Raw genomic sequence first — 72,089 nt, 5'->3', positions numbered from 1 at the left:
TGTCAGAAGTAATAAATCATCACACATTTAGTGTTATTGTGGAAAGTTACTATGGAAACTGAACTTGCTCCAAAATGGCAGGTGAAGCACAGTTTAAGCACAGTTTGAGACCAGTTTTAAGACTGAACTGGAGAATGAATAGGAAGCAGCAGGTCGGGGTCAAATGGCAAATCTCATGTTAGCAAACAGGTTTTTTTGTAGTTTTTTGGGGAAATGGAAATCTGACTAATTTGCCCCAGACCCTCCGTGCCCCCCACAGTGATTAGTGTTGCTGGAGGGGGAGGTTCAGTGGGAAAGACTTCTTGGCCCCTGATATGATCAAACACAGCAGAAACCTCTACGGCTGAAACTATCTACTCCTCTCGCTACATACAAACTCTATTAAAATGTTAACTCTTAAACTGTCATTCCCAGAGCTGTGCTTTATAATCTATTATTATCAGTTTATTGCATACATAACCCTACTAAAAAAAGAATAATTCACGCCTGTTTAGGAACTTTGTGTACATCAGGTCTTTACATAAAGTTAAATAGGGAGGTAACTCACCTGCTAAATATCCTGTTTAGATTTCCAAACCAAGAAAGTCCTTATTTAGAGCATTTTCCCGCAGACTTGACCGTCACAGTTACTGGAAAAGTTCACAATGTTTTTCTATAAAAATATGATCTCTCCTGTGACTTGTTTTTGGTTCTTAAATATGGCGTAACTGGTATTAATACATTTTTTTTTTTTATAGAATGTGGGTTTAAAAAAGTTAATGTTCATGTTTCCACCGCTTGGAATAAATTGGACTGATTTAGACCTTTTATAGTCTCGTGAATCCCTGGCTATTTTGACTGTTGTAGTGTGTACAGGTTTAATTCCAGCATCCAGCGTTTTAAATCCTGTGGGCTTCTCTGTGGGACTAAAGGGGCTAACCGTTCTCACAGTTTGACAGAGGGAATGGTGACTTGTTTATACTCTATTAAGCTTTAGCAGCCTATAATATGAGCTCAGAAGTTAAATCCCTGTTCTTCTTCAGGCGGCCAAGGGAAGTGTTCCACTAGACCTGCGATGGACACAAGACCTTCCCCTGAGGGACGAAGCAAATCCAGTTATCATTTTCACTAGACTGTGTTACCCTTAATTGAGCTTGACGACAAGGACAAGTGTAGGCCGTGACAGTGCCATTCTCCCGGTGTTCATTGTTTATCCAGTCAGTGTTAAATCAAACTGGGCTTGGGGAACCAGAGGGAAAGGACAGGGGATTAAATCGGGGCTTATGTTTTGTAAGGAGAGCTTGTGTCACCTAGTAATGGAGACAAAACAAGGAATACCATTTTACAGGCACAGCGGCAAACTTCGGGTCCTGGTTTCGACTGGTACGCCAAAAATAGACTTAGTGGTGGGTAACCCGAAGAATTGACCATCAAGGAAAACAGGTCGGTTTTTACAAGCTGTGGAAGGAGTTTCTTCTGAGAATGTTAACCAGCATCTTACTTGAACATCTTCCCTCATATTCATACCATTATGTTACTCAAGGGAGGAGGTGGGGGGTCGAAAGACAAAAACCTTCCTTGTATATGGATGTATTTTTTTTTCCATCTCTGCAGCTGCTACTGTATATTATAACAGAGTTTGCTGTAAATGAAAGCCCTTTGATTCAGTAGGTGTATGTGCAGTTTATCGGGCTGTATGGGAGAATGTCAGATATGCGTGTGTGATACGATAGCCTCATAAAATCAAAGCCTTCTTGCTACCGTTGGAAGATTGGCTACAGTGAAGCGAAAGGCATCGCAGATCTGTGGGAAATTTCTGTGGGAAAGGATTAGCATTCGCTCACATTAACAGCAGCCCGAATGGGGAACAAATGAGGAATTCAGAGGAAATCTGACACATTAATGTCCCGCGATTGATCAGGCACCGTGCACAAATTCCTTGTCTGAAAAGGAGATGTAAAAAAATGTTTAGCGTATACTATCCTGTTTTCCTAATGAAGTTCTGCTGGAGAAGACTTTTTAATTAATTTCAGTTTAAGATATCAGGTTTAAAACACAAAAACACAAATGTATACATAGTTTTCTGATTATACAAAACATTCAGCATATAATCATAATAAGTCATTTTGCTTGAAAAGACTTTAACATTAATCTCAATTTATAAAGTTAACAGTTTCATACACACCCACACATATATACTTAAACGCACGCACACAAAAATACATCTTCCTAAAAAGTGCACTGATTAATAGTTTAATTTTAAAAAATGTAATAATTTAGGAAGAGGCCAACAGCTTCTGGAAAATTGCTGTGCCCTATTTCACTTTTGGTTATCTGTACAATTTACTGGCACTGGCAGATGTTAGCAAGCAGGAAATGTTGAATTGCAATGTTTGTCATTCATCTGCTTCTCTTCTTTTCAAACTCCTTATCGATAGCAATTTGAAAACCACACAAAAAAAAGTACCTTTTCATACCAACAGCCACGCTGCGTCTCTGAATTACACGAAATGCGGTGTGTATGTTCTCAAAGAAAAAGTCCCACCGACATTGTGCTAATCAGTCCCGCTGTGACACGCAACCGAATCCCCAGCTGTTAATTAAACTCCTTTTGAAGTTTGTGCATAGTAAACCCTCACATTTAGGTCATAGAGACCTTCTTCGGCTTAGCAACCTGAGCTACGGTGACTGGGAGCTGAGAGTAACGTGAGCGAGAGGAATGTACCGGTAAACGCTGCTGTCATCAGGAAGAATGATATATGTCTTTTTCAGTGGTACAACGTTCACCTTCGGACTCTGACTGTCTTGCAGAACTCAGACACCGTGAGCGTGGGACACGAGATGGAGCGACGCATGCACGTGGTCAAGAAGCCCAAGCAAAGCCTGCCCTCGGGCTCCCGGGCCCTGATCCAGTGGGCTGAGCAACACAACTACCAGCCCATCACTTCTTTCACCAGCACCCCAGTGGCCAACCACTTCACCCTGAGCCTGAGGGAAGTAGGTATGTGCAAATCTGAAATCTTCCTCTGGATCAAAACTGTGCTGACTTCTTTAACTGCAAGTTATACATTATCCATAGAGCTCTTTAAAAATATCAACCAGCATATTGAGTTAAATAGTAGGACTTCCCTCCTGACACAGAATTCATACATGCTGAACTGACCTCTTTGCTTCACACATTGCTCCTGTCAGTGGCAAACATTTATAATTCTTCAGCCCCTCGTAGTCCCTACAGAGGCCTGTGCCAACAAGATAACAGAGCATTCATTCACTCCATCCACAGAGATTGCTGGCTTTCTTCCCCCTGTAGCTGTGTATCTTTGCCAGGTATAGTTCAGCCACATCATCTGCTGTGTTGGGAGCCATCGTGCTTAAAACTGTTGTTCTTGGCTGAAAGCAGAGTGATCTGTTTAACCCCTGGCTTTCACCTGCAGAAGTGATGGAAGAGCCCCACAGCATGTTCCCGCCTGAACTGGCCATCCTGCGCAACTCCAACCCCCTGCCTGGCCTTGACAGCACGGGGGGCCAGGGTCTGCCCTTCCCCTTCCACGATCTGCCTTGGCCTGACCTGACACAGCCTGAGGAGCAGCAGGGAGCCCTCAACGTGGGGCTGACCGTGCAGTGTGAGGAACACAGGATCGTTGTGGCCGTGGACAAAGAGAGCCTCCACGTAGGTGTTGACCCCATCTGATTGAGTAAAGCAAGGAGCCGCAGGGGAACTGTTGCTGGGCGACGTGTTGGCATGTTATTTACATCCTGAGGCCTGCTTGTTAGTGAAAAGTATTTACATTACTTAGAAAAAGTTGTCTATTCAGAAAACCCAACTACTTCAAATGCATTACCTTTTGTTCCATCTCTTAGTTCTTGTGAGTCTCATAAATGCTAACCATTGATTTGGTTTTGTCTCTGTTATGATTGATTAAATGTTGGGTTCCAATGATTTGATTTTAGTCAAAGATGCTAGTTTGGGATTATCTGATTAATGCAGTCCAACTAATAAAAATAGACAATCTGCTTTGCATGGGGTTACAAAAGGACATCCAAATGTTCTATTAAATTACAGCCAAAAAATTGCATGCCAGAAATGTCCAAACCTGTGTATGTAACTCAGGTTTCATTTTGGATGGCAGTGCGGTGTTTGCGCTCATCACTGCGTTGAAATGTTGTTTTTCAAAGCTGATTGCGGAACATATATTTTGTTGCTTGAGGAAAAGGACTCCAAAGAGTTGTTTTATGGTATAAGCACGCAATCATATGCTCTTTATATGTAAAAGCTCAGTTTCCGCCTTTGAAATGTGACTTACTTTTACTGTTCACCACTGCCACCCGAGACTCACTCTGATTGTGTGGTCAATCTTCACGAGGAGCAACAAAAAATGAGGAAGACCACATCAGATAGCAATAAACGTTCCACTGCAATAAAAATAGTTTTGGTGTTGAAGGGGGTGATCTAATTGACATCTGTGGGGAATTCACACAGGGACTAAACACACTGCTGAACAAGATCCTGAAAACACAAAGTGAACTGAAACTCCACGGAACTATTCATCATCTTCAGCACTGTTACTTCTGGGTAACTCTTTTTTGCAGTACTCTTCTACTGTTCTGTAACTAAGACCCTCCTCTGCCACTTTCTCCGCAGGCTAACGGCTACAGTGGCTCTGACCTCACCCTGCAGGACCCTTCGTGCACGGCGACGGCCAACGCCACGCACTACATCCTGGAGACATCGCTGAACGGCTGCAAGACCACTAAGTTTCCCCTGATTGCCAGCACCACCGCAATGTACTTCAACTCTGTGAGTATTGCTGCAGGCAGACAGAGCCGAGCTGGTCTGTACCGCTCGGTGGATCGGTGGTGTCGGTCAGAACCGGGCCTTGAAGAAGCAGAGCAACCTTTTGTGATAAGAGCACGATCTTGATGAGGCCAATATGTTAGGATCATAATGAAGGAATTGATTCTGATTTAGAAAATGGGAACAATTGCAATTGGGCAACATTCTCACAAATGGAGACCTCAGACGTATCCTTTGTGTGAATGTTTTTGTAATACCTAAAACCTAATCTCCCGCTTGTTCCCATGGACAATAGGTGGTCGAGGCTGCTGATAGTTGGTCCTTTTTAAAGTTGCCAGTTTTCTACATTGAGTTTGTTTGTTTATTTCTTCATCTGTCCATTTACTTATTCATTTGGCTGAGAAATTCACAGCCTCGCCACGGGAGTTGCAGTGTTGAAATCACAAGATATTCCCATGTATGAAGTCCAGCTCATCTGGTGCTGCTGATTTTGGCGCTTGTCTCTGCATTCGTGTGCAGTGCATGGCATTCAGCTACAGATCCATATTTTTGTCAGCACAAGTCCAAATTCCATATCTGAATAATTTAAGCACTGAATGTTGTGAAATCAACTCCGTTATTAGGCAAGAACCATGGGAAGAGTTTGATTTTGTGTTTTTTTCTTTTTGTTTTTGCTAGTTTCGTATTTCTTTCAGCATGTTTTTAAACAGTTCCTTTGTGATTGGCAGATCCTAATCAACCAATCAGAGCCCGGGGATGATAGTGGCTTTCCTACTGATTTTGAAGATATGGAGTCGGGAGATAACGGCTTTCCTGTGGACACAGAGGGCCCTGACAAGGCTGAGCTAATTGCAAACAGGCCTAAATCTATCTTGGTAGGTCCTTTCTCTGCACGTCAAATGCTTTTGATCCTAAGAGTGCTTCCACATTCCTCTTGGTCTGAGTGCAGTGCCTGTTAATATTCACAAGACCCACCCCCTGAACATTTACATGCTTTGTATGTATACTGTACTGTACTCACGCAAGTCCTGTTTAAATGCTTACACATTCACGTAGTCTGCTGCTGCTTCGTTTGCCAAATGACGTTGAAAGGTCACCCTGCAAGAAACATGCGCTTCTAATGGAAAGGGTGATCTGCCTTGAAGTCTTTTAATCACCTTACTTCATTACAAACTATAGAATCACTAGTTGTTAATATAGCCTTCCTCAAAATAAGTTATGGCCTTTTAAATCATTCTCAAGGATCTCCTAATCATCAGCAGGTGTTCAGATCGCTGGGATTTAGTCGCCTAATTCCCCTGAGTGCCAGTTACATTTCTCTGACTCTTCAGTGTGCGAGAGCCAGCTCCTTGAGTCGGGCTGGACCCTGTCTCTTGAACTCCGTATGACCTGATGTTTGGAAAGCTGCCATTGCATCTTTTTTTTTTTATTCACTTCAAGACAGTTTTATTTTTGCTAGCTTTTCTCTCTTGACACTCTCTGTTGTTTTAGCAACCCTGTCCCTCTTGTGCAGTATTTTGAGGTGCATTGGTGTGATCTAGCACTGCATGGGCTTAAGCTTTAGTGCAGTGTGAGAAAGACACAATTAAAGAGATTTGATGCAATGCCTTTCCTGCTAAACCTGGTGTGTCGTGTCTCTTTTTTTGTTTGGCTCTTCTCCACCCAGTTTAACTGCAGCTATGGACAGCCACTGGAAGACACTGTGCGCAGAGAGAGCCCCCACAGGGACCCAGTCAACAACGTGACCTTCAGTATGGAGTTGTTCAACACCGATCTCTTCCGCTATCCTCCCTACCAGGCTTTCCTCACCACCTCTGAAAGCAGCCAAATCTTTGTCGAGGTAATAACAAGCTGCGCTCGAACCGGCAAAAGAAAGCACGGCAGTTTTCCCATTGTTGTGGTTGGCAACATCAGGCTTCCCGGTCTAGTGTTGTGTGGAATTCATTATTGAGGGGCAATTTTATCTTCCTCCTCCCAAAGTCTGCAGGCTTTTGTGTGTGTGCATATATAAAAGCCAATTTAATGTAAATTTGATTTCAGCGATTTTAATTTTAATCTTTTAATGTGCGTGTATGCGTGTGTGTGTGTTCATGTACACCACCACACCTTCCAGCACTGATTGACGCGGCTGCCACAAACACTATACTTTGGTAGGACCTAACATCCATTTCTTGCTCTACTCAAGTAGAAGAGAATCTTTTGGTCATCTGATAGCGTGTGGAAAAAGCAGGGTACTGTCTTTATGGTAGGCCTTTGAACTGTTTGATTTATAGCTCATTTCCAGGAGTGGCAGGCCCACATTCAGCAAGGACAGTCAGGTGCTGGATCACAAAGAGAGATGTGTCCATCCCAGCCACCTTCCAACATTCATACCCCTGGCTTCTGACCCTCACAGAGTTTTGTGAGCTCTGCTCTATTTTTAAGTAGTCACCTTCCTACACTGTGTTTAGACAGCACCCAAATCTATAGTAAGCTTCCTTTCATGTGCTATACAATATTGGTACATGTTTGGAGTTTGAATTTCAAAGGGGACCGTTGTTGGGAAGTGAGAGAGTAGGGAACACCCGGCCTCGAACAGCCGGCCGCGTCAGGGGAAGCAGTGTGGACTTGTGACTTTAGCCAGGCTAGTGCATGTCTGTCTCAAAATCTTGGCAACAACTGAACTTGCCGTTAGCAAACACATGTGTAGCTTGTGGTTTTCGAAGAAGGCAAGAACGGTAGGGATAATAACTCGAGGAAATGCCTTGTGGTTTGCAGGCGGAAAGATCCTCTTAAAATGTGTTGAAGAGACCGAAATCTCGCTTCAGAGTTGTGATTCTTGGAACAGTGACCAGTTTGACAATATTCTTTTAGCTTGCTTCCTTTATATATTAAAAAAGCAAAGGTCTTCGACAGCCTGCATTCGTTGAGGTGATAGAGAGCTGCACACAACCTCCCGTAACCACATGCAACCTCCAGTCTCGGATCTATAAATTATGTATTCAATTGTCTACATACAGGGTTTTTATATTCCTGCAAATATATGAGACCACACAACAAACTTACTTGAAATAGGCCACTGAATTAAATCATTTTGATATGTTTATTACTCAGTGCACTGTATTTTTTTTTTAGCTAAGTGTTTATCTCCTTTTTTCCCTCTCTGTGTTTTTCCTATACCAGGTTTCAGTCACCAAAGCAGACCAAGAGCTTGGCTTCATGATCCAGACCTGCTTCATCTCCCCTGACTCCAACCCTGACGTGTCCTCTGATTACATCATTATTGAAAACATCTGCCCCAAAGACGATTCAGTGAAGTTCTACCCCCCTCACCGGCTGGCCCTCCACATCCCTCACGCGCAGACTGATAAGAAGCGCTTCGGCTTCACGTTCAACTCCAGATACAACATCTCCCTGCTGTTCCTGCACTGCGAGATGACCTTATGCACGAAGAAGAACGCGCACCGCCAAGGCCTGCCAGAGGTTAGTGCTCCGCGGTGCGCAGGTGTATCGACGACCCGTGTTCCTCGGCGTGTCACGGTCATGGCCACACGTCTGCACGCCCTGTTATCTGTCCGCTTCAAGGATGCTTTAATTTTTCTAATGAGGATGATAGTGTGAATTAGAGAGAGCTGAGAGCCTTCTAGTGTCTGGGCATGACTATGCATGTGCCTTTCATATACCTCTGTGATTTATTATCCTGTTCTTGACATGGTTTCCAGCATTTGAAAGGCGTGCATTGTGTCTAGTGTTTGTATTGCCATACATGCTGAATGTGCCAGGTTTGGTTCATTCTTGAAATTATCAGGAAGCATAAATCTTTGCAGTTACCTTAGAAACAAAACAATACTACACTTCTCTGCTTTTTATACCCCTTCTAACTCAGTGCACATTTTAAACCTTAAAGATAATTCAGTTATTACTGTTTAATAATAACTTTAAAAGTAGCATATAGCCCGACCATTTTGAGTTCTCAAGGAGACAGGACCGGAAATCCAGCACAGAAATAGCTCCAGCACAGCAAGTGAGAAAACATTAGTAAAGTACTTTGAGTTAATGGGTAATTATAACTTCTGGTTTGTGGTGAGATATTATCTTATTATAAGGTGAAAAAAAGTAGTGTATGAACTAATTTAATGGTATTAATAGCTTATTACAGTGTTGGGGCACACAAGAAACTGCAGCAAACTTCTTACAAGTTTGATACTTCAAAAGGTTTTGTTTTTCATAATGAATAGTAAATTATATAATCCTTGCCTTTAGGAGGTAACACCATTGAATGCATCATTTAAGAAAATACAGAATGAACATTTCCTGGTGCTTTTTACTTGAAACACGCTTTTCTAGAACTCTGCGTGCCAATACTGCGCAATCAGCCTATATCATCTGGTTCCAAGTTTGTGCCCCATTATTATTACTAAACAAAGATCTCACATTGTCAATGAATAATGGGAACCTTTGTAAAATTAATTTGGGGGGTTATATTTAAACATCAATTTAGAAATACTGCAAGCAATTCTTCTGTTGTTAAAATATTCATGGAAGGAAGCAACGTGACATATTTCTCTCCTTTCCTCCTTTTCATGTATTCACTCATTGAAACAGATGGAGTTGAATTTGTTAAATGGCAGCTGAAGTTTGAGTGAACTGTTGTTCTTTGTACTGTAAATCTAAAGACATCTGCTCTAGCCATTTATTTTTTCATCATAGAAGAATATGCAATTGCTCGCTTTTCTTAAAAAATAGAACTTACGATTGTTGCTGCTAGATTCTAATATTTTAATTACTAAGAAAACGAAATGTTCCTAGTGAGAGCACAGCGTGAACTTCAGTTGGGTTTGGTATTTGTAAAGGCACTGGAAGCTGGCCATTAGGGAAAAAACAACACAAAAATCAATGTGCGTTTGCAATTTTGGACTACAAGCCCTAGAGAAATGACAGGATTGTATTTATTCAAGCCCAACTTTCCTCCACTTACATCTTCACAGTGCAAGGAACAAGGCGCCCAAAGCTTTTGTCTACCAGTGGGAGGCCGTCACATATAAACACATCAATGACAGAATGTAAAAACAGGAAGTAGGGAGTTCTGGAGGTGCCAACTCTAGTGAACACTTCCTCATCCACTGATCTCTGTCCTAGATGGCAAGTCGCCCCTTGGGGTGACTTTCTGATCTCTGCCCACATCCCAAATCCTATTTGGGTCCTCTTTTCATTCACACAGCGATAAAGAATAGTGAACTCAATCTGATTCCAATTAACATCTGTTTGTGAATATGACAGGTTCCACATGCTCCGTCCGCCAGCTTTTCTCTCCACATTGGGTTCGTAAATCAGCAGCCGTTCATAAATTCTTAGCAGTCGTTCAAAGGAAGTTAGTAAAGGAAGTCTGATTTCTTTGGTATGTAAAAATAAAACGCTTTGGGATTTAAATTAGAGAATGTATTTTCGGTACTACAACGTGTGTGTTTGGGTGTAGTTGTAGGGCAGTTAAAACATAATTTAAAGTTTACACAAACTAAATGTAAAGCAGTGTAGTACAAAGAGCAGCCGCAGTAAATCCCCCCAAAATGTTGATTTGTGTCAATTCTGACCTTCCTTTAGTCCTCCTGTTGAAAGTGGGCCTATCGTATCACTTTGTGTATCACGATGTGCAAGACCAGATCTGCTTGTGTTAGTGCCTGCTCCTTTTTGTGCTTGTTTGTGTTGTTAGTGCACTATCTTTGTGTGAAAGCTGTGCACTGTACCACAACACAACCAAGCTCTGTAATGCTTTACATTACTGTCCTGCTCTGTTTGATTGAGGAAACACTGCAACAAAGAGCTACAGATGTTTGTACTGATAACTGCAGAAATAGTAATACATCTGTGTGAAGGTGAAAGTGAGTGCCCTATAGCTGACCCCTCTGTGTCTTTGCTTCCCCCTGCAGTGTATCCAGCCAGACGAGGCCTGCACCTCAGTCAACGTGGACACCATCCTTGCAATGATGATGCACAAGAAGACCTCCACCAAACCACTGGTAGTCGTCCGCAGCCCTGTAGAACCTGAAGGTAGGTTAGAGAGAGTTAGTGAGAGTTTCCCCCTCATATTTAAATCCAAAATGGAGGACTGCCAGTTGGTGATGGCTGGAGTCACTGGATTTTCTTGTGCCGTTATCATGACACAGTCTGCGTTGTCTGTGTGGTTGCAGAGAATGGAGAGTTTTGTCCCCCATCTGGAGCGCGTTACTCTGTGGGAGTGCAAAATGACAATCTGGTCAGACGAGAGGGTGGGGCCTAGGCCTCCCTCAGCCTCTGTCATGCAGCCCTAGCCTGGTAGCATTTAAGCTAAGTGAGCAAAGCAGCTAGAGGCCCTACCACCCCAGCAGTTTTCACTTAAATGTTCGAAGACCCTGCCTCTTCGCCCTGTCCCAAGAGAGCTCACTCATACAGGACTTTCTACAGAGCTCACGGGCTGGACCACAAGTTTGGCGTTGCCTATGTAACCCTGGTATACTGGAGTGAATCATCTTTTAGTCATTGTGATTTAATCATAGATCCTGTGATGTCATGTGAAAAAGCGTATCGCCCTCTAGTGATGGACTCCCAATTCTCTCCAACTTACATCTTTAAAATTGGTGTCAAAACTGCACGTTTCGAATTTCAATAACTTCAGATGAGTTATAGAAACACTAACTCTAACCAACTATCCAATTCAATGGCAGTTGTGGTTGTTTTCAAGGTTGCAAGGAATTCCATATGTGTGTCAGGGAGTTTGCAGTGATCTCTATGTGACTGTAAATGCATCCTATCTGTATTCCATCTTCAGGGTTACAATTAAGTCTACACAAATATGCTATGAAAGCAATACGGAGAAATGGCTTCACTGGCACAAAGACATCACCTATACTTCAAGAGGAAAAGGGAACAAGCCTGCTTTCTTGTCCTCAAAGTCTTGGGCTGGATTGGAGCCTAATGTTTTCAGCCTCATCTCCACAGAAAAGAGGCTCAGTTGTGAGCAGGTGTGGGGAATGAGACGTAACAGCCCAATGTAGATGTATATTTAGTTTTATTGTCCTGCAACGTTGATAAATTGACCCCTTTTGAGTATGAAATAGCTGCCCGAAAGGAAGTTCAAGCTGAGTCATTTATTTCTCTAACCGACTTAATTTGGCTGAACACAAACTTTGGCTACAAAAGGATTATGTAAAGTCTGCTTGAGTTGGAGTTTGTCTGAAAATGAAGAGATCAAAGCGTGACGGGGGGTGGGGGCAAATACTGATTCAGCTCTGTCACATGACCCTTGGTTTACGCACTATGTTGAATTGGCGTCAGTTCTAGGGACGCACGACATCGTCTCTACTGGACACGTCACATGCTTAAAAAAAAATTAAACTGTAAGGTTGAAGAGTGGAAAAAATATATAAACACCAAGAACAATGAAAGATAGATGCTAGAGTTGCTGGAATACTATGATTGAATGTGATAATATTTGGAAAATCCGAAGCCCCGGTAGTTTTAAGTCTACACCTTTGGTTGAACATCTATTTTGCTTTAGATTGGACTACCACTCCACCCTGAGGACAACCTTGACACCATAGATCCTACTATCCGCTCTGGGTGGCGCAGCAACTCTGCAAGCTCAGAGCTCTGCCAATTCCTGATGCTAATTCTTCCCTTCCCAGTGTGTTTTATTATCATAAGGGTACTGACAAAGCGTCTCAATCTTTATTTGTTATTTTTTTGTTTGTGCATGTTTACACTGTTATTCAGCACCAGCCGTGGTCCCGAGCTAATTACCCCAGCTCCTTCTCCGACCCACTTGCTTTGTTTTTCACCGGCCTGGGAAACGGCAAAACAGTCGGTGGTGTTGAAGGCTCAGCACGTTGTTGTTTGAATACTGGGCGGCGCGGGGACAGATAAGAAGCTGCTGTGATCTAGCGCAGACCCCAGATTAGATGCTTGTGTGAGGATCGTTCACCCTGTGAAGGGAATGAAAAAAACCTGAAGTGTTCCTTCCAAGAATAGCAGCTGTGGTTATCTGAGCTCTTTGAGTGGGTCCCCTCACCAGCGAACTCACAGAAAAGCAGCTTCATCAGCACTATAAAAGTAGGATTGTTCAGACTAGCTAAATGCGTGGTGCTTCCCTTTTTAAAATGTCTTTTGTAACCACGTTGATCTTAAGCACCCTCACAGGACAGTACTACAGATATTTTAGCACCAACAAGTTGTTCCCACAGAAACTTTTTCTTCTCACTGGAAGGCTGTGAGGAATCTTTAGCAAGAGACCAAATAAAGAAATTCAAAATTAGCTTCTGAGTAACCCAATGTTTGCCATCCCTTGTTGATGTTTAATCCTTTTATCCCATTTCCTTCACATACAGCTCAATATAAGATTACTTTTTGGTCTGTGTGTTAAAATGCCAAAGAGCTCACTTCAATGACGCAAAGGCAAAGTGAAGCCAGCCAGCTCTCTCATCACCTGGCAATTTTATGCGAAGTATTCATTTTCCACAAAGCAGGCTTCAGTAATTAGGCTATTCTAGACTTCTAGACAATGAAGAGTGTGGCTGAGAGGGAGATCCTTCCATATTCAAAAGAAAATGTATTTACTGCTGTGCTTTTTGTCTGGTTCCAGCTACCCTATCTGATGACAATCCCCAAATCCACCATCCAGTCCAACCCCCTCTTGCAGAACGTAAGTATGCTGTGAAGTGAAGGAGAGAGGGAAATGCAGTCAGGGCGGGTGGTGGAGGGGGTGGAACTTGCCCTTTGGTGTCATTGAATTTGAAGGACTGGAAATGACATGGAGATGTGGACCTGTGTCTTGCAGCTACGATGTATGGCCTGGATACTCCGACTGTGGTTGGGATTGCCTTTGCAGCGTTTGTGATCGGAGCTCTTCTGACTGGAGCCTTGTGGTTCATTTATTCCCACACAGGTAAGCCTTACAGCATTCATTCATCCACTAGGCATCAATCAATCCTCTCTGTACGGGGAGAAAATCCTGCCTGATCCCTCAGCCTTGAGTGGTCACTTTGAAGAACTGTGACATTCACTTTGACATGTTCTGACAAAATGTATGCTAACTCCACTGTGTATATCTGAGCAAACACGGCTTCTGGCCATAACAGCGCTCTATTGGCAAAGTTATTGTCTAAAATTACTTACTTACAGATTATTTGCAGGGTTTCTAGATAATTTTTCATCTTATTTATGGTTTGGGCTAAAAATAATGAGATAATTATTTAAACAGGCACGTCCACACCTAATAATGAGTTTTAGATTTTGAGGAATCCATTGTGTTCTGTACACAATAGCCTGGCAATGGCTGGAAAGTCCCCTTTCCACCAAGCTTGGTCTCCAGGGTGACCCGGGTTTTTTTTTGGAGTGGTCTCTAACCGGGAAGTGACGCAATCCAGCAGATGGATGCCAAGGCCTTCCTCGGTTTCTCAAGATCAGACCAAGCCCGCTCCTCTGACCCCCATGAGGAAGAGCTCCCGGGCCAGGGTTATTGGTCCGCCGGTCAGATGAGATTGCACAACTCAGAGGAGACTCCTTGTTTCTGCTGAATTCAGCTGGCTGCATGCGCTGTTTTCTTGAAGAGACGAGGATTTATTTATCTATTTGTTTGTCTGTTCATTTGTTTGTTAGCTAAGGATGGGTCGGCACTGTATCAAATCATACCGTTTTGTTTTTTCTACTTTCTTCGCTGCAAGTTGGGAAATAGAAAATGTGTTTAAAATAAAATTGAGCTTCATGTGGTTTCAAAATTCCAAGCCAAAGAACAGAAAAGATTGTTTGTAGTGCTCAATCAAACAGTATCTCTCCTCGATAGGAAATGTACGAGTTATTTGTGGTTTGTTGTTGCATCACTTCTGCCACTTTAGTTTAGTAAGTGGTGCGCAATAGCTGTATATTCTTGTGGCACAGGTGAGAGGTTAAATAAGTTCAGCTATTCAAGCTTGTACAATCAGAGTATCAATATCCCCCTGTTTTAACTGGCAACTCTTGATTTTATTTATTTATTTTTTTGCTTTGTCTTTCTTTTATGCTTTAATTTATATTCCCTAGAAAGACTGAGACATTTAGACTGGATCAGAAATGTAAACAGAGCGCTGTGGCCACATAGATAATCCGTGTAAGACTCATGAGCTCAAGATGGAGTTATTTCTTGTCTCATCATCTGTAGAGACGGTACATTTTGTACAAAAGTCAAGCTTGACATAGAGCTGTTCCTATATTGTTAATAAGAAGGTCTGCTGCACATTTCTCTGGCAACAGTCAGCCTACAGGTGCTCCCATTAAATACATTAAACAGTCCACCCTTGTGCTCAGTGCATTATTTTAGTGGTAATGGCACTGTGGACAGCATTTTGAGCTCATGTTGTTTCATTTTTGACTTGATGATGGAAAAAAGCTTAACTTACTTGGCCAGGAGCACAGTGGCACCCTGACATAAGATGCTATTGTTGAATCTTAAGAGAAAATGGTCACTTACTGTGTGTGGGATTGGTGTTTGGTAGCACACTGTGGTAGAGGTTAGGCTGTTGGCCTTTTGAGTAATGACTTGTCATTAATTTTTGGTTACTGGTATTGGTACAGACAGTGTAGCACTGGGTCTGTCACAGATACGATTTTGAGGTGATTCGACGATCAGGTTATTTTCAATAGATTTATGTACAGTGGCAAAAATACAGCCTTTAACAATAGGAAAAACAAATATTTTCTTTGGTGTTCTTTCTCCTTAAGGCACAGCAAAACAAATGCTAGCCTTAATCTAAGGATACTTTTCTCCACGCAGCATAAAAGCAGGCCATCTGCAAATTCAGGAAAAAACAAACTGAGATTTAAACTGTTTGCCTCAGTTGCATTACTCCTGTAAAGCAGCTCTCTCTGATATGAGAAGATCTACCTTCTTGGCCTAGAGGCCTCGGGGGCTGATAGTGACACGCACTGGCTGAGGAGTAAGGAGAAACCCGAGGCCACAGGGATTCGCTCTGAATCGGGCCAGCGCAGACAGACAGCAACATTTGGCCCGCAGTCCTCTAACCCAAATCCTTTCACAAGCATTCTCTTCAACGCTGAAGTATCAACAACAAAGACTGCAGTATCATCGGTGGCTGAGAGGCACTGAGGCACTGCAAACTCTCCGGAGTGACACGAGGCCTCCAGATCTTGAAAGCTGCACTCTAACTTTGTAATGGAATCAGAAGTTGCCTTCTAGGAAGTGTAAACCATTTCAGTTTAGCCGGAGCCATAATAATAACAGACGTTGACAGATCCTAGCTGCTGGTCAACTGGAAGATGCTCTGCCACGAATAAAAGTCACTGCTAATAACAGTATAAAACCATCTCTTCAGCAGAATCAGGTAGGAGGCTGGCTGTGAAAGGTGGAAGAACAAGACAGTGTTGTTGCAACAAAGAAGCCGAGTTATCGTTGTGGGAACGTTGGGTAGAGGAAAAGAAACACATCTGGCACTTCCTATTAATACACGTGCGTTTACAGGGGGCACAGCGTCTCCTCGATGTGTTGCTGCAGCCTGGAGCACAAGAGCGCAGAGCTGGGAAGCTTGTCACGGGCGATATGAATTTAGGAGCTCTGCGCTATCGAGTGGGTTTTCACCTCGAGCTGTCACATCAGCAACAGGACTTTAATAAGTTGTTCTCACAGCAGAAACGCTTCAGACTGGCTCCCTGCTCGGCTGAGTCTGTCTGAGACCGTTTCCAAACACACAAACATACAGTGCCCTGGGTTTAATGAGGTAAGCTTAACGTACACAAGTTTCTCTATCCAAACAGCTAACTGGTTGAGTCAGGGGATTGTTTTTGTTGCTTTTCGTTTCTTCTCCAGCTTTATTTGCTTTAAGGAAGATATTAACACAGCTCTTTCTTGTGTACAAATTAGTACAGATATCTAATCTGTTTGACATAATGATTAAGCTGAACAAAAACGCCAACTTTGGCAGAAGTGTATTAATTTGAAGTGACATGTTTTTTCATTTTTCTGCTTTTTATGTCACAATCATCTTTAATTTCAGTAAACAGCCAGATTTGCCATTGCAGTGAGTTATGGAGGGTAGAATTATAGTCCCTGACATAAAACCCTGTAGCAGAACATAAACTTATGTATCTTCAGAGTTTATGCAGTGTCTCTTTCATTCATGTCTGTCAGTTTGTTGAGCTCCCCAAAAAATGATTTTTTTGTAACGGATGCTGAAGTCATAATTGTAGTCTGGGTGCCATATAAACAAAACATTCATGCAAAGAGTTCAATTATACAGTAAGATTTCAAGAACCATTAACTTAAATTGCTCTCTGAGGTACTTATATAAGATACCCAGGCACCACCATAGTGTTTTGAAGAAAGCAATCCAGTACATCATACCAAACAATTGCATACTGTAGAAACAATAAATGTGTAGTTGCTCTTATTTTTAATGTACATTTTAAATATTTGCAGCTGTATTTTTACACACCCTTTATTTTAAGAAAGGACTAAAATAAGGATATTATATTTTCCGAGTCTTTGACTAATTCAAATGGATTTAAGAGGGGCATTTTGGGTTATTTGTTATTGTTTTTCAAGTATTTCTTGAAGTTAAAAATGTTTGTTTTTACATTCTTAAAAAGGTTGTGACAGCAGAGGTCATTACTTATTATTATTTATTGTAAAGTGATACATCTGGATTATGAATTGAAAGTGATTTGGTTTCTAACTATTATTTTAATTATTTAGTTTTTATTACTTAAATTCCTGCTTTGAACCTTTGTGTTTTGTTCTGCCGATTTGTGTTTATTTTTATTTCAAGTGTAAGCCAAAACTCTTTAAAACTCTAACCAATCATATCCACCTCAAATACGGCATGACTGCACTATCCTCTCTTGTTATGACATATGTATATTAACAATTCAAATTAAATACATTTTTATACTTTAAATGTGTATATTGTGTGCGATACAATAGAATTTTTGCCTATATTTAGTAATTCATGTTTTTTAATCCAACCATCCAACCAGTCCAACCGTGTTTATATTCTGCGTACCGCGAATGTATGAATCAGATTATAGCGAGGTTGAGCAAGTGAGAATTTAAGGTCAGACTTCCTCTGTAGGAATGTTGTTGGCCAGGTTCCCCCAAGTTAGTCAATTTCCAGTTATTCTCTAATGGGTTTACTGGCTGTTTACTGTCAATAGCTGGCCCTGTGTCTTAAGGCTAATTACCATCCCTTCCTTTTCACACTTGTGTTTGTTATTGAAAGTGATGTGCGGTTTGCAGTACTTAATAACTCAGGGGTTAAATATTTGTTTCATTTTCATCCGAGCCTGTTTATCTGTTTAAATGGTGTCTAGACATAGGTCAGGAGTTAATTTCTATCCACAAATGCCAGAGTGACCCTCAAGTCCAACTAAATATATGGTAGAGGAGGTTTTGCCCAGCCAAGGCAGTTTGCATTATAGCTTAATATTAGAGTGCCAGTGAATTTATAGCCTGGAAATGATTTTTCGACATTTTGGTGGGTTTCTATTTTAAGACACGCTACTACAAGAATGTGCAGGATGTTGTTGTAAATGAAACGCAGGGCTTTCGTAGGCCTTTTCCTGGATAAATCATATTTAAGGTCGACGGGGCTCTGTTAAAGCAGCGTGTAGGATGCTGTCAGCAGAGGAACAAATAGCTGAGCGGAGCAGGCCGAGATCTAATGCTGTCACTTTGGAGATAAGCATCACATGGGGGTGTGGGGGGAATTCATTAGGAAGAGAAGAAAACGGCTTTGGGTCAGTTACCCTGCCTTCCGGCAACAACGCAATTCTCCAAGCGAAGCGGGTCAGAGAACAGCATCTCCGCTACATGCAAAGTTTCCACCGACCCATTAAAGTGTAATTAGCCACTTTGGAAATCCCCCCTCAATAAAAACTAACCAAAAATAACACTAATATAAGTTAGACTGACTGCTAATAGCACGTAAGGTGTTTTAATTCATTTTCCTAGCTTGTATTTCAAATGATGGCTCTACATTAACCTTTACTTTCTGTAAATTAACTATCTGTCCTGTAAACAGTAAACAAATACATTTGTTTGTATCTCATTAAATCACATAGTATCATTTCTAGAACAATAATGCAAATGGCTGAATATCTTTAAGGCAAGATGTTGAAGGCTTGGTAGTTTCTGGATTGCTGTAAATAGGCTTTTTTGTTTTTCTTTTTCTTTCAGAAAAAGAAAGAAACATTTACAAAGATGCGTGTATCACTCAGAGTAAGTATATATATATACCTGGTGTACCAGCTCTTTTTGTGTTTACCCTGTTGATATTCTAGCCACTTTCACAAACATTATCCAAAATGGCTGTTTTTCTTCCCTCGCCTCCTGTGGTTTGTCTTTCACACTATAAAGGTGACTTTTTGAAGACGGGAGCTCGAGACCCAGACTGAGTCGGTTTTCTTGCGCCTGTGCGATCCGCGTACCTAAAAGGCAATGCTGTGCTCGAGAGCCGCGAGCGAGGATGTGTTCTGTTTTTAGCCGGAGCTCTTGGCAGCCTGGTTTTGGCAGAGATTAGCGGAGCAGAGGGGCCTGAAAAAGGGAATTCCACAGGCCTCTCATCCTCCACTCAGATGGGGAGAAAAAGCCTTTTTTTTCTCTAGCTGTTGACAAAAGGCCACTTCGTAAACTGGCAGCATCCAACACAAAGCCATGCAGGAAGGGAGGGACCCACACAAACAACAGGCGGATGGAAAGCATAGTTCACATTTTTACACACGCAAAATATGTTAGATAAATAACTGCTGTTTTGTGCTTTTTTTATATAAATACTATGGTTTAACTGTGCCAGATGAACATTCCATCCAAATGGAGGCCTTTCTTGTCTATTTAATTGTCCAAAAATGTCAAAAGCATCTGGCCGCCTCTCTGTCCCTGAAAGCAGCAGGAACGCACATAGGAAAGGTAGAGCTGTGAGCATTATGAGCAGGACCGAGCCTCGGCCAGGGTTTCTCATGTTTACTCGGCTGTGTTTGTGTTTTGTTGTGGAAACTGGATACAGAGCAGGGAAATAAACTGGAAAAGAAGGGAAGGCACAGCTTAAAATCTTTTCATCAGATGTCTGTAACCATCTACTCTCATTACATTTCCTCAGGACACGGTTGGCAGGCTGTAACCACACTTTGTTTTTAGAGAGTTTACTCCAGTTTAGTTTATTTTCTGTCCTCTGTTGCCCACAGAGTGACTCATCTGGACGCCAGCTTTTATCACGTTCACTGAAGGCAGTCTAGTGAGCTGTGTCTCAGACCCACCGAATGCCCTGCAATGCTGTGGTTCAAGATCATTTTAGACTGGAGTGGGGGGTCGGTCTAGTTAAAGTCATGGGATAAAAGTAGGAAGATCAACCACAACCAATCAGTATTGCAGGTTTTGCTTCAACCCAGAGCCACAGTATCAAAGCATTCATGAAGTGTGAAGGCAAGGATCTGTATCTTAACGTTCCTGAAATCCCAACCCCACCCCTTGAAAAATATGACACGAGCACAATGGGTTGAATGGCCTCCTCTCGTTTGTGAACTTCATGTTCTTATGTTATATTTGCTAAATTAAAGTCAAAACTATTTTTTCCTCAAGTTCCTCAAGTGAATGTGAAAGGCTTTAATAAGTTTGTTTTGATTTCATTATGATTTGAGCTGGAAATGGCCAGACCATTTCTAAATCTGTCAGTAAGAGGATTGCAGGGGTAAGAGCTCTGTGTGATACAGGGTAAAAAATTCTGAAAATCGAAACCAAAAAACAAATCGCTCTTGATCGGAGCGGAGGAGACGTGCCCTGGGCGTGGGGTGAATGTGAACCGTGCACTCGCCTGCAGAGGTCGCCCCGCACCCGAACGGCTTCAAACCCCCACCCCCCGGTGTTTTAACAGTTCTGCTTTATTGCTTTCGCCAGGTGACACAGCTGGAAGACAACCCGTCCCCACATCGCCCCCCGCCTCTGAGAGCAGCAGCGCGGCACACAGCATCGGCAGCACACAAAGCACTCCCTGTTCCAGCAGCAGCATGGCCTAGCCCAGGGAGAGAGTGCAGCCCGGGAGCACGGGAAGAGGGTCACGGGGTCACGGGGACTGTTTGTTGACGTAAGCTTTCCCAGGATGAAAGGAAGTATTTTTGGTTGCTTTTGAAAGCAGAGAGGGGTGTTTTATTTTCTGTCTTTCTATCTCGCTCTCTCTCTTCCCCATCCTAAAGATCATCGAATGATTTCCTTTTGCTGCCAGTCAGTGCCCTTTTTCCCTTCTAACCAACAAAGCGTTTAAAAAAAAAAAAAAAAGTGTGACAGAACTACTACTAATTTTATCCCGGACTGGGAATTGTGAAAACAAGGCAAAACCAGCACCAAAACCGAAAATAGAAATGGTTTGGAGTTTTTGATGTGAAATTCTGACCAGGTTTTGTTTTTCTTTTCCAAATGCTGCTTTTTTTTTCAGTAACACATGAAAAAAAACTTTAATTTTCTTTATTTTTTACTTCATACGGTCGTGTAAAGCTTGTTAATTTTATAGTATAAGGATGCTGGCCAGAGAAATGATTGGATAATTCCAGTCCAGAAATCTAGATTATTTGTAAAAGAATGTTTTTTTGTGCATATTGTAAATAGGAGAAGTGTTAGAGACAGACCATGAAAGTATATCACTTTAATTACAAGGTGTTCCTAAGTAATTCCAGTGCATAAATATTTGTCATAGAAACGGGAGAAATGGCAAACGGCCGGTATTCCGAATGTGTTATATATATAAATGCTTTATATTTGTTTCTGCCAAATGATCTTAAGTTTGTGCTTGGTATCTTTTTAATCCACTGTAATATTGTTTTCTAAAAAATATATATATATCCGTCTGAAATTGTGTATAGTTATTGCATAAATCATATCTGATTGTGCACATTGTGAAAGGATTGGGCATTAGAACTAAGCTAAAACAACAGGAAATTGAGAGAAACCGATTCTTAACTACTACACTGATGTGCTCCTTCAGGGTCTAACACCACTATCTTGTTTTGTTGTTGTAAATTCCTCAACACCAAATATTCATGATTTCCTCAACCTTAAACTGGCAAAGGGAATTCGATCAATGTTGTGCAGTTACCAAAACACCTTTTTATACAATTTGTTATTGTAGAGCAACTTTTAGGGTAAAATTAGCCATTGAACTTGAGGATTAGTGGGAACCGAAGTGAAACCCAAAATGCAGAGGTGGACAGAGGGAGGTCACTAGTTTTTGGCATGACATTGTGTTTTCCATGTCAGGAAAGTGTCCGTTTGAATTAGTTCTTTAGCACGATTAAACAAATATATATATACCGTGCTTCTGAACTCATGCTTTAACAAGCTTCCTCTACCTCTTAAATCCATGCATGAGATTCAATTTCTCAGTTTCACATTCGAAGGTTTGGATTGGTTATATTCCTAAAGATCAAAAATCACAAGGATTGGCGCAATCACATACACATGTATGTTATAAAGGGACCATCCGCTGGGTTTTCACCTAACTAGACAAGGGTTTCAGAGTATGCATTGGGAATAAGATGCTACACGTGCATATTATAATTTGAAGTTTCATTTATATCTTGAAGCTTAATTCAATTGAAGATCCCATTACTCTGTTCCAAAGTTCCTTTATACTAGTCCTAGATATGTGTATGCATTACATAACACTTTGTATATTATGTACACATTTCCCTTTATACTTCAGTGTGTGTGTCATGGACAATTGATCCATCACGATATATAAGAGGCACCTATATAATCCCACCGCCATGTATACCATATGAATGTCAAGAACTATAACTATTTATGATGTGCCTTTTCAAAACCATTTCTATGTATCTTTGGAACCTACAAGGGATTGGAAAGAAAAAAAAATAGAAAAAAAAAGGGAAGAAGGGAAAAAAATGAAAACATCATTCAGTGTATATATTTGGATAGAAAAATACAAGACTGTCTAACTCTAATTGTATCAGAACATAGAACTAATTGTATCAGTGTTGCGTGCTGCCAAACCTACTTTTTAGAATGTATTTTATCTCAAAGCTTTTAATTGTATGTAAAACATGTATAGATGTCTTCAGAGAAGATGACAGAGTATTTTAGTAACACAGCTATATTTTTATTATTTTGTGAACAGCGTGTATAAAGTTGTATTTGTTTTAAGGTATTTACTTTAATAGAGCCATCCTATACATCTTTTTTGTTTAATGTACTGTGAAGTTTTGTGCGCTATGTATATTTTTCTAGTGTACTGTAAATATCTTGCCTCTTCTTTGTCCTGTTGTGAGTTCTTGTATTTGATTGTGTGTATATATGTGTGTTTGTATGTGTACAAAGGTGATGTGCTTTAAAATGAAAATGCCACCATAGACATCGAATATGTGTGTTTTTTAATTGTGCCCATCTAAATGTGTCTCTCACTATATGACAATCTATCTTGAGGTAAAGAGAATGGGGTGTGTAACGCAAAAGTTATTTTCTTTTACAAAACCGCTTACACACATCTGCCTCAAGCAATTTGATTTGGTTTATATATGCGTTTCTGTTTGAAGATTAGAAATCGCTTTCTTTTGATAACCTCCATATCACTGTTACAGCTTTTATTTAATTGAGCACTACATTTTTTTTTTCTACCCCAAATCCTCTCCACATCCTGCACACTCCGGACTGTGTGTGTGTTCAGAAAGCCAGAAAACGTCTGAGGATTGAAAGCAGCGTATCTTTGTGAACACTAACCTCTTTCTGGTGGTTGTGCTGTCACCAATGCTTTAGACCAGCCCTAACAGGTTGAGACATTTGTGGTGAATGATTGATTTCATTTGCCCGTTTTCTAAAGGAGGTGTGATCTTTTGGACGCCAATAATCAGTCATTTATGGGCTGTTAAATTGAATGGCATTCCAGTGGTTTTGTGACTTACCTTATTGAAGGTGGTGGGTTCACCAGAGGGTTTCCCCTACCTCTGTTTTATTTAACTCTCTGTATACATCATTGGTTTGGGATATGCATTACGTTATGAGGATGATTTATGGAGGAACGTGGTGGGAAGCAAAAATGTTTCTTGGCACAGAGTTGGATTACATCTAGAAGAACACACCCAATTACCAAATTTTAAGATTGTGTGAGTTCTTTCTCACGGAAGGAGAAGCTCAGTGGGATTTTGAGACGGGTATTAGTCAATCTCAGCAACAACATGATCAAATCTGCTCCCCGTCCAACCGTACAAAGATGCCTTGCTGTGATCACACAATGAACTAATGGGAAATTGAGGAAAAGTACCTCACAGCCTTGCCCTGGCGGCTGACAACCCCACACTGTATACAGAGAGTTAATTGCATGGACAGCTGGAGGGTGAAAACTAATATCCATTAAATGTACCTTTTGTTTTCAAATTTAAGATTGTATATTTTGTTTCTACCAGTCATTTCTTTAAAGTATATCTACCTCACTGTTTTAATGGATGTTTTATTTTTGTCTGTATGGGGAGTGTGTGTGCGCGCGTGTGTGTGAGTGCGAGTGTGTTTGTGCTTTCCTCGTTGGGTGCCGACTTGTCAAACAAGTGCCGTAAAGTGGTGACTGATGTCATAAGCGAGACCCAGGGGTGTTCAATCAGTAAAAAGCCTTCCGTTACGGGGATCTGAGGAAAGAGTTGGTTCCTGGGGTCCTAGGATCCATTTCCTCGGCCACGATCCGTCTCATTGAGACCCCTGACTGGTTCCAAAGGATTTTCACTTCCCTTCTTAGAAGATTTCCTGCAGGAAGGGAAAATATGCACACTCTATAGACTTAACAATAGAAACAGAAAAGGTCTGTTTAAATCAACAAGGGAAGGAAAGGAACAATCTTCATTGTCATTGCGTACAGAGTTGGACAGGTCAATCAAAGCAGCTCGAACGGTGGCTACTGTGAACACCCCTTGCTTCAAGCTACTTTTCAGTTCACTAAGGTATTGTAAAGTGTCCCTGCTGTAAATTAGCCTGACTTTTATACACTTTTTATATGCATAATAAATTCTTATAATCTAAAAAGTGCAGATATTTTTTGTCTTGTTTTTTAACTTCGACTTGGAAGTGAGTTTGCGGTTTTGATTGCTTGTTTGGTTTATTCCAGGAAGAAAAAATACAATATAAACATTCTGCCGATGGTCTGTGTACGTATTGTATTTACAAAGCCTAACTACTAGATATAAATCCCCAAAACATTTCTTTATCATAGTTATTTACTTTACATCGGTTTTCATTGACATCACACAATAATCACATCAAATTTCTCCCTTTACACGAGAATAAGATTAAAAACTGCAATCTCTTTTTCTTGTAATACATTAAAACAAGAAATTAAGTATACTTAACCTTCAATCTAACAATAACACATCTGTAATATATTTCAGCAGAAAACTGACTGTTCTGTGGAATTTTCACCGTATTTATTTGTTTTCCAGAAACAAAACTAAACATTGTGTTGCTTTTGGCTCTGTCTTTTGGTGCTGAGTTCAGCCATCTTGGAAATGAAGTCATGAGATAAAGTTAATCATGACGGGGAACAGTTGACAAATCCTATCTGGCGATGGCCGGGAGATTGGATCGGAATCATGAATTTGTTACTCTTGCCGTTTCAAGACTCAATTACAGCTGTTTGATCTCCATTACATTTAATAAAAGAGCAAAATAAACCTGGTTTAAGAATGCAGCGTAAAGGCATTTGGCAGGCTTGTCTAGGTCAATGACATCACCTTGTTTAAGTGTCACTACGAATAGCCAGAAATTATGAATGTTGCACTACAAGCAAAAGTGCTTCACTGAAGTACGCACCCCAACCGGGAACAGTGTGATATCAATGAACTCAGTGTCATTGATACAAAGCCTCGCCCTTCATAGAGAACAGCTGTGTCCTGGTCCCACTGTCCGATCCGCAGAAACGACACTACTTCTTCCTGCGGGGGATTCAGGGACTGCGCTGTGAGTACAGACATCAAGGCAGTTTACTATCTGTCTTCCTTCTTATTTGATTTTACATTAACGATACAACAAATGCAAGACAGAAATATGAACCTCTTTTATCTGAAGTCCCATAGCTATACGCTCCTCAAGTGTGTGACAAGCACTGTTTTTTTGTCAGGTCTGTGTATTTACTGCATATTTGGATATAAAAATGGCAGAGTGCCATACTTTACCCTATTCTGGCACAACTCCTAGGTGAACAGAGGTAAACTGCTACTGTGTTAAGTGATCTTACTGTAACTGTGAGCCAAAACCATAAGGGATGCAAATCATACGAACACATACAGAACATTTATATTAATATCGGTTTCATAATTTGTTTGAACACATTAACAGTTTAAGCTTCATCTTGTTTGTGCAATGTGACGGGAAGGCTTGTCCTCTTCAGTCCTAAGGTTGGTCCTGCAGCATTCCTCTTAAAAGGTGTTGTAACCCCTGTTGATGTTACATCTTTGGTCCAGCTGGTCTATTTCACTCATTAAATAACCCTTTTGAGGAGTCCAGGTGCATTCAGTCTAACTCTGAGGTTTATTCATAAAATAGCTGTAGGAGCGTGATCAATATTTTCCTTCTCTCCATAGAGAGGCCATAATGGAGCATACACCTACAACAGTGCTATTTAAACTTCTCCTTAGATCTAAATAATACCACAGTAACTGCAATGTAGTATCTTCCAGTCCTGCGTAATGGATCTAAGATCAATAGGGTCCAGTTCTCGCTTGTTCAGAGGAGGTGTGAATGAGATCATGCCTCATGCTTCGTGCCTTAATAGAGACTTCACAGCAACCCCTTCTTTTTTTGAAGTCTTTCACCTTTGACACTATTTACTGGAGCACGGCCGTGATGTTTTTGCATTGCCCAACCACAAGAAGCCATGGAGTTTGGCACAGGCCTCTGTGGTTTAAAACGGACTGGTTTTCATGATCACGTGATTCCTTATGCATTAGACGTCTCTTAATCATCGGCAATATTCCCAGTTATTAGTTATTTCGTTTACCACTGTAACTGTGCTTTTTATTTTTGCACCTCCGAACCTCCGTAAAACGTCAGTCATTTTGTATGTAAAAAAATTAGTAAAAGGATCTCAAAAAAGGAATCCTACAATAGCTAGAAAACCCATACAATTCACACAGTCCTAACCTATAACTGAAATGCGGTTCCCAAAATAAACTATTCCCATGCGTTGCTGAATATGCAGCCGAGTTACAGGTCTTTATTTTCCACTGTTCGCCGACTGTAGGCATGAAGCCCACACTATAGTAAACCAATGAGATGGGTAATTTGCAACAGAAACAGTCGGAAATCTGGCCAGCCTGTAGTGTTTAGCATTTATTTTTAATTTATGTTGCTACCTTTGACATTTTTAAAACCTTATTTTCTTTTTCCCCCCTTCTCAATGATTTTGATAGGACAAATGCCAGCTCCGATAGAATTCGCAAGGCCTGGAATTTTATTGTCGACCCACCCAGTTCCACAGCCCCGAAAGCGAGTTACATGCAAAGATCAGCATTCAGATCTGTCCACACAGATGACTATTCCTTTTCTTATTTGACTTTTCAAGTTGTAACACAATCCTTATCAGATATGCACCCATTTCAGAGTTCAACACAATTTAAACAACATTGTATTAGCAATATTTCCTTCCATTAAGTATTTTATAATTAATTGAGAGCTCTGCAGGAACACGCACTAGAAGACAGTGAAGGAGTGGTCACCAGGATTGGGAAACCCTCTTACATACATATATACATATATATTAAAAGAATTTGAAAGTGATGCCTTTGGATTCTTAAATAATATTTAAAAAAAAATCTTTGTGACAGTTTAAGATTGTGTTTTCCTTTTAAGAAAGAAATAACAGATGTAATTTCAGCATGGTGCATGAAAAATGTATCTGTAAGCCATACGTCAGGTTTCAGAGATTAAGACCAGGCAGGCTGAGATTTAAAAGCAAGCTGAGATCTGTTTGTGACAAATACCGTCACAAATACCCCAGACTGTTCCAGTCTTCCGCTGATTGGGTGAACGAGGAACAAATCTGGTGCCAAGTTGGAGGATTAATTACTTTCACTTGGCTTTCTCTGGTGCAGGCCACTTACGCGCACTGAGGAGTTTGAGAAAGCTCTTGATAAATGATCCTGTTGATATTACTCACTTTCAGCTGGGTTGCAAAGCTCCAGGGAGACTTCTAAGAAGGAACAAATAAATGAAAAGAAAAAAGAAAAAAGTCCAATAATATTTACACAAGATAAAGAGCAGCTTTAAAATGAAGAGAAAAAACTTATTCTTTAATGGGTTCAGGATTTTCCCCTCAGGCTTCTACCAACATCATTTTAATAACAATACAGTTGGGCAGAGCCAGTCAGTGGCTCTCCAGCTGTGCCAGTTATCTGTTGTTTTATTTTAAACAGATTCACATCACTACCCCACGTAATCAAATGACTTGACTGCAGTAGGTTATGGTTTGTGTTGCCAGAACCTTCACTAACACACATGTAAGATATTTGCTGCCAAATATGAAATAAAATGAAGACCAATGCAGAGTACAATATCATTTAAAACTGAATGATAAACAACTGTGGCCCAACACTGGCTGACAATGGGAATGAAATTGCAAATGCTTAGGTGAGCTACAGTTTCTATTCAATCCTTTCTGTTAATTGTTATTTGTGAGTGGATATTTATTCATTTATTTATTTAACATTTTTAATTACCAAACTTTTAACTAACCCTGAGTACTGACATGCACTGACTACCTACAATGGTTAACTGTTCTGTTGAATTCTTTCTGAAGGGGCCTCTCTTTGTTTCCAGATGTTACGCTTGCCTTTAAAGAGAGAGTCTTCTAAATCCAGATGTTACAGAAGAAGCCAATATGTTTAGGAAAGTCTTGGCTCTATGTTATGAGACTACAAACAGTAGATGGGGAGGTATCAAAACCCATAGGCATAGATGAAGGGAGTGTCAATTTGCATTTATAGATTCCAATTTCATGGCTTTTGAAATACATCTGAAACACTTTAGCTGAAGCTCAGAAATATAACAAATTGAACCAACAGACAGTTCACTGCACTGAATCTGTAAATACAATGTTTGGTCACATCTTAATAAGGTGGCTCGGACGAAAAGGCAGTCTTAAAGATGAACTAAGACCATGATGAGCACAAAGCTCCCCTTTGATTGATTACAAAAATTAAAAAGCTGAATCCGTAAGTGCTCATTAACACGGGGTTTCAGTCAAGGGAAATGTGATGAGTTCTGCTGGGTGTGTCTGAGGGCATGAGGCTGCAGCGTAGTTCTTGTCAAACTCTTTCCAGCAGCCCCATAGCGAGGTCTATTTGGTGGTGAGCAACATGAAATTCAACCCTGCTGTCATGGAGAGTGCCTAATGACTCCAAATATGTTGTGCAAGAACAGCAGTGCAGGGCCCTCAATCCCTCACACTGGGCCACTTAGTGAACAACAGACAGGCAGACTGGGGACACAGCAAACTGGGCTGGACTGTGCCAGTGCTTAGTTAGGAAAGCATCGATGGGAAAAGGTGGAAAGTGTTTTTAGTTGTGTGGTATCATTAATGCAACATTGCCGCAAGTCTCTCTGTATGAATTCATTTATATTGTTAGTACTGTATTCAACAAAATGGAAGGTACACACATGGGTTAAAACGTATTGGCTAATGGTTATGGCAAGTAGCGTTTGATTGTTTTTCTTCAGGACAAGGGTGTTTTTGTCTTCTCTCTGTGCCTTCTGTACATTCAAATGAATGTAGGCGTCCTGTTATTTTTTATCTAGTGCTGCCTTAACTAACAATGCAATGCATGCAAGTTAAAAAAAAAAAAAAAAACATTTTTGCATTGGAATATAAATGTTTGTTTAAAACGCCTGCTGTATTCAATGCGGTGCAGCAGTTACAGTCTCGCTGTGTGAATAAGAGCGTCACCAAGTTTAATTTATTCTTCACTAGGGGAAGCAGAAGACTACCTTGGGATACACGTGTAAATTGAAGAATTTATCGTTAGTGCATTTTCTTAAAATTAATACGTTTTTGCACCTCTCACTCCTTACTGACAGTATTTATTTATGTAGGCTATTAATTTATTAATTCCCAGGGAAGTTGGAAAGATGGTTGCCTTTGTATGCCTGTTGTGTTACCTCCTTCCCCAGTACATTTTCTCCCTATAGTTTGTATTATAGATTTGCAGCTGGTGGGGCTGGTCTGCATCTACAGCTTTCGTTTTAATCCTGGAAAACTTTGCTTAGGTGAGAATCGCGCAACTCGGGGAGCATGATCATATAGCAAACAATAGAAATGTGCTCATATGCGTTACTCAGACACCATATTTTATACACCTCTATTACATGTAATATAACAAAAATGAAAGATTTTTCAATCAATACTTTATTTATACATCATATTCAACATCAGTTAATTCAATCAACACTGATATAACCACTGCCCCCTGTTGGCTTACTTGGGTGATCAACAAAACCAGCCAGTCTGCTTTCCAGTCCAATTGTCCTTTTCACTTTAGAGCCTCTTGGTTGCCCCACTTCAAGATGGTCCTTCTGCTCCCATTTTGCCCCAGGTTCTTCCACAAACGTCTTTCCTGTTTGGAAGGGATTGAGGTTGGGTGTGAATGCAGCTAAAGCTATTGAATTAAAGCTACAATAAGTGTGCCACATACATTGACTGTGCAGTGGGTACATGCATCAAAGTTTCTGAACAACAGCAAAGAGGCCAGCAAAGGGGTACTGGGTATGTGGGGCGGCGGGGGGCTGAGAAGCATGTATTCAGCCCGTAGAAGTCTGCCATCTGAAACCCCATTCTTCAGGAAGAGTGGCATAGGTCGCTGAATAAAATGAAAACCAAATGTTGACACTTAACAGTCACACTCCCCGCCAATATCTGTGCGGTTTTTAATATATATGAGTGTATAATATGCCTGACATAATGTTTTCAGCACCGGGGGATGTTGTTATTGATTTAATATGGCCATTGTGTTCTTGATTTCTTATATCGGAAAATAAATATTTCCACACAACTTTGACAAATGCGTTGTATTGCTGGCTCCTGCTGGTTTGATAACTTGGTGTTCAGCCAAGACAAATAAGTGCTTCTCTCTCTAAAACGACTCTCTAGTAAATTAAATTGTAAGTCTATAATGGTTGATTATTTATCAGTGTTCTCTGTCTATTCTGTGGTTGATCCCTTGAACTCATCACAAGAATGCAGGCCAGCTATCAGTAGTGGTGTAAAATCTTTCATTCTTCAACAGAGTGGGAAAACTATTTACAAATGATTATAGACTCTACAGTGGGGCAAACGGTGAGCTAGTAACATGTTTTTGACCCTCCTGAGTGTAGGAGAGTGAGGTAAAAGTCAATGGGAAATTCACGAGCCAGACCAACCCAAGACCATCAGTATTTGTGAAGTACTTTTACTTTTTTTTGTACTTTATCGTAGGAAAAAAGTAAATGACAGGATATGGATGCACTTCTGTCATCAGTTCAAACATTTTTTGGACAATGTTTAGAAAATCAGATTTCTGAAGTATACCAAAACAACTCCCCAAGAATTCCCTCACGCCAGAAAGCCACCACAAAAGCTCAATAAAAAGTAGACTTAATTAAAATGTGTTATTCCACTGAATAAAAAGCACAACTTGGAAAGCAATCCCAGAAGGGCTCCCAAACTCCACGCTGAAACAAACCCGCGAAAAACCACATTGCTATTTACTAGGCCTAAACACAACCAGATGTTTCGCTCTGAACCTATAAAGGAATTAAACATGCACGCCCGTTCTGATTGGTGGACGTGGAGTCCCAGCTGATCGGCTACAAATTCTAACTAGAATAAAAAAAAAAACAGATGTTGAAACTGTACTGTGCTCTGAAACTCACTTTACAACCTGAGCCGCTACTGGAAAGGTGTTAAAAAATAAAAACCCACTGCTGCTGTGCAAACAGAAACAGAAAAGGGAACCCTCGGGGGGGTTATAGTTGGGAATAAAAGTAATAGATCAGAAACATGTACACTTTGGTATTAGTACAGTATCATTAACATCTCCTTTGACCCCTGACCCTTTGTGTTTGCATGTGGTATGCGAGGTTTGGGTTGCAAGTTAGATTTTCCTTAATTGTAGGCCGAAGCTGTAATTATTACACAATTAAGGAGTCTGTGCACCTGAGCAAAGACAGTAAGTCTGATTGCATCTGTAAACTGTAGTTAGTCAAAAAACAGGCTGTCATAAAGGCATTGGCAGGTGTAAATTATGATCTGATAAACTATGGAAAAAGTTCCCCACACCTATCCGGTTACTCACTCTGTTTTGCTTCTATTTCAAATGCAAACTGGTATCAGGGTGTTTTAATTTGCCCGCTTTCAACAACAACCGAGAGCCAGGCTGCTGCTAGTGTTTAAAATGCACTACATGTGTCGCCTCTGCACTGGAGAATACGTTGTCTACACAAATGCACAAGATGTCAGCAGCCTTGATTTAGTATTAGTCTTTAATGGGTTAATCGCACAACCTCACATTGTTCCACTCTGTAACAGACCAAACTTGTGCTTTGTCAACACTTTTGCCCTTAAAAAGGTATCTCTCTCATTCAAAAAGATGCCTTTCAAAGATGTGTATTGATGTACAGATAATGTATATATGTAGCCCTTTACCAGACAAGTAAAATCCCACATATTCAAAAGATTTAAACCAGAACTTTCTAAACCAGAAGATTTCGGCCTACAGTTTCACTAAGCTGCTTTTTGGGATATACCAGAAAAAGGCCATGTAACCCTCCTCTTACGCTACTCTGTCCTCAGGCTGCTCTAACTGGGTTTAAACAGGGAATGGGGATCTGTTTTTCCTTATGTGCAGCCAGCCAGTTCCTCAGAGAGCAGCCGAGCGCTCAGTTCAAAGCCGAAACTCTCAACAGCACTTTGCCTTTGAAGACGTCAGCATTGCGCAACGAGGAGACCGGCCTGCTTCGCTGGAAGTGAGGCTTTCAAGTGTACGGCTCTCAGTCCCCCCCCAGATCTCAGTGCATGTACTCTTTTGAAGAATAAAGCACTGGTATTGATATGACTATAATGTCAGGCTGTGTCTTATTGTTGTGAGCAGGCTTCCTGTATCCTGATGCACTCACTTTCACTAAATAAAGTTTTCTAACTCAGACAAAGGCCAAGACACAGCTTTGAAACCAAATGGAAAACTTCTGCCCCTGCTCTTGCTTCCACTGAAATGTATAACCGAGGGTGCTGCAGAAATCCTATATTGTCATCCATAGCAGAGCTTTGTTTTCAACGTAGAGTTGCTGTTTCTGTCGGTTGGAAAATAGAGCATGTGCCGAGTCACTGTACGGCTCGAGTCTGTGCGAGTTAATGTCCATCACGGAGAGAAAACGACATCGACAGAGGCATCACTTACAAGCAGATGGGTCTCATTTGGGTCTGTTTCACTCCTATTCCCCGTCCTGCTGATTTAGTGGCATTGAAACCGTCCAAGGAATCTCAGCGTTCGACTCAAGTGTAACTAGTCATCATTCGCTCCGTTTTTAAAATGTATGTTGACATGTACAACAAAGAAAAACAGCTTGTTGAATTAGTGTGGGAGCTCTACCCAGGCTCAGTTGTGGTCGAAAGACTTCACATCCTTCATCTGAAATCATGTTCGGAGATTCATTTAGTTGAATTAAGATTGCTGATTTAACTATATGTATGTATCAGTAATGTATTGTTTGCTGAACGGGTTCCAGCTGGTTGAACTGAATAAGTGTAAACTTTGGATTGCAACTACAATCAATCAATGGAGTGCCACTCAAAAGTTTATACACTCCTCATCTTAATCAATTTGGATCAAAACATGCTGGGTCAACTCCATTCCAATCTGTTTTAATGTGAAACAGCAGACTCTCTCCTCCATCGCTGTTAACTCTGCCTTTAAAGCAGGGGTCTCAAACTCAAATTCCTGGAGGGCTGCGTTATGGTGGTTTTTGTTCCAACTGAACCCTCAATTACATCATTTGTCTAATTAGTCAATTTGACATTTAAAAAAATATTTTACAGTTTATGGTGTAAAAGTGGATTTGATACGAGGTACAGTCACTTATAAAATATCCCGGGCCTGCATAGGTGTTTAAATGTCTCATTAGCAATTAGACCAATTAAGTAATTAAGGACTCTGTTGGAATGAAAACGGCCCTTCAGGGATTGAATTTAAGACTCCTGCTTTAAAGCAATTAAACAAAGCAAAGGAATTGGTCAGATATATATATATATATATATATCGAGAATAAGAAGAACATGGTGTCATGGCATGAGAAAGTTCAAACATAAATATATAAACCAGCCCTTTCAAATGAGCTATGGATTTCATACATCTCCACGTTTCCTCCAGGCCGACTACGTCTGTTTATACACTCACCTAAAGGATTATTAGGAACACCTGTTCAATTTCTCATTAATGCAATTTTCTAATCAACCAATCACATGGCAGTTGCTTCAATGCATTTAGGGGTGTGGTCCTGGTCAAGACAATCTCCTGAACTCCAAACTGAATGTCTGAATGGGAAAGAAAGGTGATTTAAGCAATTTTGAGCGTGGCATGGTTGTTGGTGCCAGACGGGCCGGTCTGAGTATTTCACAATCTGCTCAGTTACTGGGATTTTCACGCACAACCATTTCTAGGGTTTACAAAGAATGGTGTGAAAAGGGAAAAACATCCAGTATGCGGCAGTCCTGTGGGCGAAAATGCCTTGTTGATGCTAGAGGTCAGAGGAGAATGGGCCGACTGATTCAAGCTGATAGAAGAGCAACTTTGACTGAAATAAGCACTCGTTACAACCGAGGTATGCAGCAAAGCATTTGTGAAGCCACAACACGTACAACCTTGAGGCGGATGGGCTACAACAGCAGAAGACCCCACCGGGTACCACTCATCTCCACTACAAATAGGAAAAAGAGGCTACAATTTGCACAAGCTCACCAAAATTGGACAGTTGAAGACTGGAAAAATGTTGCCTGGTCTGATGAGTCTCGATTTCTGTTGAGACATTCAGATGGTAGAGTCAGAATTTGGCGTAAACAGAATGAGAACATGGATCCATCATGCCTTGTTACCACTGTGCAGGCTGGTGGTGGTGGTGTAATGGTGTGGGGGATGTTTTCTTGGCACACTTTAGGCCCCTTAGTGCCAATTGGGCATCGTTTAAATGCCACGGCCTACCTGAGCATTGTTTCTGACCATGTCCATCCCTTTATGACCACCATGTACCCATCCTCTGATGGCTACTTCCAGCAGGATAAGGCAGCATGTCACAAAGGTCGAATCATTTCAAATTGGTTTCTTGAACATGACAATGAGTTCACTGTACTAAACTGGCCCCCACAGTCACCAGATCTCAACCCAATAGAGCATCTTTGGGATGTGGTGGAACGGGAGCTTCGTGCCCTGGATGTGCATCCCACAAATCTCCATCAACTGCAAGATGCTATCCTATCAATATGGGCCAACATTTCTAAAGAATGCTTTCAGCACCTTGTTGAATCAATGCCACGTAGAATTAAGGCAGTTCTGAAGGCGAAAGGGGGTCAAACACAGTATTAGTATGGTGTTCCTAATAATCCTTTAGGTGAGTGTATAGATCCAGCTTGTGAAGTTTGCCATTGTTTCTGCTCCTCTAAATCATTGGGCGTGTACAGTGAGAGATTACATATTTCAAGCTCTTATACCCGGCAGAGTCAAACACCGCCACTGCCAACACATTGCAGTCACAAATGCTGGCAAAACCATCTTTGTGGACATGAAGCTGTTGCAGGGATGTCACAATCTTTATGCTCGGAGGTGGCATAGGGGTATCGTATTTCTTGGAGATGTGCTTTGGATGGTGGTTCCAATACAGGGTCTGGGTGTAAACGCCACACATTACTGGCAAAGAAATGGCATCTTCTCCCCTCAAAACTCCCTGCTGGTGTCCGTCAGACGAGCCCCAGCGGGACACCAGGAGCATCGCACTCTTCAGGAGACACTGCTTTTCCTCCCCAGGTTTTTCTAAATGTGCTTCCTATTCTGTGGCTTGCCTTTGTGCTTCATTAATATATCACAAGCGGTTTCCTGGATCGATCTTTGGAAAAAGAAAACAGAAAAATCGTATGTATTTCTAAATTGCCCGTGGTATGTGTTTGTGTGTAAAATACAGTATCTTTGGTTAGATCTTAAATATATTCAGGCTGGATCTATTTCAGTGTTGACAGACTGTTCTACGACACCCCAGTCACAGAAATCCCAGCTTGTCCTTCTCTCACCTATATTTTTAAAGATGTGCTTTCTCCGTCACCCTCATCTCTACTTAATCTTTAGACGAGAAGACGAAAATATATATCAACCAATGCTGTCAGACTGCGTCACTTGCCAAGCCGGGCCCGGGTTCTGCGAGATAAATAACGTCTCTGTGACGTGCCGAGCCAAAAGTACATAAACAGCAGAGCGCGCTCAGAGCTGGGACGTGGGGCCTTTCTTTTTTTTTTTTTTTTGCGTTTCCAGAGTCCGTGCCATTAACGTGCAGACATCTGCAAACGGTTTTCTGCAGCAGCTGATGCCAGAGAGCGGGGAGATTAATGTCATTTTGAAGGATCCTGCAATGATTCTGAATCGAACTGGCTTGATTACATTGAAAATAAACAGTGCTCTCCCAGCTGGTTGGCCCACGGTCGGTCTGCTGCCCGTGAAGGATTCCTCACCTTATATGGGCAGGTGTAATAAAAACATTAGTGGGTCGCAACCCGAGAGAATTCATTAGAAGTGACTGTTGTTTACGTTAACTGCTCTCTCCGTACTCTCTGAACGTTTATGGGGGACTTAAAGAGTTCCTCGACTTGTAAGTCCTGTGTTTTTACACCTATAATTTATAGCACAGGAAAGTGTAAAATAAACCTCACGTGTCCCGCAACTACAAATACAGAGAATCGTGTTAATTACAGTTAACGTGTGGGCTGTTATAGATACGCCCCTCAACTCCAGAGTTCTCGGTCCTGGAACTGTCACAGAAGAGTTTTTCCTCTGAGGATTTGCCGAAATAGAATTTAAAAAAAAGAAAGGCAGCTCTGCAGAGATTTTGCTCGACTTAATTTCAATCAGCAAACACATGCATGCGATTTGTGACACGCTACCACGATTTTATTGGCCTACCAACACCTCTTCAGGGACATAAATCAAGCGAGGGACTGTCAAGGAACCATTACATAACTACGAGTGTTGGGTGACGCAGTCTCTCAAAAGCACTTGTTTTGATCTGGCGACTCTCTCCACAGCTGGGAGAGCAGACTGGACATCATTACTAGGGTTCCGGTGCAGGAATTTGCCCAATTTCGGCGTGTCCCTCCTGGGAATGACCCCGCACAAACACAAAAACAAACGATGCTGTAATTCCAAAAGGAAAAACTCCAGATGTTGTATTGTGCCTTGGAGGCCCATCTGTCGTCTCAGAGAAGTTGCCTCAGTTTGAAGCCGTGTTCTTTACCTGCACTTGAGTGAAACCGTCTGGTCAGCTGTGCTCACTCTGCTCACCTCTCACCTTGTGATTCTCAAACACGCTTTTGTTCTAGCAATACAAAAATGTCCATAAAGGCAGGATGGGAGGCTGGGTTGTGCAATACTGTGGAAATATTGATCAAAGAACATTAGTGAAGGCATAATGGTTTCAGTGTGTGGGCTTGGTAGTCAGAACTGTATTTCTACCAAGAATGTAAAAGGACAACGTAAAATACAAGTAGTTTAAATCTGTGTTAGGAGGGGGGTGGGGGAATCTAAGGGAATCTACAGAATGGGTCGTTTTAGATCTGGAGATTGACAGTTTGAATTAATTCTGCCAGTGCGGTTTTCCAAATCTAAAACTTAGCATTTAAGTTTTCACTGAATGACTCAGAACGCTGACAGTGGTCTTGGATAGATTCCCATTAATTATATATAAAAAAACAAGTCTTGACTCACAGAATGTTTAGCTTATGAGATAAAGCTGTGTTCTAACTGTCAAAGTTGTTTATCCATGCAAGAAAATACGCAAACCACTTTTTTTTTTCCTCTCTCGCTCTCTGACAAATACTCGTAAGACCCATTTTTTATACACGCTGAAGTTGGCAATGGTTATTGTACTTCAGCTGTTGGACCCAGAATGAGAATAGACACACATTGGCATTGCAAGCTTGGCTTACAATGTCATTTTCAAAAGCACCTGTCCGGCAAAGGGTGCGAAAGCTTTCTGGACACGGCCTTTCATCTGAAGCAGCGCAAGTGGAGTCCTGTCAACGCGTGCAAAGTGTCCTTAACAGCATTCCTGTGTCAAAGCCCTTTAATATGACTCACCTCAGCCAGTGATACACCGACACCAAAACTCCCTCCCCACTGTTTAAGTGTTGTTAGGCTACACTGTAATAATCACGTTGAAGTAACTGCAAAGATTGAAAAAAAAAAAAAAAATACAACAAATACCAATTCAATTTAAACTCCTGTGAGCCGTATCAAGAGTTTCCATGCGTAAGTCACGTGCACACTGGCAAAGCTGCAACTTCTTCTAATAAACAAATCTCGTCCAAGGTAATTAAAGCATACAATTTCAGAACGAGTAAAAACAGTGCAAACACCAGAGCAGGGATTTCCTTGGTGTTGCTTACATAAGAGGCACAGTGTTTTTCTAGAATCATGACAGTGGTAGTGGATCAGCCGTCACTGAATTTGTATAGGGTGCCTATACCCCCCTCCCCGCCACAGCTTTTTAACCATGATGTCATCGGGAGAACTCTTGGGTCCGTCTTTTATGGTCCCTTTCCATAGCTATGCTCCGATCAGTCATAGCAGAACTTCTACTCAATGTGAAAATGCAGCCAAACACTTAAAACCCCTACCTTAAGTTAAAAGCCTGCTTAAAATCTAGTCGGCAGTTGTTTGGGGAACATTTGACGCATTTTATAGATTTCACTTGGCACAAGGAGCAGAGAATGATCCCTTTTAATGCCTTCAAGATAGATGACAGATTTGGCATTTAGGGGTAAAGCTCCCTTTTCGCTTTGTTTTTTTTAATGCTTTGCAAGCCTTCGCAATCTCTTAAGGGACTCATTTCCGGTGAAGACACTCCAATATGCATTTCTGGGGGCCTCACCCTTTTCTGCTCCAAAAACCCCCAACTCATTTATGATTGACACGTCTCAAAGGCTTGGTGCAGGTGCTGCCAAGCTTTTAAACAATTTCGTCAGTGATTTATAACACTGGACCAATTTTCCTTCCATAGAGGAAAAGTACAATACTGAAGCACGAATCCACAATCATTAGAAAGCCACTTTTCTTTTTTCAGTTATTTTTTTAATATTTGTATCGGACCAAATAAAACCAGTTTAAGAAAGGCAACATAAAACTTAAACAGAACATAAATCAAACTCCACAGTCCAATTAAAAGAGTGTAAACGGGGCATAAATAAAAACAATAAAAGGAAATCCACACTTCCCTTCCTGCCACGTGCCTGAAGATGGATGGCCAAGAACGGGAAGCCGCTGAGCGTTTATTTTCGTATTTTTCTATGGCTGGCTACAGGTGTCACCAGTTCATAATCGGAGGCTGTGGCCTAGCCTTGAAGCACTCTGTGCACAAGTGGGAGGGGTTGGAATAAAAAATAAAATAAATAAGCACTTCTGATAACTTTTGCTCGTTATCACGAAAGCAGTCGTGACCCGTACGTCCTGCGCTCACAGGCCTTGGAAGAAAGGATGCTGCAAAGCCTTGCTCGCCGTGATCCTCGTCGCTGGATCCATATCTAACAGCCTGTCGAGAAGATCATAGGCTGTGTCTGGAACTCGGTCCCAGCCCTTCTTATCTGGCGATGCTCTGCTGTTGCTGCTGTGGGAGTCCGTGATCGGGCCCTGCTGCGGCTCCTCGTGCAGGGCGGGGTGTTCTTGGCGTCCGCGTGCTGAGATGGGCAGCTCGGTGTTTATATCTGCCTCCATAGCAACGGCATCAAGGCAGACGCGGGGATCTGCAGGGACCGCGCTGGAGTCGGTGGTGCTGCTCTCGGCGCGAGACTGCGTTCCTCTCAGCCTCTCGCACAGGGTCCTCAGGTCCTGGGCTGGAAGCTCTTTGCTGCACAGCACCGATTTGCCTGCAACCAAATGACAAGCACTCATAAGTAAATACATGTTAACTAAACCAGTGAACCACAATCTCCACCATTTCAATATTCTAGACATCAGCTTTGTGGAGACCTCCATCTATGAGTGGAATGGTAGAAACATACCGAATGTCTTTGCAGCCCGTATGGTCTCTTTGGATCCGCGGACAGTCATTATTTGTGCCAAGGCGATGAAGTCATCACTTGCTTTGAAGAAAGGATATCTGCCCGTCAGCAAGGACAGCAGAATGACTCCTGCAGACCACATGTCAATCGCTGGGAAGTAAAACACACTTAAGTTAGTATGAAAGAAATCACAAATCATGCTTTCAAATGTACTTGTCAAAGCTCTAAAAACTTAAATTTATTGACCTTTTATAATTTGATTGATATGTATAAATATAATTTAAGATGCTATTGGTACCAATTGTTTATATTATTTTATGATGCAAGAAATATCTGGGTTTATACAGAACGTGCAGACACAGCTGAAGAAAAGCAGCTGAAATAATGTACTTGCCTATGCAGATTAGCTGCAAATAATGTCCTAAATGTTTTTTATTAGCAAATTTTCTTTGTAATCATTAATACAGGAAATACAGTAATTTTAGGGATATAAATAAAAACGCTGCCCCCCACCACATGCACTGAATATTTATTGTTGCTATAGTATGTATATATAAGTGAAAGAGGTAACCTATATTATTAAATTACATGTATTTTTTAATATTAATGGCCCAGTCCAGTCCCCAGAATAAACAAAAAACAATAAAAATATGGGGCATCTGAACTTATTTATTTAAATTATTTTTTTACTGGTTAAAATCAAACCTACTGAATTCAGGCACTCAAAGACCTGAACTTGCAATTAGGGATTTATATTTAAAAACTAATAGGGGTGGGGAGGGTTTACGTACAGTACATGGAAATCAAAGCAGGGATAAGAGCTCTACTCACATGCCACACAGTTAGGGGCCCCATGCAGACTTTGTTTCTATTAACTTAACCAGTGATGCTGCCCATTAGAACTAAATGGAAACCCTACTCGCCCAGCTCCCAATTCCCCCGAGCTGAAATAATTACAGAGCTGACAACTATTATTTGAATCTGTTTTGGAATGATAGGGCAAGGTCAGTGAACAGCGATCTTTGCTTTCATTCTGGAACCCATACTGAGGTAATTAAAAAGGCACAGCAAATTACTGTGTCGCGTGTGTCAGTCCTAAAGCACTAGCGATAAGTGAAAGTCAGAACATAAGGGCAGAACCTATACACTACACTATTACTCCAAGAGCATGCAGATAGAGCCCAGTTTAGTGTATACAGTTATTTTTCCATTTGTAATTGATTTGACCTTTCTAGACTGGTTGTTGAGAGAGTTGGGATTCTAAACCAATAAACCGCTCGATTTTGGCTTCACCCCTGACACTTCTGAAGTGCAGTGTCTTTTGGAACAGCCAGAGTCGGAGAGATTAAATCCCCTTGGATAGTGTTTATTAATAGGAAGGCCCGTAACTAAGTCCATCATCTCAGAGCAACTGGGACTGCTAACATCCACATGCCTGACACTGTAAAGCACAGGCTGAGCAGACTGTCACGTCCCCCATTCAGGAACCGTCGACGGTGGTGGCAGGCACGCTATGCTGTTGGTAAAGAGGAAAGTGTCCCGAGACACTCACATATGTCATGTGTCTAGCCAGCAGTGGTGACACACCAAAACACCTGACTGCAAATACAGTGTGTTGGCTCAGAGCACACTTGCACAGGGACGCCTGGCAACACTCAATCTAGTTGTGCTGTATTATATTATAAAAAAAAAACTTTGTAATTCACAAATTAAATTAGGAAATAAATGCAAACCTAAGGTCTTAGACATTTACATGATCTAATGGTATCAATGAGGCATTGGTTGTCCAGGAAATTATAAAAGCTAGCATTTACAGCAATGGAAAGGGGAAAGGCTGGGGTGGGGGGCAGGCTCTTTCAATTTATTTGGAAAAACAGGAAACGGCCCGTCGGTGTCCATATCCACTCCTAAATGAAGACCATATGTAATTGAAACTTGCGAAACCTAAAGATATAATAAGGGTTCTTCGTTTTCACTTTCCATTTCGAATGACTGATCCTACCTTTTAACTAAATTCTGTGCTGCTCGTGTGAAAAGAGCATTCAATCAGAAAATACTTTTTATCCAGGTCTCTACATCCAACATCATGATGGGCAGTTAGTTGGATCTTACAGTTATAGAGGCCTTATCCCCCATCGTATCTGAAGCAGTGCTTTCACGCGGCGCTGGTGTGGAGGGAGTTACCTGTGCCTTGGTTGGGGTACTTCATGAGTACTTCGGGAGCTCTGAACCCAGGGGTCCCAGCCCTGGGGGCCACTTGTTGTTTCCTGTAACAGATAAAAACAGCAGTTCAGGCAAGCGAATGGGACAGAGAGAAAGCTGGTCGACGGGAATAGGTTACTTAATGCTAGAGAAATGCACAGGTCGTTAATAAAGGCAGCAGACAACATTAGGCGAGCCAGTCTGTCCGCATGACAAAACACACAGCAAAGACGTTCCCTGGAGGAAATCCTTGGCAATGCAGTGCGAACCAGCAATAATCCCAATGAAAGGGAATAATTTACACAAGTGTGTATAATTGAAACCGTTGATCCCTGGTCTCTGACTAGTTTATGGAAATTGTTCAGGTCTCCTTATGCTAAAAAGAGTAAATTTCACTGTCACAAATATTCCCTTTTCTGTTGTCTCAGACTAATAATAACAATTTAATGGCAGTACACCATATAGGTCATTTACTGTATCGTGTTAAAAAGATGCTCAGAGCACTGTGGTTCGTTGATTAAATCCGTATCGTCTCCACACCTGGTACATGTTGAGTGCAATGACAAGACTGCATATAAAAGTACAGCCACTTGTTTAGTAATTAGATGTTTGGCAGCAGCACACCTTCCAATTTTATATAGCATTATGAATTCACAATAGAAGCTTCAATCCCCAACACGTAATAAACAATACACTTTTTTTCTCCCCATTGTTACTACTCAGCTCTGCTCAGAAATGCTAACCTTCAGCCCTGCAAAGAGAAGAATAAGGTCTTCAACATCCAGGGGCAACGGGCTATGCATTATTGATACTCAAGGGGGGGGTTCAAGCATAGTTGGCCTTGTATAGCGCTTTAAAAAACAAAAACAAAACTAAATTAAGCACTGCTTTCCTCATGCTAGTTCGTGCTTAAAAATGCAATACAATAGGCATCAGAGAAAACATAATTTAATATTTTACAGTTGGGAAAGCAAACCCCATCACATACAACCAACAACTCAACGTGCCATCGAACCAGCCTACTGGAGAGGTCGAATCACTTTCCAGGTAGCATGCATAACAGACCACACGTCAATTTGTCATATTTAAGGCAAAGCCCAGCAGCTTTCAACTGTAAACTGAGGGAGAGGAGCTGCGAGAAATAGTGGATGTTGTGTTCTGGAAGTGGTTTTCAAGAGAAGAACGAAGGATATCACAAAGACAGGGTGTATACCTGGAAAGGCAAACATTGCACACCCGATCCGTCATGTAGCAGTTGCAGGTCAGGCCGGCCGGACACGGGCTGGCCAGTTTGGGACTGGGAGTGCCAAGCGTGCTCTTCACAGCGACTGGCCTGCGCTTCGGCACTGCAATTTTCCTGGACGTAAGGCTTAGTGTCTTGGTATTTTTTATAGGCTGAAGAAGCGGGAAAAAAAAGTAGTCAATATGCTGATTTGCAAATATATCCAACTCCCCCCCTATCCCCGGAGAGCCTCCCTATCCAACATGGCAACCCCAATGTAAAACAACATATTTAATCAACGGGGATTGGGGAATCAATAGGTATCCCCATATAACGTTTCAAAGTCAAATCCTTGTTTATTCCAACAAAGCCAGTGAACAATTGTTTCTGGACCAAACCCAGGGACATCGACAATCAGCCGGCAACCCTTGCCAAGCTCTGCAGGCCAACCGCTCGTTTACAGCCAGCGGAGATGATAAACCGCAGCCTCCATCTCCTCCCCAGTGCAAGTATGTGTTGAGACCCATATAACAGTCCCAATTACACGGCATTAGAAGCGTTCCAACTGCCTGACTCCAGCTCGGCACATTTTAAAATGTGCCAATTTAGCCGGGCAAGCCAGGCATGACTAAAGCACACTTATTGAGTGATCGCTTGCATCGGTCCAAGCTACGGCGAGGAGGAGAAGGGAGCCGGGCAACAGCATGCGTTTAAGATCTTCGATAATCTCACACGTGTAAAAAAAACTACTTATAGTTCTTTATTTTCTAAATCCTTCATGAATCACCATCAAAACAGTCATAATTCAGCAGGCAATATTCCTGACAACACCCCCTTCTTTACCTTGACGGTGGAGCCCTGGTGTGAGTTCAGGCTGTTTAGGTTCCTCTCCCCGAACACCGAGCGCTGTGCCGCATCCTGGAATTTCAACACAGAGTTAGACTTGCAACACATCGACCGCTTTCTCCTCCAAAATGAAGAACCTTTAGCAATGTGAAACGAGCCAGGTGCTCGTAAATCTCTCGCAGACACCTCGATCCCAAGTGTATTAACCCATAGGAAAGTCTAGACAAAGTCATAAACACCCTCACAGAGTGCAACATGCCATGCAAAAGCTGAGAACACAATAACACCGAAAGGTGCGATAAGCTGTTTATATTACCTTTAAACACACACCTAGATGCTACAGGTGGGGGAAAATCTAAATCTGAGACAAATGTATGACTTATGTAAGCATATTTTAAGTGGGACATTACTACTGAAAAAGATAAACCCCCCAGCCCTGTTCTCCCAGCAGCTGAGCACTAATCCTCTGTGAACAAACTGAATATTGCAAACAGGCAGAACCTTTATCAGCAGCTCCCCCTACTGATGACATCATATTAATACACTGAAAATATTGAGAAGAGAAAACTTAGTGGTTTTATTCTTCTTTAAACCCAATGGCAAAGGAAATCTGTGGTTTGTGTCTCTTCCTTTGTAAAATACAGATTCCTTTATATTCAATATTTCACAGTAATACAGAAAGCATGCATATTTCACCATAAACAAAGGCATAAATCCCAAAGCAAGCTGATCCAGCACCTTTCCGTGTTTAGTCTGTGCAAGTGCCCAGGACCGCTTAGCAGGTGGTTTTGTGGAGGAGTGCAGAGGGGGGTCTTTAGAGGGTGCCCTGTTGTGTGGTGTCTTACTCCCAGAAGAGACTTGAGGTTTATGTTTTGAGCAACTTCCCTGCTGGCTCTCCGCCTTCACAACCCTGAGGAGCTCGATCTGGGTATCAGGAGTGCCCTGTGCCAGACCAAAATCCACCAGAGCAAACCTGCAGTTATTGGAGAGAGAGAGAGAGAGAGAGAGAGAGAGAGAAAGAAATTGAGAGAAGCTTTAATTTCCACTTTACCTAGACCGGGAGGTGCAAACTCAGTTGCAGGAGTTTCTTGTTTTTCATTCCAACTGATCTACCGAATAGCTTTTTGTCAGTAATCAATCAGTTACAAAATACCCTATTCTGATATCCCACAGATTTCATGACTAATGGCCAAGGCATATGATGGGTCCAAACATGGGTAGCCTTCATAACAAATACAGTAAAACTTCACAGATGTTGCTGGAAGATTATTTTACGTGCTTAAGGAAAGAAATATTCCAATATTAAACATTTCCTCCAAGTTCACCACATCTTAGCTTAACTCTGTGAAGCTGCATGTCCCCCCAGTGAAATTTCCCCTGTAGGCAAAGTTCAACAGACAGTAATATGAACACGGCACAAGTTCTGGGTTACAGTCTACACAACTGGTGTGGGGGAGTGGGGGGGGGGAGACAGACTAAGTTTACACGGTTGCGCCAAAGTCTGCATTCCATTAATGCATAATACAGTTACAAAAGTGTACATACTTCTTCTGCAGCCGGTTGTACAGGAAGTTACTTGGCTTGATGTCACGGTGAATGATGCCAAAGCCGTGGATGTGCTGAAGAGCCTTGAGCAAGTGAAACATATACAGTCGCACCTCTTCAAAATGCAGCAAACCCAACATTTCCTGAAAGAGGTTTTAGACATTACAGTTTTAATTGAAGAATGAATAAATAAGTAACTATTCCTTTTCCTTTCAAGGACTTACCACAAATGATTCATGCTCTAGGTATGGCATGACAATGACCACGTGGTCGTCTTTTCTCAGGCAGTAGGTCACACCCATGACATTTTCTTGTCCACTACAAGGGAACACAAAGACATTGCTGCAATTGATTTTCCCAACAACTATAAAGATCTAGGCTTTCTCTCATCCAGCTCCTGCCACAGATACATTTCAACTTAACCTCAAAACCTAAAGTTGTTAAGGAGCAGAGACCAACAGAAGCTATCTTCAATCTTCCTGGATCTTGGTTTAGATATAACATTCATTTATTTTTTAATTGATACCTTATAGTATCAATATCCTGTAATGTTTCATTGTTTTAAATGGCATGTCAAGCAACTTCAAATATTGAAGTCCAAATGTCTGTACCACACTTCTCCAGCAAGATCTCTAATTGAAAGTGTACCAGTTCAGTCAGTTTGCAGATTTAATATTCTTGTAATTACATATTTAGTGAATAACAGCAGCAGGTCACCCATAATTCACTTCATATAGCAAAAGTGGGTTTATTGAAATAATTAGGCAGTATATTCCACATCTAGAAATGTCATCATTTGTCTTTCTTTTTTTAACAGAACAAACTTTTTTTTTTTTCCTTTCTTGAGTACTTTAATCAAAAGAAACCAATACATCCAAAGAATCTGCATTCTGCGGTGTATGAAACCTAATCAGTCTGCGTTTTTGTTGGCCCTAGGTCTTACCATTTCTGATGAATCTTGTTAAACCCCCACCAGTCAGAACCATAATAAAAAATAATGAAGGCAGCACTTTAACATATTTTGTCTTTGGAATCCACTTCAAAACAAAATGCTTTAACGTGTTTTCAGGAAGCCCAATCTAACTTTCATGGGAATTTTTTTTTTCGACTTGCAGCAAACTTAAATTTTAATTTTTGTTCAGCAATTGATTTCATAAGATGACTCCCCAAACAATTTATTAAACAGCTATACTTGTGATGTAGATTAATTGCAATTGTACAGATTTTTTTAAACCAATTTAAGTTAACCTACTTCTCTGTTTTTGTTATATAAAAAAAAAAAATAAGCATCGGGAAAAGGCACTAAAATGTCCTTATGGTGTCTGAAATGTCTGTCTGATAATTTGACAAATTCCACAAACTCTTATTTGAAGCCTTTTGACTGCTGCAAAATACTCAAAGTAGATACAAATACATTTTAGTGTTTCCACATTTGTTAGAACACGACTGAATTGTGACAAAAACCTGTGCCTGCAAGATTAACCTCCAAACAAATATAGGTCCCCCCAAAAATACTAAAAATGCATTGCAAGACAGGGCATGAAAACAAAAGGAATTTGCACTGAATCAAGGACTCACCCAGCCACTGTTAGGCATTGCAGTTCTGCAGCAATTCGCACGGGGTGGCTAGTTGGGATCAAATGTTTTAAAGCAAACTTCTCTTTCACTCCAGACTTCAGCTGAGCCTCCGCCAAGTAAACGGAGCTAAACGTACCTGTTAACAAGAAATCCTCCTGTTAGACTCTCTGCAGCAGATTCACAAAGATCACAGCAGGAATACTTTGCTATAGGCAAGAGACTCTGCTACAATGTCACATTTATCACTTAAAAAGGTATTTATGCTTAATACATACCTTCACCGATTTTATCCAAGACGTGGAAGATTTTAGAAAGCTGGGGCACAGCTTCATACAAGCCTTCGATGTCTGCTTTAACTTCACCTGCAGAAAACCAGGAAAGATTATATATCTGTTCTATATTTAAAAAAAACAACATTAGTGTACTGTATATATTAAGGAAATCAAACTCAGACTTATGGACACTATAGGGCGGCAGGAATCATCAATTTCCAAAGACTTGTATCATGTAAGTTTGGATCTTGCAAGTGGTGTGTCGAGTCAGGTCAGGGACGCACCCTTCAGATCCTGTGAAGCTGCAACGTCTATTGGCTTTTATAAATGTGGGGTGTCTTAGTTAATTTATCAAACGCATGTACCATTATTCCCATCTCCAGTCATGAATAATTAAGTGTTCGTCTGACATGAAAACCTCTTAATAGCTGGATTTCTTTAAATCTGGGCTGTCAGAGACACCAGCCTCAAGGTGACAGGTCCTGCTGCTTTTCCTCACAATAAATGCTTATTTATTTAGCTGATTTACTAATTTGAACCATATTCTGCAGTATTTTACAATTCACACAAGGTAAAGCACCATAAAAAAAGAAACTTGTACATTAATGTTGTTTTAATACATATACCAAGTAAAGAAAGGTTAGGATAAATCAAAACTTTGACCTACCTACCTGTGTCTTATTGCATTAAGAAGTGCTTGCATTATATCATAACACTTTAGGGTACAATTTGGTCATTTAAGATTAGGTAGGTCAACGTTTTGATACCGTCTGGCCCCGAGTCACATTGTAAAGACTGTTCATACTGTGTTAATATTGTATGTCCAGATGTAAGTACTGGTTTCATTGGTTAGCCACCATTGTTAATAAGGGCCTCAGTTCAACACTTACTGGAGATTTTGCGGCTTTCAGGAGCCCTGTCCGCCCCGCACAGAGACCCCACAGCGCCGCCGTCCTTGGGCAACAGTTGCGTCGGAGCGACTTCCATCTCAGCACATACAACTACATCGAAAGTCATGAAAACCCATTTTAGTCACGGTTACACTCATTTAAAAGATCGATGAATACGGGTATATAAATTGGCAGGCTTTCCTTACGAAATTCGTTAGGTTTTCTAAATACAAATATCACAAAACAAGTATAGTAAACGACACAGCCCGGCCGGAGATTGGGGCCTAGACCCTGTTTACAAAGCCGCACTTACATTGATCGCGAACAGCTGTAATATATAATGGCTACTTTTACGGTTTATTGTTTGTTTTGCATAGAATATATACATGCACATACAAGTCAAAAAGTTGTACGTAGCTCATGTACACAATTTCTATACTACTTGCTGGAAATAAAACCAATATAACCTTATTCATTTAGTCATAAACTTATTGCAAACTCGTGTTAAGCGTCATCCAAAAGTACACGACATGATCATCTGCAAACAAAGACAGCTCCGTGCATCTTCAGAGGAGACCATTAATAGGAATATCTTTAAACAAAAGTGCTGTCATAACTTACAAGTCTGCAGACCGAAGAAAGCACATGACGGCACTGAGTTTCATTATTATACTGTACAGTTGTTTCATTTCAGATAATCCACACACGGTCATTATTAAGCGCGCCTGATATAAACATTGTTGATATGGTCATAATAATCAGGCTGAAATTTAAAAGCAAAACCGAAATATAAGCTCTGTTTCGCCTTACTTCAGTGTCGGTCCTTCCGTGCTTTCTTCCCCCGCCTGCAAACTCCGCGCTAAAAGTGACGCAGGGGGCCGTCCTGGCGGGACGCGGATGTGCAGCTGCTGTCAACTGCAGCAGCATGCAGCTCTCACCGGGCTTGGCATATAGACATTGTAAATGCACTTTTTCCAGTTTAAAGAGGGAAATAATATCAGAATATTTAGGAGAAGTATGAGTATTTACAAGTGGCATTTACCTAGGGGGTCTCCTTCTATAGCAGCCCGAGATATGAGTAAAGAGGCCAAATACAGGTCAATCAATATCATAACTAAGATCTCTTCCTAATTAGGAGAACTGTCCCAGTCTCTTAAATGTCAGTATAACAGATTGAGTTTAAGTAGTGCTGGAAGGTGCTATTCTATGAAAATGTTATGTAACCAAAAAGCTTTAGTTTCCCCCTTCTTGCTACAGAATAAGAAGATTCATGATAGACACTAAGGCACGACTGCAGGCTGAGACAGCTGACTTCTGTACCTCCAGGCTGAGACAGCTGACTTCTGTACCTCTATCGCTGCTTTCATCTTTTTCATTTAAATGTAGAATGTTTTCTAACCTTTGTTTTAATGCTGTATTAAGTATTGATTTCTCAAGACCTTTGTAATAAGGGTTTACATCTGTTTTCACCGTTTATCTCTACTGTACTTTGAATTCTGTCAATATGTGATTGCCCTGAAAAAGAAGAGTCAGCTTTGATCTTGGTGGAAGACTTCAGTATTAGGGGTGAAGGGAAGAGCACATTGGTCTTCATGTTTTCAAGAGGCCCTTACAGAAGATCAGTCAGTTTCAGTTTATTCTCATCCTTCATATCAGTGTCATTAATTCAAAATGAACCCACTGCTTCTCTCTGTTACAGGCTATTGTGATGCTCTCTACAGTAAGTCCTTAACATGTTTAATATTTGTCAGAATGCCGTCCTACCATGACATGGAAAAAGTGCATTTTAAGACCAAGAAACAATAGTCATGAATAAATCATCGGTACACTTATATTTGATATTATAATAATTTAAGTTTATTAGTAAGGCTGAAATATTAAACAGTTTTTACCCTCAAGATAAATATTCAGATCCAAATATTAAAATAGTAATAATAAAAAAGCAACAAATAAAGTAACACAGAAATTGACAGGAAAATCTTAACCGAACTACTCAAACAACTGATCTTGTTTTTGAAAACCACTAAAATATTCCATCAAATATTCCAAGAAAAGCACTAACTTCAGTTGAACTCTCTTCTCCATGATACCTGAAAAATAAACTCAGTAATTATAAATACATAAAAAGGGCTTTATTTATTCATCTACCTATATCTAATCGTATATATAATATATCCATATACTGCAATAATGTATAATCTACAAATGTTTCAGAATTCCCTAGAAATTATTAATACATTTTAATGAAGAATTTGAAGACCTTGAGGCTTAAATAATGCTTTGGTTTGTTGGTGAATTCAGTGAAAACATACAGGGAAATAAGGAGGTCCAGTCATATGTTTTTCACCCATAACATTATTCTAATTTCTAATATCGCTGCATTATTATTAACACATACCTGCCCTTGATTTCCAGTGCTGTTGTTGCAGTATTTGGCTGTGTGAAGAAATCGAACTTTCCACACAACGCAGATGAGCTCACATTACTGTGTTTTGCGTATGAAGGCAACACCCTATTCCCAGTCATCTCAGCATGAGGTTTCTGAGGATGACACAAATTATAATTAGCAAATATAAGGCAGGGATTCAAAATATGTATTTTTCCTAAAAAACAAAACACACCCTTGACATTTAAAATGATGATTACAATGTATAATATTGATTTGATTTTGTGCAAGAAGGTTATCATTTTAATGTAATAATTTGCAGCTTTTCCACCCTAAGCTCTGCAAAAATATAAGACTACCATCTCTGTATGAGATCTTAAGCCTTTAAATAATATATCAACCATAATATTGCCCATGATGAAGGATACTCATGAAGAAGCCAATCTTCTAAAACAATTTTAGCAATGCAAAAAAAAAAGAAATCTGTCAATCTCAGAGTTATATTTCCATCAGGGAAATAAAGCAAAGAGACCTGGGAGATGGTTTTGACATTTGGTTAACATTTGAGAAAGATTTCTTCAGTATAATTACATACAAGTTGTATAATTTTATACTATGATACAGACATCTATGCATCCATGCTCTATTGAGCATATGGAAATTCTCTCATCTAAATTCAGGATTGCGAGCTCAAAAGGGTAGCGCTGATACTGCTGTGACTCACAGTTCCTTCATCTGAGAAGCTCCTGAAATTTGATGTCTGACTATCTGAAGTCTGAGTACGTGGTGGTGCGAATTGAGCCAGGGGAGGTCTAATGTAGGTTTTTCTAAAACAAAATAAATAAATAAATCACATATGTGTATGTATATATATCATCATCATCAGCCTATATCGATCCACTGCTAGATGAAGGCCTCCCCATTGCTTCAATCAATTGCTTCTCTTCTTTTCCATGTCACGCCTGCAAAGATTATAATTCTATCGTCCCATCTTTTATGTGGTCGTCTTCTAATTCTTTTGGAATCTCTTTGGATCTATTCCATAGCTTCCTATGTCCTTTTCTGATCTGTTCTTCTTGCAATGTGTCTGGCACTCAAAAAAATGTAGAGTGTGATCAAGAAAAGTAATATAATTAAACCATGAAAATAACATGTATTACTAATCATTTTAAGATTGTCATTTAAGATTTGTTTTTAGAAAGTGCTACATTACACTTAACTAACCCATGAAATCCACTTCTGTTATATTCTGTGAAAGGGGATTCAAGCTGCGCATCCTTGACGTGTGATGCTGAGGAGCCTGCATGACAAATAGAGGCACTGCATTTGAAAGATATACTTGATTAAGTTGTTGTCTGTTCTTAAAAGTATTCATTTTAATGTGTTAGCATAATAAAGGTAACTACGGTATCTTCTAACACTCTTTAATATAAAAAATACCTGCTGGCCTCTCCTGAACTGAAAGTTCACTTGCATGCACCAAATTATCATCATCAAAATCATCCCAGTCATCCACCCCAAGATCAAATGTCACATTCAGAGCATCTGAGGAGAAGCAGCCGCTGTCATCTGCATCAAAGCTGTGTTCATCAGAGTAACGTGCAGATTTGTTTGGGATGACAGTGGTAATGTTCTTCGGAGGGATATGGGGTTGTTTCCAGACCGAAAAACCTGAAATACAAAATGCTATATATGTCATACTGAAATACATATATATATGGAGAGAGTCACAGTAACAGCAGTACTGGATACAGAGCTTGATATGCCTGCAATATAAATAACAGATTGAAATGCGACACGTTGTCAAGGCACTGGTATTACTTGTTGGACACACAATGGTTTGAAGTGGTACACACATTCTAATACAATATTAAGGACTACTTTATACTTACCCTGACCACCGTACTGCAGCTCTGCTTTCTGTTGCAGTGTTTCATAAACGTCTGGAGGATCGAAGGTTCCCACCCTCATTGCTCGACCATGTTGGTCTCTTTCATGCCTTTAAAATAAGTATGAGTGAATGTCTAATTCTCCCTATGGGAAGTGTGAACACGATTAACTAATATAAAAAGTGATTTTAAGCCTACTTAGAGATACATTTAAATAAATCGATTGCAGGAATGTTTTGTAGTGAGTGAACATTAATAAGGAATTAACATTTTCGATATGTTGTTCCACTCTTTCAACTATCGGTAAAACAAATCTGCCATTTTCATATTTATAGGATCAATGTGTTGGCTGACTGAACACTTTAAAGTATGCAAACTTTATGAATTTTACTGTGTACTGAAGAAACCATATGTATTCAACAAATATGATATGACGCAGGGATAATTAAAATTGATGTTTACGGCACCTTGCCAAATCAGGCATGACGTCTTTTTGTTTGTACGAGAACTGGTGATGGTCTGCAGCTCCAAAGTCATTACACATTTTGATCTAAGGGAAATAACATTTTGAAACAGAGTATTAGAAACCAAGCAGGGGAGGGTCAGACTGGCCACAGGGAGCAGAGTTTACTCAGAGTAACAAGATCCTGTGAAAACAAACCAACAAGCACAGAAATTAACGACATTTTACTTGGCTTTGCACTTTACTTGGCAAAATACATATTAAGTTTTTCAAAATTGCAAAATGGAGTTTCCAACAAGGCAACCAGGTCTGTAAATGAGCCAGTGACAACATTTGTTGCAGGATTAGCATACCAAAACCCAGGTTGATGATGCTCAGGTAGTTTAATTCTGGAGCTTAATATTTACCTTAAGACGTTTCACAGGCGTCTCTGCAAGAGCTTCATTCCGGCACTTAAGGTCTCTGAGGTATGAAGAGAAACTGGACTCTGGATGTTTAGCACTTTTCAGTGCCACTGAGACACCCACTTTGCCTAAGGAAACATTCAGGCAGGATCATCATACTTCTGTTTATTATTAAGATTTAAGGTCAAAACATGGTTCTCTGAGTTCTGTAGTTTTGTATTATAAGCTGAATTCACAAGGTTGACATATTTACAGTTATTTTTAAAAATGTTGTCACAAACAAAACAAAATAAGTTTTTAAGATATGTTCCATGTTCAGTTTGTTAGACAACTATATAAAACATTCAATGAAATACACATTTGATTTCCATTCTTTCAATAATCTTTCAATTATTACTGAAGTATCTTTTTACATCATGTACAAATGAATACATGAATAATACTCACAGCAGTCATGTCCACACAGTTCCTTGTTTTTGCAGTAATGGTTGCATTGCCTTTTTTGATCAGGATTGGAGGAGTAGATCTCTTTGGAAGGACCTTAGCAATTTAAACCATTTTGTATCAGAAAAATCAGTATCAGTATTTGACATTTCCTATAACATATAATCATTTCAACAAATTACAATAGAGAGACTACTCTCAGAGCACTAAAGGTATTTTGAATTTACTTTGTTTTTTATATTGCTTTACTTGGAGTAAATCTTTTCAAGATGATCACACACACATAATTTGTTTTCAGTACCCGCGTCTAGGTGTTTCACTATATAATAATTATTTCATGTGGAGTGCTTTATAATAAAAACATTACATAAGTTACAGCCCAGTTATAGGTCATCTGCAACAGCAACACACCTTGGTGAGAAGTGGGTACTGTGGAGGGTGCGGGCGCTCCCTGCTGTGAGGCGGGAACACTGTCAGTCTGCAGATTCTCCCTGCTGCTCATATGTGTGCCAAACCGCTTCGGACCAGAGTACCATGCACTGTATTTATGCACAATGTCAAGTCCCACTTCATCAGAGAAAAGAGGAATTCATTTAATCAGTACATAAAAGTTGTAGCGTTGTAGCAAGTGGTTAACGAGTGACATGTTATATATTTTACTTTTGTAAAACTCCATGTTGCTATAGGACACAAGCTTTCTAATTAACAAATACAATGTGCAGTCTCATAAAACAAGAATCTTGACAGCTTGTATACAAATAACTATATGATTCTTGTTTTTATTTCTTTGGGGTTAAGATAAGGTTAATTGCAGTGAACAGATCCAAAAATCTGATGTATTCCTTAGTTCATATTTCAGGTATTTTGGCTCAAAAGATGAGAAGCATTCTGTTCAAACTAAGGCTAGAACATAGCCGCTGTTTCTGAAGGCCAAAGTCCACATTTCCTCCCCAAAACTTTATAATCATTCCTCTTTCTTTAATGCTGGGCGTATATCACTGATTCTCTAATTCAATCAAATCCCTGTTCTTAAGTTTAAGTGCATGATGTTTTAAGTTTATGCTGTAATATTCTGTATTACATTACACCAGTTTCTTACATTAGAAACTGTTTATCACAAGTGCAGATATTTGAAATTCCCAGAGAGATCACAATAACTGAGGGATCTAAGCTTCTCAGTCAGGATAAACGAAGGATCAAATGAACTTCATACCTTATCATCCTTCAGCAGCATATTAAAAACCATCCAGATCAGCATTAGTACTTTAGTCAACAGTTTTAACTTTCAGAAACTACAGCGTGACCCCTATCCATCAACAGTTTCTACTACAGAGTAATTCACAGCAGCCTCGGGTTTTAAAATCCTATGCAAAGGACAGTACACAAGGACATCATTCAACATGGAGTAGTTACTAGGGGATTGGACTCCTAAGCAGAGGGTTGTGGGTTGAATCACAGGTAGAGGACACAGCTGTTGTACCCTTGAGCAAGGTACTGTACCTAGATTGCTGCAGTATAAACCCAGCTTTATAAATGGGTAATTGTATATAAAAAATGTGATATATTGTAACAACTGCCATGGATAAGGGTGTCTTCTTACAAATATAATAATTATAATTTGTGCTGGTGGTTGACCATAGCAATGTAGTACCAGAGCCAGGCTTAAAACTCTAGACTTCTAAGCTGCTGCTAACAAGCTCTCTTCTGCTGTAGTACTGTTCTACAAAATCACTAGTTCACAGAGCAACAAACAACAACAAACGTTGCACTTACCATATTCAGAACTAATCAAGTTCACACTGAGTTCTTCGCCTTTTAATGCCCTTGTAACTTCAATTTTCTTTGACCAGCTTCCAGATCTCAATAACAGAGAGTCACTGATACAAAATACAGGAGAATTATTTACATGCAACATACATTCATGTATCACGTATGTAAAACTATATAGTATGTACAGTGTAGTATAGTACTTACATAATTGATTATATCTAAGAATGCCAGAACACTTACGTGAGTTTTTGCTGGAAAACTACATGATTATCAGAATTCCCTATGAGCAAGGTCACATAATGGTTGTCTGGAGCCGTTCTCCTCAGCATCAGCAGCTCATAGTTTGTAAGGTTTACTGTAACAATGACCTCTGCAGTCGTAACACTATATCTTGGGATCTACAAATTAAAGAGAGAACATGTAATTTTATCACTGGCTATACAAAGGCCATGATTAAATTATCTGTTTCGTAATCGGCAGAAGACTAACAAGACGTAAGGATAACGTTCGAATCCAAAACCAAAATTTAAAACAAATGGTAGGTTATTCATAGTATTTTGATGCAATAAAAAATGAAGGTCTCATAAGTTATTTAGACTTGAAGTATTAATTTTTCAAGTGTTACCCAATTCCTATCATTATGAGAAAAGCACTGATTACCTGTTCCAGGCTTACTTCATACTTTGGAAGGTGAATGACAGCTTCTTTTATCTGGTTTCCAAAAGGAGGGTGTCTGTTCACAATCTGTAAAACATTATTTTACACTTATTTGTGAAAAATGTCTACAGATAAAATGGTCACAGAGTATCTTTTAGAAAAATGAAAAGCACATGTGGAGGTGGTTCACTATAACAACACTATAACAGCGGACCTTGGCGATTGTTAAATTAACTCACTATACACTTTTTCATTCATGTTTAAAAGGATACAAAACTGTTTTTTTATTAATGCTTACATACCAGTTCCAGCTCCCTTGCATTACTTTGTTCAATCCTGTGGAATGAAGTGAGACCAGCATTCACCATTGCTGTTGACAGTGTCAATCCTGAGATTGAAAGAAAGGTTGAAGATATTGTATGAGAGTAAAATGTTTAATCTCTAAGATACTGTGTATATGGACTTGGACTGAGCAGTATAGTAGAAAAATAAGACTGTCCACAACAACAATACTGTTATTCATCAAATACTATTTGCATTTCTCACTAAATAACAATCTACATATTCTGACTGTAGTGGTTGTCATTTCTGTCCCCTCTCTTGCCACAGAAATGTATTCATGACATATCCTTTTCTAGTTGACTAGATGTTTGATTTCTTTCTGGTTTTGTTGTTTGTTTATTTGTTTGTTTGGCATTATTTATATATATAACACATTTACTAAATTGCAATCTTGAAACAGAAATGTATACAAACCTAGTGATAGCCCTGAATTAAAACCTGTCTGTCGGTATGTATAATGGGTAGTAGTAACAATACAATTAGTCCTAATCATTATTTTATCATTATACAGTGCAGAGTAGAGAAATCCTTCAAACTGTAATGAAACAGAATACAGAATGCACTTAATTTAGATTATAATAAATGCTGAAAAGCAACAGGTAGGCCTATATTAAGATTTTGCTTTGTGGAAATCAAATCCTATTAAAAAAAAAATCAGCACACTGCATTCAGCCAGTCAACAATGTCTTCAGAGACAAAGGAGTCTGGTTTTCTTCAACTTTTCTGTGTATGTTATAAAACTTCAACCTGTTCAGAACCAACTTCTAAAAATGGTGCTGAAATTAATCAGTTGTGAAGGTCTTCTTGAATGTTCCACAAAGGTATGCTTTAGCTCTCTGAACTGATTAAACAGAAAAAGCTATTTGGCCAACTCTTAACAGCACTGATTGTGTTTCTTATCTTTAGCAAGTAATAAAATGTCTAATTGACAGTACCACTGTGATGGAAAATGGGCACCGAGGGTGATTGATTGAATATCATATTCTTTCTGATGCTTTGTGTTAGCAGCTTTCTTCAGAAACAGATGTATGTCAGCGCTCACTATGAAAGGAAGTTTTACAGCAATACTGAAACAAATAGACTATTTTCTTTATTAAAGTTTGAACCCTGCTGAGGTCAAGCAGGAAAGGGCTATGAACATAAATCAGCTCAATAATTAAACTACAGCAAAAGAAAACAATTCAGTACTTAGTGTTTCTGTAAATGACTGCGTTGTGTTTATTTCAGTTAAATGGAAAGCCAAAGTATAGGAAAGAGAATCCAAACCCGGACATTAATTGAGTCCTGTTACTGCGCTGCTTACACTACCAGATGGTCATCATATACAGTGGCTCTGAAAAGTATTCATGTCCCTTGGACTGTTCCACATTTCATTGTGTTCCAACATGATCCAACTGATCAACACAGAAAATGTCCATAATGTCAAAGTGAAAAATATAATCTGCAAATTATTCTAAATTAATTACAAATACAAACAGAAAATACTTGAATGGGGGGGCGCTGTTGAGCTATGAGCGAGTAGCATCAACACTTTCTGTTAGCTCCCGCAAATATCTATTTTTTTTCTCTTTTTATAAGGCTCTGTGTTTTAATTGCTGTATTTTTCTGCATCGGTAACATCTGTTTGTAGCTAAAGTGGTTTCAGAACACCAACTATTGAGGTAAACGACTACAATGCCTATTACGAGGGGAAAGAAGGAGGTGGCAGATGAAGGCCCCACTAGTCCTGCGCCCTCGCTTGAAGAGGAGACCGCTGCTGTGCACCCGTCTGAAAGTGCTGACTCCGCTGTGTTGGTAGCTATATCCGGTCTTCGGAGTGAAGTCGTTTCTCTAAAATTAGAGATATGTTCCACATTGGATGCTAAAATTGACGCAGATGCGACAATTGGTTAGTACAATTCCTAACAAAAACTACATCATGAAGATGAAGGAACATTCAAATCAAATCTGGAATAAGGTTATTCAAAAGTACAAATCAGGGGTAGGATATAAGATATAAGAATATCCCCTGGAGAAATGGAGAGTATCTGGGTGAGAAGGGCACTAGTCAGGGAGGCCACCAAGAGGCCTATGGCAACTCTAAAGGAGTTACAGTCTTCCACGGTTGAGCTGGGAGACACTAGCCCGGGTGCTTCACAAAAGTGGCCTGTATGGGAAAGAAAAAAACTCTCGGCTACAGTTTGCCAGAAGGCATGTGGGAGACTCTGAGACCAAGTGGAGGAAGATTCTATGGTCTGATGAGATCAAAATAAGCCTCAACGCTAAGCGCTACCTTTGGTGAAATCCTAACACCGCACATCATCCTGAGAACACCATTCCTACCGTGAAGCATGGTGGTGGCAGCATCATGCTATCGGGATGCTTTTCTGCATCAGGGCCTGGAAACCTTGTAAAGATAGAGGGCAAAATGGATGCGGCAAAGTACAAAGAAATCCTGGAAGAAAACCTGCTGCTGTCTGCAAGAGACCTGGGACTTGGGAGAAGATTAATCTTCCAGCAGGACAATGACCCCAAAGCCACACTGGAGTGGCTTAAAAACAAAAATGTCAATGTCCTGGACCTCAATCCAATTGAGAAAATGTGGAACGAGTTTAAAATTGCTGTTCACCATAGGTCCCCTTCCAACTTTTGCAAAGACGAATGGGCACAAATTGCTGTGTCCAGATGTGCAAAGCTGGTAGAGACTTATCCACATGGCTGTAATTGTTGCCAAAGGTGCCTGAAGTATTGACTGAGGGGGTGATTACTTATGAATTCAAGTATTTTCTGTGTTGTATTTGCAGATTATATTTTTTACTTTGACATTATGGAGATTTTCTGTGATGATCAGTGGCAAAAACTCCTGATTAAATCCATTCTGATTTCATGCTGTAACACAGTGAAATGTGGAAAAGTCCAAGGGAGATGAATACTTTTGAGAGCTACGATATGTACAAATTTTCAAGGCTTTTATAATGGTTTATGTGTGTAGGAGGTGTAATGTCCCTGGAATTGAATTACCAATTGCTTAGGGTTAAAACTGAGACCCAAATGAACCAGGGGATTTCATATTAATTTACATAAGTGTTAGCTTAACTGACAATATATTGCTTTTGTCAGCCAGTGACCAAATGTATATAATTGAAGTGTTGAGTTATCCCTTTCCTCTATGGATGAATTATAACACCTACGTTTTTCTTCTAATATTGTTCACTTACCTATTTTCTCAAGCTGCTTGGAAACAAACTGTGAGTTTTCCCACAGTTTGGCACGAAAGCACTTGGCCAGAATCAATGAGTTGAGCAGTGCAGTAAAGTTCGTCTTGGCATGCTGGATAAGAAACTCAGACAAGCCTGGATGTAAATCAAAATGCAGGAATTTCAGGCACGTTCCTTATTCATCAGCCATAAAACCAATTATTTACCTTTAGAGTATTTGGTTTGAAAAATAGAAAACCTATTGAACAAAAAGTAGAATTGCATTAATTACATTTGGTAACTCTGGTTCCATTTCTGAATATCTTTCCTGTATCCTGTGTCAAACCAAATTCTTGAACTGGGATGCAGCCAAACTGAGCCTGAATTAAGCTGCAAAAAAAATACAAATTAAAACGTTATACAGTAACAATAACAATACAAATAATCAACAGTATCTTATTAAAAAGGGAAACCAAATGTTTTAGGTCTGATTATAACAAGATGTCAGATTCAGCACATTTATACACAACTATTGTATAGTCTAGAGTAATGGAACTTTATATATACATTTAAAAAGCACTTTTTTATGCTTTAGTTTTTTTAACTTACCAGTTAACCTTCATTTCATTGTTTTTTATTTTTCCATCAATAGGGTACCTACCCACAGTGAAAAACAAAACAGAAATATAGTGTTATTCAGCGATGAGGGAGGATTTCTTATTTACCTGACTCCACATCGTTTTTTCTTACCTGATCGTTTGCCTGTTTTTATCTCTGTTCAATGTGTTCAAAGTTCTCTTTTCATTCACTCTTAACTGCACGTCAGAAAACTCTTTCCCTTTGGATATCAGTATGATCTGTGACAAATAATTTCTATCAGTATTATCTTGTTGTTTTCAACCCTTATAATGTAGACATGTAATAGGCAAAATATGTATACTGAATTATAAACAGCATTTAAAATTAATAAAACAACAATAACAATGTCAATGATGTACATTTACCAGTTCAGATAAAGTTTCTGTTCCAGAAACGGTGCTGAACTGTGTCATGGTGTCGTAAGCAATGCAGTATCGTGCCATGAGCTTTCCCGTCTCTGTCAATAGTAAGGAAAAAACATATTTAGCTTTTGCTTACAAACATGTTAAACTTCAGTGTTGCGAGTGAAGACGCTCTTCACTGTTTTCTTGTAAACTATTTCATTTTGTATGTACTGTTGCTGCCCACCAGTGAGCTTCTATAGAAAACAGAAAGTTGCATATGAGCTGTAATTTAATCTGGAACTGCAATGACCCATCTAAACCAATTTCACACTGGATTCTATATACTATTATTGTCATCATCCTTAAAATGGTACTTAACTAAAGAGAATAAGGATGATTAATGAGATATAAACTAGCTTGTGGGCCATTACCAGTTGGCTTGAAATTGATGTCTTCATCCATGGCAATCAAACCGATTGAAGCCAGAGCGTTCAGGTTCTTCAGACAAAGCTCTGAAATTACAAAGGAAGAACAAAGCTTCATTCCAGTTCACACATCTTCCTCTAAAGGTTTCAGCTGAGAGGACAAAGAGAATCAACAAGGAAACAGCTGAAGAGCAACAGAAATTCATAAACAGAAACTGTGCACACTCCTAAAAATACATAAATAAATGCTTTGACAAAATTTTACTATAAAACACTTGGAATCTAAAATCCAAACTTCATGTACCTTGCAATTTTGCTTCAATTCCAGCTCTGTCTAATCCAGGTGGAAAACCTATGAAGACACAATATGTCATATTATATACAGAGAGAAACTATGTACAAAAATAGTTTTTCTGCCAGATTAAGGTACTCAAATTAAATGTATCTATCTGCAATCCAGCTGCTCAAGTGAAATGAGGAATATCCGCATAGCTTTGTCCAGTGCATTAAACTCACCATAATGACTGGGATTCTTCAGAGCCCTGATGTACAGAAAGGTTGAGCGTATCCAGTCCAGTGCGACATTTACATCTGAGATGGTGTGAAGAACTATCTCTGCATTTAGATGTTCAATCAGGTGTTTGTGCAAACTGAAACAGAATGCAAAATGCACAATGCAAAGGTTTTAGGATAAACCATCTATTTAAAATAAATTACATAATTATACATATGAATGAATACTATGATATCACAGCGGTTTTATTTGCAACTTACAAAAAATAAATACAATATTTGCATGTTCTTTTAAATTGGATTAGTAAATAAAATATACTAATTATAAAAATAATATAAATGTATGAAAACATACCTGCTTTCTATGGTTTCAGCCCCACTTACAAGCTGAGTATATCTGTCTTTTGTCTGGAACCTGGTCATAATCACTGCTGTTGCTGTGGTGTCAAACTAGAAACAACATGGCATTTTGTTTTAAAAAGTACTTTTGCCATTAATTACAAAATTACCCTAAACTGAATGTTACCTGTTCTGGTGTGAAACAGATAGACACTCCTTGTACACTAACAATACTGTCAGGACTCTGATGCATTTTATTTTCATAACAACAACTTTATCCTTCACCTTTGATGTTGTCAGGTCTAGTCTAAAATGTGCCTAATTAGAAAACACTGCACCTTACCTGGGGCCTCCCAGCCCTTCCAATCATTTGCAGGATGTCGGTGTCGCTGTACTCTTGAAACATTCCTCCTATGTAATGCATGGTAGATTTTATCACTACCAAGTGAGCAGGTAAATTCACTCCCATGGCCAAGGTGCTTGTTGTAACTGTATAAAATAACAAAACAGGGCCAATCAAATGCTGTTTTTACTAGTCTTGCATTATACAACTACATCACTTGGCCCAAACCAAACGTGTAATGATGCTGTGCAGGAATGACCATTTTACAGTTGTGTTTTTCCAAATATATCCAGGCATAAATCCAATTCCTAGAATATCTGAACTAAAAAGCATAAATCACATTACTTAATCTGAAGAACCTTCACTTATTGACTGCAACATGTAGGTTAAAGCTTTAGCAAACTCTTTTGTTTTAATATTCTTGCTTCTCAGTCCCTTCCACTAGTTCTTGTATTTTCAACGCTATATGTTTGCTAACAGGAACAATTTCATGTCCTCTTTTAAATCTAATGAGACTTTACAATTAGAGTATTAACAAGATAATCTGCATTTAAAAGTCATTACATCCCTATCTTTAACTATATGTGTCTGTCTGTCTGGAAAGGTTACAAGCAGCATGTATTCAGAATTAATCAACAAAATACAGCAGCTTTTCATGTATTCTCATAGGAATAACTTACAAAGCACTGGTAGGTCTCCAAGGGTAAATGCATTTTCAATAATTTTCCTGTCAGATGTGTCAATACCAGCATGATGGAATCCTATTCCATACATCACCAGGTCTGAAAGATTCATACGATAAAACACATTGTTTAAGCTCTTAAATGTAAAAAAAAACATAACAAAAAAAGCAGTTGTCAAAATTCGACTAACCTCTCAGTTTTGAGTCGAGGATAGAGTTTGCATACTTCAGCAACCTGTAAATCATACAAATATTTTATTTGTAATGTTAATAATAAGGAGTAATTAACAGAATCACAGTACACACTGTATGTAACGTAAATGTGACATTTTTCTTTGGAGTACAAAAACACAACTCATGCCAAGACCTGGAGCCAGCACCAACTTCAAAGTGAACAATTTTTAAATGATCACCTCTGTTTGTGTTCAATGCTCACAATAAATCTGGCATCCTTGGCAAGAACAGATGCGGACTGCTGCACTCCCTTTCTTGTAGCACAAAACTAAAAACAGCAAACAAACCAACATTCATCTCTCTGTTGCAAATGCTTCATAATTAAATTATTCTACACAACACAAAATAATTATACTTACCACAAGCGTTGGCTTCTGATCAGAATAGGTCTGAATGACATTTGCCATTTTGTAATTCAGAGACAAGTCAAATTTAAACTCTGTCTGATTGCTGGAGCACGGAAATCCAAGGACTACTTTCCTTAGCTTTACGGGCCGGTGGCTTTCGTCCATTTCCAGACAAGTGGCTGAGTCGGTACCATCTGACAGCCAGTCTGCAATCTGAAAATGAAAACAAAACAAAGCTATTATTGTATTTCATTTTTAAGTAAGATCTGTGTCATTTGAATTATATGAAAGTAAAACTTAAAATATATATAAAAAAATTCAAACATAAAAAGGAAGATTTTTCCAATATCAATTTAATTCAGATTTATTTTATTGTAAGGAGAGTTTTAATTAGGGAAATAATGCATATGAACAGGTACTAGAAACATTTTATAAAAGATCATTCAAATTAACTTACATCTGCAATATTTGGAATTGTTGCAGAAACAGCCACAAATCTCATCGCATTGTGTGACTCTGGGTTTTGTTTACCGCGAGAGTGAGAGGAATGATTTGTTTTCATTCTGCTCACTACAACCTCAAGGGTCGCTCCACGGCACGCGTCTTTTACAACATGGACCTGAAATACATTAAAAATAACTATTTATGTTTATGTCTGTGTGTATTAATACATGTGCTCCAACACACTCACTCATAATGTGTATAATCTAAATTCAAGAACAAGAAACAAATGTGACTGTCTAATTAGACTATTGCTGAATATATAAATCATAATAATAAATGCATTTCAATACAGAAAGAGCAAAGACAGGATATGACATAAACCATGAGCAATTAAATTTCACCTTCGTAGACTCAGAAAACTGACCTCATCAATAAGGAAGAGTCGAACCAACTGGACCAAACAATTATCACTCCACTTCCTTGTCATGCTGTCCCATTTTTCCTTGTAAGAAACAAGAAAGGCATAGCATTGGTTCACAGTCTATGAAGCAAGTGAACCTTAAAGTATTTATTGTGGATACGACAGCTGTGTTTGCATTATTATGCCGGAGTATGCCTTAAGACATGAAAAAATGATGTATTTCCTGAGTCGGATTAAAAGTGTCACTTACTGGTGTAGTCATGATGAGATGAGCATCTTGAATCTCAAAGAAGTCATCCATTTCTGTATCTCCTGTCAGCTCCTTGCAAATCAACCCTAAAGGCCCAAATTTTTGTTTCCAGTTTTCATAACGTTGACTGCATAGGGCTTTAATTGGTGCCACTAAAAGAATATAACAGAAAGCATAAGCTTTTATGTCAAGATATTTCTTGTAAAAAGAATCTATAAAGGAAGTCTCATTTTCGTATGTTTTTTTGTCATAAAGGCATGAGACAATGAACAATAGATTCACATTTCTTGTAGCTGGAAATATTTATCTTTTCTATTTTTATTCTTACATTGTCTTGTTTATTGACTCTGCATTCTAAGAAGTTTATTTTTTGCCAGACAAAAAATAAATGGGGGGCCCTAGGTTCAGAAATAATGTAATTTTTTCCAAAATGCAAATGAATGCAAAATACTAGTGATTGTATAAGTCACTCATAAATGAATACCTACTGTACACAACCTTAATGTTGGACCATGGTGCTGGAACTTGCATCAGCAATCGAATAATTGCCAGTTCAAAAAGGACCGTTTTCCCAGAGCCGGTTGGGGCACCAGCCACAACATTTTTTGAAGTGTAAAGAAGCTGCAAGGAAGGTATAATTACACACAATTCACAATTGTATATAAACACGTTAGAAAAATAAATATATAATACACTTACATCCTCAAGTGCTTTAGACTGAATATAGTTGAAGTAGGGGAATTCTTTAAAGACAGATCTGAATTGTGCTGCTATAAAGATAAAATCAAGGCTTAAATATTTTTCACAAACCTGACATTTATACTTACACTTTTCAAAAGAATGAATTGGACAGTCCTAGAACAGGCTTTAAACATTATTATACAGAATGAGTAAAAATAATCTCTTGAGCATATAACTGCACTGTACTACAAAAAGAGAGCTGAATAAGAAAAACTAACAAAAGAAGCAACACCAGGGAAAGATTTATTTTTTCACCTCTAAATGATAAAAGCAGAATACGTTGAAGAGTTCCTTTACTTTAAATACAGATTGCAATATACTCAACTTTACCAACACAGCAGTATTTGGTAGATGCTTCTGGGATCTTTAGATTTAATTTTCATTTGCTTTTTGTTGATCTGAAAGCCCCCATGGCACACTCTAGGGGGAAGAAGAGGTATAACCCAAAGCAAAATTGACAATTCAGATCATGTAAAATTCCCTTTATGCCATAAAAATGTAGAAGAAATGTACGTACAGGACAAGGTGAGAAAGGACATTTAAGAAAACGTTAAGAATATCAACACCCTTTATTGGTAAACCATGTTCATTTCTCTTCGAAATGTTAAAGGATACGAATTTCTGTAACTGGCCGGAGGGTTCCAGACTCCACGCCCAAGCCACCTAGAAAATATTTAAATTAAATACCCATTAATAAATTATATATTACCATCTGGATACAGCAGTTAAAGCTGGCCAGGACTTCCTGTTTCTGCAGCACCAAAAGTGTCTTAACATCAAAGAAAATGTTCTTAAAAGAGCAAGTTTAGAAAATTTAATATTTGATGATGCTAGATCTCTGCATATGCATACAGAAAAGTAGTAGTCAATAATCTCTTAAGAATATTAATACATTTAGTATGCTGTGTTTATTAAGATTAAAAATTAAAGCAGTGGTGAATATACATTTTAAAAATCACTTTACATATTCAAGTGCCATTTAATGTAATATGAAGGTGGTTAATGAACTTCGCTGCAGTGTAAATTAGATCACAGCGATATATTAACAGCTGGTGTGTGCCACCTGCTGGCACTAGTATCTACTGCAACCTACAATACAAAGGCTATTTTTATTACCACAATAATACATATTGTCTGTCTTTCACCACAACTCAAACATGTACAGTCAGGCTTACAGTCGTTTCACTTATTGTGTGTTGAATTGCTTATCTGGCCTCAAAAGGATCTATTCATATTCTATTCTATTCACTTCACATTCTAGACACGCTCTGAAATGCCTCCTTTAATGGAAAACATCCTTTTGTTGTTGTTCTTTCGGTCGACACCTTGCTCAGAGCACTGCAAACTGAGGTGCAAGCTGTAAAACCCTTTATTAATTAAACCTATTTCTTAAGTGTTTCTCTGTTGTCAGCTCATAGACAGTGCTAATAAACAGGTGTTTAAACTAAGATGCTCCTTCGGGTGAAGATGAGAATAGGCCTTGTTTGGGGTGAAAGTGTTCTGGTGTGAAAGTGTTTAAGTTTTGCAGTTAAAACAGGAAACAAGTGCTGTAAACATCAGGAAGAGGCACAAAGCTGATAAAGGACTCAGGAAGGAGATAGCAGATTCACCGCAAACACCTGGTGTAAGAAATGCCTCCGTTTTATTTATTTCCTAGCATTCTTTAAATTCCATGTTATTTAGTGATTTATTTATTAATTAATTGTGAATTAAAAGCTCATGTCTTTAAATATATTTATGTTTTACTTTAGAACTGACCCTTAATGCTAGAAAACCAACTCAATCATTACATTACTTTGCTATATCTGGAAAATTGTAAATTTTTATCTTTTTAGGGAAAAAAACAAAAGCTGTGAAGAAAAAAACAGAGCTGCATGTTTTAAATAAAGTTATATTTTACATTTAATGAAAATATGGGGGCATAGATTTTCAATATTTCATATACAGGATGCCGATGCTGTATTAGCATAATGTAGAAATTCATCTTCATCCTTATTACTAAACTTATCTGTTGCAAAATCAAGATCAAACGTCATGTTACAAAGAAACTACATACCATAAAAGAACATCAGCCCCCAGTAATATGTTATGTGAAGGACTTCAGAGTGTCAAAACTGTTAATTACGCGGCCAGTGACACACTGCTCAAACGCATAACCTTGGATGTATTTTTAAAAATAAATCTTCAATAATATCTTATTGGTACAAAATTACATGTGAAAGAGTAGGAATGGAAAAATTAACGTTACTCTTGTATCTTTTTAAAGGCAAATCTCCTCAGGTAAAATCATGAACTCTGTAGGCCTAATCTTTAATATTTTTCCTGTGCCCCATGATTTAAACTTCTGGTTTTCAGTATCTTGCTTTGTTAACTGGCTGCACTATAATGATGTAGTTTTCTGTGAAGTTCCAACACTGTGGCTCCAGGCAGCAGCTTAGCCTTCAGTATACAGGATCAGACGAGAAAGTGAGCAGCTGAAAATTGAGAAAAATGGCCTGCAGTACCCCAAGGTATGAAATAAATTGCAGATGATAACTGGAAACATAAGACACTAACGGCATAATAAATTCTTAGAGCTCTTATACTCTTTCAGGAGACCAAAATCAAACTTTGGTACACATGCTTGGCAGGCCATTAAACAAATTATTTCATGCTCTGAAAACAGAGACCTAACATCACATCTGATTTTTCACTAAGAATGAAGTACAATAACTACGGCTACGTGCGGTTCTGTGGAATACACACAAGAGGTGGTCGAGCCCTACCTCGGACGGTAAGTGGCAGTGGAGTCAAGGGCAGGACATGGGCGGTTCTTGTGTTCTGGTCATGCTTTGAAGTTGAGGAATCGCACGCACCGAACAGTGCTGGCCCTCTCGTCGGGCCCTGAGCATTATCGCCGCTTGTCATGAATGGATCTGCTGTCACTTCCGAGAATCTGGCATGGAAACGGTCACCCTGTGCTCCTTCCTTTAAACCTTGCATGCTGGTGTAGTGGTTGTGACTTTTTGATACCAACGTAGTCTGGGGAGATTTAAATAAACTGGAAAACACACACACATACATATATAAAACAATATTAATAAATGTAATTAAGAGCCAACTTGACAGTAGAATAAATCTATTTATATGATGGGCTTTATCCTAACAAATACAAAAATGAAATCAATTGAAGAAGTAAATAAAGTTAACATGAAAACAAAAAAATTATATCTGTTAGTATGTTAGTAGTGTTACCCTTATATCTAATGTTTACCACAAAATAAATCATCCTGATGTCACACCTCTGCGACACTGTAATCCCTTCCTTGCTCAGCTATACAATTAAATGTTTATGGTGCCAAACTGAACCATTCAATTGGTGTAAGGGCCAGGTTTATTGAGGCAGATGCATTTGGAATCATGCTGAGATAATTTAATATATTTACAATTATATGTATTATGCCTATCAGTCAGAGATGTTTGCCAGCTACAGTATGTTATGCTATGAAAATAAAACGAGTACCTTTTTCTAAACTGTGAGCTTCCTCCATTGTTGTTGTTATAGCCAGTGTGTAAAGTCCTCTCATCAAGCAGCTGTTGTGCGTCGTGCAGTTGAAGTGCATTCATTTGTGCAATTCTATCACCATTGAAAAGGCTTTGGGATTTGAATTTGCCCTCTGATGGATAGAGACCTGACTCCTCCTTCCCCAGTGATCTGTCTGGGTCTGTGGCATGCTGAAGATCACACGCTTCAGCAAAGCCATAGTTATTTACACCTGTTTTTTTCACTGGGAGGATAAACCGATTTGCTCTCTGTGTGGAACCTGTAAAGGAGTTGTGGTAAATTGTGAAATGAAACCTGCACCCATATTGTTACACTTTACATTTGGTAAATCCTGAACAAACATATCATAAGTCCACCACTTGGTAATGACCTTCAACCTCTGTATCACAATTATTTGCATTATTTTCATGCATGGAAATAGAAAATATATTATTGTGATATCATTAGGAATTAGGAATCATTAGGCACATAGTATTGTTTGTAGTACATTTATTTTAAAAGCTTGGGTGCAGAGATCATGTTGTAATTCAGAGACAAAACAGAATTATCAATAATGTATGCATAGAAAAGGAGTGTGTTTACAAAAGAGAGAGGTTTCAGTTTTGTAATTCTGTCAGTGAGAAGAAAGGTTAATACCAAGCTCAAAACCACTATTCTAAAGGGAATCCAGATAAAAAACATGACTGTTGGGGTTGTGCTAATTAAATTGAGGATTAACACACTTTGATTTGGTGTTCTTATATGAATCACTGATTTGTATGGCGTTATTAATTCAGCAAACCATTTTTTGTTGTTGTTCTGTTTGTACTTTATTCATTCTTATAAAGGAAATTAGCAGAGCCGCAAAATGCAGCTGAAAGCATAATGTCCTGTAAATGTACATCATAAGCAAAAATATCAAGATTAGTGTTTCCTAGTATACTATAAAAAGGGAAACTTATGTACAAACCCTTTATAAAGGGGCAAACTGAATATGTCTGAAAAGCAAGATACGTTTCAGCCGGTTAGTGCAATGATGCCAAAACTAGAATCCTGTAAATTAATGATTTGTACAATACAGCAGCTTATTTCAATACAGATAGGTTATATAGTTAAACACAGGTATGCAAAATATATTAAAAACAGATATCTCGTCAAAAGAGCATTTGGTAAAGACATCCTTACATGTAATTTAAAATGACTAAAGCATTAACTAGATTATAAATTTGGGCTGTGATTTCTAAACCAATTTTGACCTACAGGAATAGAGAAGAAAGGGGATAAAACAGCAATTTTCTAGGTATTAGAACTATAATTGTTCATGGTAGAAACTATAATGGGCATTATTTGACTGTAATGGAAGCTCTGTCAGCAATATAAACTTATAAAAACTCAGCATAAAGTGCTGAACTGCCACTAAACCACGAAGAAAATGAGAGAGCTATGTAAAACTGCACTCTTAATGTAATGGCTTATTAACTTGTGTTTTTGCAGTTTAAAATGATAAACATACCCAAGAGAACACTTGTCTTATATCTCCCAATTAAAGAATTTTAAAACATATTGTGAATAGCATTCTCAATCAAAGACAAGTGATTGCACGTCCTTGAAAAATTGATTCTGCAAGCAAAAATATGTAAAAACAAATAAGGTAACCTAGACATACTGGTGCTTCTGACATCCTAAAATAGATTTATTAGGGTATACTCATCTATTTTTATAAACTGCAACTGTTTTTTTAAGATGCTACATTCAACATTTAGGAAAAATATTTTTTTATTGGAAACAAGGTCATGTTAAAAAGCATTAATGTGCAAAGAAATTCACCAGGGTACAATAGATTTATACAGCCTCACTTTATGAATTCACTGTTCATTGCTTAGGAACTGAACATCTAAAGATGCTGTGCATGTCAGAGATAATAATAATAATAATAATAAAAAAGAAACTTACTAAAAGAGCAAAGAGTTTGTAATTCCTTCTGCAATTCCTGTGTAGCTGGTATTTGTGAAACTGATGGGGGGGGTTCGAGTTCCCAGATTCCTTGCTCTTGGCATAGTGGTTTTCTATATAAATTGAACAATTTAACACAATTTTTGAGTGAATATTTTTGCACACATTTACCCCACGTATGTGTTAATTGTTATTTACTCTATATCTCTATATCCCTAGTATTAAGCAATTGGGCTATCTGGTAACAATAAACAACATATTTAAACTCTAATACTTTTGAGAGAAAATACAAAACAGTTAATGTGTATTCAGCACAGCACATCTTGATTTTGTCATACTTCATACAGGTGCTTTAGGTTTGACTTTATGTTCCTTTACACTAAAAGTCACCCGATTTCATGAATTAGCAGGGTATATTTAATACCATATTTAATTTAAAATAGTGTAATACCCTTGGAAGCATGCAACTGATCATTATTAAATGTGATTAGTTCCATTATGTTTGAGATAAGGAGTTATAGGAAATCAAATGGAAAATAAAACATATGTAAAAATATTATCCAGCCTCAAGAATGCACCGTGATTTAGGGCAATACTTTAATTTAAACCAAACTGTAAGACAACCGTAGAGTGTTCTATCTACAGACCGATAGGATGAAGGGTGCGTAATGCTGGCATTCTTGACATGCAGTTGTCATTCATTATCTATTCATGCCATTAGAGAAGTTGTTAATGGGCAGGTCCTCTCACTGATATTTTTAACAGGATTGGGGAAGGAT

General features: G+C 39.4%; 3 protein-coding genes across 6 annotated transcripts in view; 1 reads left to right on the top strand and 2 right to left on the bottom strand.

Moving 5' to 3' along the window:
- The window catches only part of tgfbr3 (transforming growth factor, beta receptor III), an 89,327-nt gene extending 64,548 nt beyond the window's left edge, over positions 1-24,779 (top strand). The window contains exons 8-18 of one of the 2 annotated variants that reach the window (XM_066692503.1): positions 2,791-2,980; positions 3,414-3,649; positions 4,622-4,777; positions 5,503-5,649; positions 6,441-6,614; positions 7,937-8,236; positions 10,681-10,801; positions 13,368-13,427; positions 13,563-13,670; positions 18,948-18,989; positions 20,661-24,779. In XM_066692503.1, the coding sequence (XP_066548600.1) occupies positions 2,791-2,980; positions 3,414-3,649; positions 4,622-4,777; positions 5,503-5,649; positions 6,441-6,614; positions 7,937-8,236; positions 10,681-10,801; positions 13,368-13,427; positions 13,563-13,670; positions 18,948-18,989; positions 20,661-20,779 (1,653 nt within the window). In that variant the 3' untranslated portion in view covers positions 20,780-24,779. The remainder of the gene's footprint in view (positions 1-2,790; positions 2,981-3,413; positions 3,650-4,621; positions 4,778-5,502; positions 5,650-6,440; positions 6,615-7,936; positions 8,237-10,680; positions 10,802-13,367; positions 13,428-13,562; positions 13,671-18,947; positions 18,990-20,660) is intronic. The other variant, XM_066692504.1, reaches the window with a different exon arrangement.
- A 14,299-nt stretch (positions 24,780-39,078) lies between these two features.
- cdc7 (cell division cycle 7 homolog (S. cerevisiae)) lies at positions 39,079-49,506 on the bottom strand. 3 transcript variants are annotated; one of them, XM_066692096.1, is made up of 12 exons: positions 49,392-49,506; positions 48,582-48,692; positions 47,695-47,781; positions 47,420-47,555; positions 46,066-46,159; positions 45,842-45,984; positions 45,035-45,269; positions 44,294-44,368; positions 43,442-43,623; positions 42,211-42,293; positions 40,027-40,176; positions 39,079-39,891 (listed from the first exon to the last, which is right to left on the bottom strand). In XM_066692096.1, the coding sequence occupies exons 2-12, from the start codon at positions 48,676-48,678 to the stop codon at positions 39,482-39,484; spliced, it is 1,692 nt and encodes a 563-aa protein (XP_066548193.1). In that variant the 5' UTR covers positions 48,679-48,692; positions 49,392-49,506; the 3' UTR covers positions 39,079-39,481. The 3 variants fall into 3 exon arrangements, with proteins under 3 accessions (XP_066548193.1, XP_066548195.1, XP_066548194.1); XM_066692098.1 differs by having other exon boundaries at positions 44,294-44,371; positions 45,185-45,269; XM_066692097.1 differs by lacking the exon at positions 49,392-49,506 and adding an exon at positions 49,203-49,383.
- A 3,952-nt stretch (positions 49,507-53,458) lies between these two features.
- hfm1 (helicase for meiosis 1) lies at positions 53,459-68,816 on the bottom strand. The gene is made up of 29 exons (XM_066692683.1): positions 68,600-68,816; positions 66,450-66,497; positions 65,793-65,863; positions 65,582-65,714; positions 65,094-65,245; positions 64,847-64,924; positions 64,436-64,597; positions 63,991-64,191; positions 63,811-63,899; positions 63,589-63,632; positions 63,396-63,497; positions 62,716-62,861; positions 62,389-62,483; positions 62,037-62,170; positions 61,825-61,872; positions 61,527-61,607; positions 61,117-61,208; positions 60,863-60,969; positions 60,722-60,769; positions 60,405-60,502; positions 60,134-60,268; positions 56,897-56,982; positions 56,598-56,681; positions 56,178-56,335; positions 55,941-56,044; positions 54,579-54,734; positions 54,171-54,263; positions 53,727-53,851; positions 53,459-53,503 (listed from the first exon to the last, which is right to left on the bottom strand). The coding sequence occupies exons 1-29, from the start codon at positions 68,814-68,816 to the stop codon at positions 53,459-53,461; spliced, it is 3,132 nt and encodes a 1,043-aa protein (XP_066548780.1).
- Between the last annotated feature and the right edge of the window lie 3,273 nt (positions 68,817-72,089).

This window comes from Amia ocellicauda, chromosome 19 (assembly GCF_036373705.1).
Source record: "Amia ocellicauda isolate fAmiCal2 chromosome 19, fAmiCal2.hap1, whole genome shotgun sequence".
NCBI classification, from domain to species: Eukaryota; Metazoa; Chordata; class Actinopteri; order Amiiformes; family Amiidae; genus Amia; species Amia ocellicauda.
This window is presented reverse-complemented; position numbering and strand designations above follow the sequence as displayed.

Bases quoted from the DNA above. Each gene is read 5' to 3' on its own strand.
- cdc7 (XM_066692096.1), bottom strand. From the start codon at position 48,678: ATGGAAGTCGCTCCGACGCAACTGTTGCCCAAGGACGGCGGCGCTGTG. The intron at 47,556-47,694 runs GTATGTATTAAG...TCTTGTTAACAG, and splicing joins CTTGGATAAAATCGGTGAAG to GTACGTTTAGCTCCGTTTAC. The intron at 40,177-42,210 runs GTAACTCCCTCC...TTTACTTCCCAG, and splicing joins GTACCCCAACCAAGGCACAG to CGATTGACATGTGGTCTGCA.
- hfm1 (XM_066692683.1), bottom strand. From the start codon at position 68,816: ATGCAAGGTTTAAAGGAAGGAGCACAGGGTGACCGTTTCCATGCCAGA. The intron at 64,192-64,435 runs GTAAGTTAATTT...TTTCATTTTCAG, and splicing joins CAATTCCAAATATTGCAGAT to ATTGCAGACTGGCTGTCAGA. The intron at 53,852-54,170 runs GTGAGTATTATT...ATGTTTCCTTAG, and splicing joins ACTGTGTGGACATGACTGCT to GCAAAGTGGGTGTCTCAGTG.